Source organism: Ptychodera flava, chromosome 7, assembly GCF_041260155.1.
Source record: "Ptychodera flava strain L36383 chromosome 7, AS_Pfla_20210202, whole genome shotgun sequence".
Classification (NCBI taxonomy): domain Eukaryota; kingdom Metazoa; phylum Hemichordata; class Enteropneusta; family Ptychoderidae; genus Ptychodera; species Ptychodera flava.
Genome location: NC_091934.1, coordinates 2,600,513 through 2,661,460, shown reverse-complemented (window position 1 = coordinate 2,661,460; position 60,948 = coordinate 2,600,513). Strand labels below are relative to the sequence as shown.

The window sequence follows — 60,948 nt, the reverse complement described above, 5'->3', positions numbered from 1 at the left end:
GGTTGAGGATTCACGTGCATAGCTCGTGGAAAAGTTGAGAAAGGCCTTTTAGACGTAGTGAAGTGAATGATTTACAGGTGTTACGAATAGTTCCAATAACAATTTACTTTGTGAATAAATGTATTATTTTGGAATCCCTGGAAAAATGGTAAAATATTAATATCCATACAGTATCCATCACTGTTATTTTATTTAAGTAAGACAATGCAACTGCTGTCTCAAGGTTCCTCTGCCAGAAAAAAAACCCTGTGACAAAATGGTATGATCCGGCTCAAACCAAGCATTGCATGCATTATACTAGTGTCAATGATTCACCCAAAGGATTTGCAGCTCACACGATTAAGCACGCTGGTTTTCTTGTACATTGATCTAAGGGAGGTGTACGTGTAATACAGAGAAGACCATGACGAGATCTATAAATAACAACTTTGACCAAAAGATGAGTATGATGGAAGGCGGGGGCGAAGAGAAAAAGGTAGGAAAGTATTTATTTGGTAGTAACAAAAGGCTTCTTCATCTAGCTTTTCATAAAGGAAGAGGGTGACAACCCGTGGCTATAAGCTGCCACGCCGAGCCTATCAAAAATTGCTTAAACTTTACACTGTTTCGACCTCGCAGAAACTGTTCACACTTTTGTAGGGACGAATATGTCGACGTGCAAACACTACATTGTAGGGATTGTTCCATCAAATTATCTTATCTTTTTGATTTACAAATCAAGAACCGTAAAAAAACAGTTATGTTTATCTCTTAAAGTTAAATGGACATATAAGATTAGTTGCAGTATTGCACAGTGGCTGTATTTCGAGAATAATGAGAAATTTGGAGTCATTTCCAGAACCGCAGAATGAAATGTTTTAAAATTAAGCCACATTTTTAACGCAGGCGTATAAAATACGGGGCAGAAAATGCTTTCAACAAGGATGTGAGATAAATGTTGGATGAATAGACGTAAACTGCGGATTAAAGGAACACACTGATACTCTGTGGTATACACTATACACCAAAACTTCGAATATTGGTCAATCGATCCCGGATCATTCATTGGAATTAATAAACGCAGCAAACTGATGAGCGAAAGTCATTTTTTTCTAAGAATTCCTCGCATCGGTCTATTGCTTCAGTATTTGCTGACAGGGAAGCTTTTGATATGTTCAACTATCTATCTTACAAGTTTTTAAGGATACGACGAGTTGAGTGATGAAGCTACGTGTTCGTCAACAGGTTCAGGAAAACCATTACTGATTCAACGTGTTCAATGTTATTACTTTCTGCAACAAAAAGCGTTCCAACTCTTCTCAGAAAAATTCTGATTTTTGAAAAAAATTGGTGATGAAGTCCAACACTGATAGATTTTATAAATTAATATGAATCGCAAAATAAAGACGACAGTGCACCATTTACACACTGTCTTTGTGAATCGCAATTATATCAACAGCATTATGAGTTACATCATTTACCTTGATACCGACACGCATGCGCTCAATCTCGTGGAGATAACATTTCTTTGCAACACTTATTACGTAATTGTCAGGCGAAAAGAAGAGAAAAAAGTGAGAAATAAGGAGTTTTTCTATTATCATAACTATTACATGGCAATGTAACGCAAATAAATGCAAAATGAAGCAGTTTTTTGTCCCGATTATGATGAAATATCTGCGAAGTAATCATTCAATTAATTTGACATCTATGCAGTTATCAATCATAGAGACTATTTTCTCGCAATCTATAAAGTCATCATTGTTATGTATCAATTTTAGGGACTGGTCACTGTCATGGTTCCCATAAAGTCATCATTGTTATGTATCAATTTTAGGGACTGGTCACTGTCATGATTCGTATAAAGTCATCATTGACATGTATCAATTTTAGGGACTGGTCACTGTCATGGTTCCTATAAAGTCATCATTGTCATGTATCAATTTTAGGGACTGGTCACTGTCATGGTTCCTATAAAGTCATCATTGTCACATATCAATTTAAGGGACTGGTCACTGTCATGGTTCCTATAAAGTCATCATTGTTATGTATCAATTTTAGGGACTGGTCACTGTCATGGTTCCTATAAAGTCATCATTGTTATGTATCAATTTTAGGGACTGGTCACTGTCATGGTTCCTATAAAGTCATCATTGACATGTATCAATTTTAGGGACTGGTCACTGTCATGGTTCCTATAAAGTCATCATTGACATGTATCAATTTTAGGGACTGGTCACTGTCATGGTTCCTATAAAGTCATCATTGACATGTATCAATTTTAGGGACTGGTCACTGTCATGGTTCCTATAAAGTCATCATTGTCATGTATCAATTTTAGGGACTGGTCACTGTCATGGCTCCTATAAAGTCATCATTGTCACATATCAATTTTAGGGACTGGTCACTGTCATGGTTCCTATAAAGTCATCATTGTCATGTATCAATTTTAGGGACTGGTCACTGTCATGGCTCCTATAAAGTCATCATTGACATGTATCAATTTTAGGGACTGGTCACTGTCATGGCTCCTATAAAGTCATCATTGTCATGTATCAATTTTAGGGACTGGTCACTGTCATGGTTCCTATAAAGTCATCATTGTCACATATCAATTTTAGGGACTGGTCACTGTCAGTGTTCCTATAAAGTCATCATTGTCATGTATCAATTTTAGGGACTGGTCACTGTCATGGTTCCTATAAAGTCATCATTGACATGTATCAATTTTAGGGACTGGTCACTGTCATGGTTCGATAAAGTCATCATTGACATGTATCAATTTTAGGGACTGGTCACTGTCATGGCTCCTATAAAGTCATCATTGTCACATATCAATTTTAGGGACTGGTCACTGTCATGGTTCCTATAAAGTCATCATTGTCATGTATCAATTTTAGGGACTGGTCACTGTCATGGCTCTATAAAGTCATCATTGTCACATATCAATTTTAGGGACTGGTCACTGTCATGGTTCCTATAAAGTCATCATTGTCATGTATCAATTTTAGGGACTGGTCACTGTCATGGCTCCTATAAAGTCATCATTGACATGTATCAATTTTAGGGACTGGTCACTGTCATGGCTCCTATAAAGTCATCATTGTCACATATCAATTTTAGGGACTGGTCACTGTCATGGTTCCTATAAAGTCATCATTGTCATGTATCAATTTTAGGGACTGGTCACTGTCATGGCTCCTATAAAGTCATCATTGTCACATATCAATTTTAGGGACTGGTCACTGTCATGGTTCCTATAAAGTCATCATTGTCATGTATCAATTTTAGGGACTGGTCACTGTCATGGCTCCTATAAAGTCATCATTGTCATGTATCAATTTTAGGGACTGGTCACTGTCATGGTTCCTATAAAGTCATCATTGTCATGTATCAATTTTAGGGACTGGTCACTGTCATGGTTCCTATAAAGTCATCATTGTCATGTTTCAATTTTAGGGACTGGTCACTGTCATGGTTCCTATAAAGTCATCATTGACATGTATCAATTTTAGGGACTGGTCACTGTCATGGCTCCTATAAAGTTATCATTGTCATGTATCAATTTTAGGGACTGGTCACTGTCATGGCTCCTATAAAGTCATCATTGTCATGTATAAATTTGAGGGACTGGTCACTGTCATGGCTCCTATAAAGTCATCATTGTTATGTATCAATTTTAGGGACTGGTCACTGTCATGGTTCCTATAAAGTCATCATTGTCATGTATCAATTTTAGGGACTGGTCACTGTCATGGTTCCTATAAAGTCATCATTGTCATGTATCAATTTTAGGGACTGGTCACTGTCATGGTTCCTAATAATCCTATTTAATTCACCGGAGCAAGACAAGATACATCACCGACAAAGAACTTTATTTAGGGCCTAACTAAAGTATGCACGCAATAATGGCCATTGCCATTGAGATTATACCAATCGCAAAATTGATATCAAAATACCCACGTGTCACTCACACCAACAAACAAAAAACCTACACAAACAAAATTAAATATGTAGTCCCTACATTCCCGTGGTATAAGCCGACTGGCGTTACAGCATCATGTGAAATGTCAATGTTACAAGACCTTTCCAGTGAAGTGCAAATGTTACTCCACCCAGAAGGAGAAAAATCTTGACCGAATATTTACCAATATTTAATAATTGTGTAAACTTGATCACACCAAACAAATGTTTGAACAGTTGTAAACTGTATATGGGCGCCATTAAATAGAGTAAATATACACGTACTCTGAAATATCCTACACTGAAATTAGTGAATAACTGTTTCACATGGTGAATATTAATCGATGATTGGTTGGCAACATTTGGTTGCAGAATGGGCGTTCAGTAGATAGGACATGATGTTTGCACAGGGTAAACTAAAACCCTTTAAACTAAAGCTGAATAAACAGGACGTCCAATTTATGGTAGCTCAAAATTAAAAACCCTAATCGATACGCTACAGGTTGTTCAGATTTCTATGCAATAAAAGACAAACACATAAAATTGGAAACTTGAAATTCTAGTCTGTTCGGTTGAATCTGCTCTGTTGTTGTTAATTGTAGGCTCATTGCTTTGAGTTAAAAACCAGGGTGGAGGACAGCGTTGTGAAAAACTTTGAACAAAATGAAACTTAAAATGGTATTGGGATTTTTTTTCTAAAATAAAGGCTTCATCAAAAGCAATTTATTTACATTCCATCGATCTTTGACCTTGGTTTAAGGTAAAAGCAGTTGTGTTCAATTACTCTATCGACAGCTGAATAATTCATTATCAATCTTCCGAGGCGGATACACAGTAGCCCAATGATAGATATAACGTTATGAGCATACTACTTTAAGGTGCCTCGGGGACAGATATTCGAACTCTCAAATTTGCACAATTCCATAATCTATCACTTTGTGGGGGCTCATTGTAAAGCTCTGGGAGAAAGAAAAGTTTTCAACGAATTAATTTTTCAAAAATCTAAACTATTTTTTCCAAAAGAGTTAACACGGGTGTGGTGGTCATTTTGAATTTAAAACATCGGCAAATGTTAGGTAATTTGTTTGTAAAGTACTAAAATTTACACGGTGACTCCTGACTTTTATTTTTGATTTAGATAGAAAATGGTTTAATATTTTATTGAGGAAAGTTTGAACGAAAGATTCAGTCTTTTAATTTCGAGGCGCATATTTTCTTAAAACGTTACAGGTATTGAAAGCTCTCACTGATACCGAGAAACTAGACTTGTAAGATTGCAATGGTTAGTTAAATGGGACACAGTATGGCCATATTTTGACGTTCTTTTCTTTATAAATCTAGGGACGCCTAACCTTTATCCTTGCTCTAACAACTGGAATTGTTGCCATTGCTGGGTCTGGAAACTATGGTTACGGAACCGGTGTCGTGTCGGCGCCTTCAAAGGTAAGGAAATGTTGCCGTAGTTTTTTCAAAATAGAATTCCGATTCAGTATTCAAACTACTAAAACTGTTCAAGTCTAAATCATTGAGATGCATAAACCTTCAATTGAGGAATTACTGCAATGCCACCACAGTTTACATGTAAATTGTTAGCGTTGATTGTTTTTAATGCTTAATGAAGCCAAAGGTGATATTGCATTGCATATGTGGGGTTCCATCAAACGGAAAGTCATCAAGAGACTATGACTAGTGACGTCATTGTTTGGGCAGGTAGTCGATTCTTTGCAAAGGATCTATGGATTGTGGTGCAGGGTAGAAATCTATGGATTGTGATACAGGGCAGAAATCAAAACCATTGCGACTGTTGACAAGTTTGTCTTTCTGAGTAATGTACAGGTTGCAGGGTCTTAGCCTATTGAATCGTTCAGTGGATATTTTTCCCATATCGAAATAATCTCTGCTCATGACCTTGAACGCTACATATCTTTACATTCCGATGGCAAATATCTCATGTTAAAACTGAGTATCCAAAAAGGGGTAATTTTTGCTTATCATCACCGTCCGTAAAACAGGAAAAAGATTGAGTTGTACTTTTTTCCAAAAATCTAGCCTGTGAGGGTTAGAACACCTATCGGATACTCAACATTCACAAACAATAAATTTTGGAATTTCCTACTTTAAGAACTGCTTCAATATTTCAAATCGGGGGAGGGTGTCCGAAATGTAAATTAAAATCAGTGTCTCATCCTGGTGATAAGACCAATATCTCTGGTAAATGTGATGCTGGTTTGTTTTGTCTGTTTAATGTATATGGATTCGAAGGTTACAGCTGACAAAGACAACAATAATAGACAGCACTGTTATCTAAAACACATTTCACTAACAAATCAAATGTACATAGAAAATTGAACCAATGCCACTTGACAAATCATCGATGAAAACTGAAATTTCGATTTTTCACAAAATTGCGCCGGTGCAAAACATGTTTCATGAACTTCAAAATGAACAGCCGCAAGTAATGGACCAAAACTGTATCGTAAAAGTTCGAGAGTAATATCAGAGTATCTGTCCGCTAGGAGCATTCAACCTGAAATGAAATCAGGTCCAGCTAAGGTGCACACACGATTCATTTTGCGAATTTGTGGAGATATAAACGCCGATGTTGAAATTTAAGATTTGTTCTAGTACAATGACGTCCGATGCCGGGGAGGAAAATGATTGAAGCTACTTCTGTTGATAATGACAAAGAGAATGATAGTAATGATGATGATGACGATAATGATGATGATGACGATAATGATGATGATGATGATAATGATGATGATGACGATAATGATGATGATGATGATGATGATGGCAGTGGCAGGGGTAGAATTCACGACTGCGTTTACAACACGTCTACTACTAAATGTATTTTAAGCTTTCCCCTTTAATCATTTTATTTTTAGTATATCCAACATTTTTACAACGACACATACGTACTACGCACTGGGGATGAAATGTCAGAAAATGGAATGCTATGGCTGTGGTCGACAACTGTATCGGTATATTGTATAGGTGGTGCCTTTGGTGCACTCATAGCTGCTCCAATGGCGGACAGATTTGGCAGGTATGAACACCGTACGCCGGCTTCCTTTATTATGATATGCAGAACATAAAGTTTACGTTTAATTTGACGTCATTTGGTGAGTAGCTGGCATCATCATGTTTGTAGTCTCTGGTTTTATGTCCACAGAGAAAGAGCAAACACTTCGCATGGCATTGTACAAGATCGACCAGAGTTAAATTGCCAGTAACAATTCTCCGAGGAAAATTGTTTCCGGGGATATTATCAATGACAGGCAACAGAAAGCTAAAGAATACAATACCACAGATCTCTGTCCCAATAGAATTCAAAGCTTTCATAACTTTGAGCTCTAATGACTGCATACGACCCGTAGAAATAATATTCAGGTGCAGCCAACGAACAATGCACGTTTAAAAAGGTCCTTACTATGATAAGATATATTGTGCATGACGAATAATGTGAACTGACTAATTTTAAGTCAAGAGGGTAATTAATTAGCTGATCATAATTTGCCCACAGAAAATTTTTCGGCTTACCTTCCCACACTCAAACTTCATTTTTACCCACTCCCACTAGTTTTTGCCTGTTTCTCCTCCCACTGTGCATTTTTGAAGCTCCCTCGCCCTGTGGCGAAAAAAAACTTGCCAATTTCCCCTGCCCTGGAAACAATTCCCCTCAAAAAGTTTTTCGCCAAGCCCTGTCCCCTGGACAATCAACCGATATCCGCCCTGCCCTACAAAAAAACCCCTAAAATTTGCTCCCCTACCACCTAAAAACATGTCCCCTGCCCTAAAAAAATTAAAATTTCCTGTGCACTCAAAAATTGCTTCTGGAATAGCTTTTTCGATGAATAGCTCCGTTGGCTGCACTTGAATATCATCGACATGGTCCACGTCAATCCCCCACTACCTTAACCCATTTTTTTAAAAATTTTTTTGCCCTAGCAAAATTAAAATTTCCCGTGCCCTCAAAAATTGCTCCTGGAATAGCTTTTTCGATGAATAGCTCCGTTGGCTGCACTTGAATATCACCGACATGGTCCACGTCAATCCCCCACTACCTAAACCCAATTTTTTCACATTTTTTCGCCCTAGCAAAATTAAAATTTCCCGTGCCCTCAAAAATTGCTCCTGGAATAGCTTTTTCGATGAATAGCTCCGTTGGCTGCACTTGAATATCATCGACATGGTCCACGTCAATCCCCCACTACCTAAACCCAATTTTTTTCACATAAGTTTTGAGAGTAACAATGCAAGGAGAAATCACTTTTTTAAATTAACTTTGAGCATGGCATAGCATGGCATGGCATAGCGTGGCATGGCATAGCATGGCATAGCATGGCATAGCGTGGCATAGCATGGCATAGCATGGCATAGTGTTGCATAGCATGGCATAGCATGGCATAGCATGGCATAGCGTGGCATGGCATAGCATGGCATGGCATAGCGTGGCATGGCATAGCGTGGCATGGCATAGCATGGCATGGCATAGCGTGGCATGGCATAGCATGGCATGGCATAGCGTGGCATAGCATAGCATGGCATAGCATAGCGTGGCATGGCATAGCATGGCATGGCATAGCGTGGCATAGCATGGCATGGCATTGCGTGGCATAGCATAGCATGGCATAGCATGGCATAGCATGGCATGGCATAGCGTGGCATGGCATAGCATGGCATAGCGTGGCATAGCATGGCATAGCATGGCATAGTGTCGCATAGCATGGCATAGCATGGCATGGCATAGCGTGGCGTGGCATGGCATAGCATGGCATGGCATAGCGTGGCATGGCATAGCGTGGCATGGCATAGCATGGCATGGCATAGCGTGGCATAGCATCTAAGCATGGCATGGCATAGCATGGCATAGCATGGCATGGCATAGCGTGGCATGGCATAGCATGGCATGGCATAGCATGGCATGGCATAGCGTGGCATGGCATAGCATGGCATAGCGTGGCATAGCATGGCATGGCATAGCGTGGCATAGCATGGCATGGCATAGCGTGGCATGGCATAGCGTGGCATGGCATAGCGTGGCATAGCATAGCATGGCATAGCATAGCATGGCATAGCGTGGCATAGCATGGCATGTCATAGCGTGGCATGGCATAGCATGGCATGGCATAGCATGGCATGGCATAGCGTGGCATGGCATGGCATAGCATGGCATAGCATGGCATGGCATAGCGTGGCATGGCATAGCATGGCATGGCATAGCGTGGCATAGCATAGCATGGCATAGCATGGCATAGTGTGGCATATGGCATAGAGTGGCATGGCATAGCATGGCATAGCATGGCATAGCATGGCATAGCATGGCATAGTGTCGCATAGCATGGCATGGCATGAGTGAAAACATGTTGTATTCGATAGTTTGTTGCTCTAGAAATGAAAATGAACATGCAATAGAATACAAAACAGTTCTTAGACATACACAGAGGAAAACATGTGTTTTTTGAAAATGAATCCATTAGATTTCAGAATAACCAGATATGAACTGAACATGCTATCGTGTTACATTATATATTGCAGTTATGTGTAAATTTGAACCTTCGCCACATGTTTGCAACTTCATTGAAAGTGTTATGATCAACATAATGAATTTCACCACAGATTGATTCTAAATCCAAGTATATATCCCCAATCAGGAAAGTTCATTAAAATATGCAAATTAGGAATTGACTGAAATGTTCTCATTAAAATGCAAATAAGGAATTGGCTGAAGTAAAAATGTTAAATGACTTTCAATAATCTCGTATCATAATATCTTTAATGTACAAGCAATTCGTCAACTTTGGTCTAGTCAATACAGATAAATCTCCCTAATTAGGAAAGTTCATTAAATATGCAAATTAGGAATTGGCTGAAGTAAAGAAGTTTAATGACTTTCAGTAATGTTGTTTTATAGTATCTTCAATATATGTAGCAAGATTCATCAACCTCAGTCGAGTCAATTCAGATGTATATCCCTAATTAGTGAAGTTCATTAAATATGTAAATAGGGAATTGGCTGAAGTAAAACTGCTTAATGATTTTCAATAATATTATCTCATAGTATGCAAATGAGCAAAAGTAAGCGAGCCACACCCACCAAAAACTAATCAGCTCTTGCCATTTGCAAACTGAATCTATGTACCAGATTTGATTCTGATCTGATGAACCGTTTTTGAGATATTGAGTACACAGACAGACAGACAGACAGACACACAGACAGACAGACATCGCTGCAACATATGCTCACGTGTGCAAATGACATGTAAAATATCATATAAACATGACAAAATCATAAAAAACTGCAACATCAAACATTTTAATTTAGATCTCAAAAACTCCTTGAATGTTCTTGATTTCTAAAAGACTTTGAGTGGATGGAGCTTACTATTTATGCATGTATGCATGTTTGTCAAACTGGGAAAGTCAGCACTCCATAGCCTAGCCTGCTACTTGGTTTTACAAAAATTGTGGATCAAAGTCTTTAATATTTATAATGTCACTGCTTGCAAAATAGGCAAATCAGATCAATATTTGTAGAAATAATCAAAACTTTTGTTCCGAAACCTTCAAAAGTTCATCAAATATGCAAAATAAAGAGTTTGATGAAGTAAAAATGGTTAATGACTTTCAGTAATGTCAAATCATAGTATCTTCAATATACATACCAATTTTTGTCAATTTTGATCGAGTAAAATCAGATATATGTCCCTAATTAGTGAAGTTCATTAATATGTAAATAGGGAATTGGCTGAAGTAAAACTGCTTAATGATTTTTAATAATATTATAGCATAGTATCTTCAATGTACATAGAAAGTTTCATCAACTTTGGTCAAGTCAATTCACATATATATATCTAATTAGGAAAGTTTATTAAATATGCAAGTAAGTATTTGGCTGAAGTAAAAATGCTTCATGACTTTCAAAAATGTTTGATAATAGTATCTTTAATGTACATAGCAAGTTTCATCAATTTTGTTGAAGTCAATTCAAATAAATATCCCTAATTTCGAAAGTTCATTAAAATATTCAAATTAAGAGTTTGATGAAGTAAAAATGCTTAATGACTTTCAATAATGTTTAATCATAGTATCTTCAATATACATACCAATTTTTGTCAATTTTGATCAAGTCAAATCAGATATATATCGCTAATGAGGAAAGTTCATTACATATGCAAATGATCCATATCTTTTATGTCACTCCTTAATATCTTTCACAGCTGATATATCTTGGTGGGATCAACATTTGTAGTGAATCTCATCAAATTATGTGCAGTCGTTGTCAATATATATCCGTTTTTTCTAAAATCATTAATTATGCAAATGAGCAAAAAGTAAGCAAGCCCCATCCACCAAAAACTAATCAGTTCTTGCCATTTGCAAACTGAATCTATGTACCAGATTTGATTCTGATCTGATGAGCCGTTTTTGAGATATTGAGTACACAGACAGACAGACAGACAGACAGACAGACAGACACACAGACAGACAGACAGACCTCGCTGCGACATATGCTCACGTGTTTCAACACGTGAGCAGAAAATGGAACTGTAAAAGTGCCTTGGTAGGGTTACTTCTGACTCGTACCTTTACATAGTAATGGTGTCCCCATGTCAATAAAGCATTGCATGTACACCGACCCCCTGGTATAAAAGTGGGCGACTGTAATAATTATGAATGCCAAGTCAACAGAGTAAAATAATGTCGGCCATTTCAACATCCAGCTTGACCGATTTTCAAACAAAGATACTATGTTCCTGTTTGGTTTTTTTTTGCATCAATAATAATTTGTGCAAAATTCAAGGTTTTTAGGGATGAATCAAAGTTCACAAAATAAGATTTTTTCAAAAGAAATCTACAGTTCAAATTTTTCTCATGTAGTTAGCAAAATCGATTTGTAGTTTGTTTTGTTCTCAAAACCATACAAATAATCCCTTGTTTTGTGTTCTTGATTATTAATGATAAAAGTGCAATGTTTCCCTGTTGAAACACTTGGTTTGTGTGATATGCAGTACCTTAACTATGATACTATGTCAGATTGATTTTCTGCTCACTGAATGCATTTACTTCGTTACAGAAAAGGCTTTTTACTCATCAACAGTATCTTTTCCATTCTATCATCCTTATTGATGGGTTTTAGTGAAGTAGCCAGTAGCTATGAAATGATGATAGCTGGTCGTGTTATCCTTGGTTTCTATGCAGGTAAGTCACCTAACAACAGGAATTGAGATTTTTATGTAGTAAGTCGGAAACATTTAAGGTAGAATGCGCCTCATTGACACATATTCAGACTCTCAAACTTTCACAATTCTTTTCTGATCTAAATTCTGATCTACAATTTCTAATCTTACAATTCTTTTCTGATCTACCACTTGAGGGGGTTCATTTTAAAGTTCTTCGGGTAATAAAACTTTTCACTGTCTTAGTTTTTTCGAAAATTGAACATTTTTCTCCATAGAGTTAACAAGGGATGGCAGTCATTTTGAATTTCAAATATCGGTAAATCTTTGGTAATTTGTTTCTCTAGTACCAAAACTTGCACGGTGACCCCCAATTTTATTCATCATTTTGAAAGAGAATGGTTTGAATATTTCTTGAGGAAAATTTGAGAAAAAGTTTTACCTCTTTGACTTTTGAGGCACATACTACCTTAAAGGCCCGATAGCTGTATCTTTTTCGCATTATTTTTGTGATTTTACTTCCAAACTAAAACAAGTTCATGGGAATGTACTCACTGAGGGGTGTTTATACAGGTAGAATAAACTGTCCACTGTGACTACATGTGCAATTTTGAGCAAGATAAATAATGTTTGCCGAAACATAAAATGGCGCCCTTATGTGAATAAGCAAAAACACAGTACGCAGTGCATATATGCATTGGAATCTTCACAGAAACAACAGAATAGTCCAATATAATGCATAGTGCTGAATGTTTTCCACTGGGACATCATATGCTATGTTTTCTTTGTAATATTATCAATTTTTAAAAATGGCAGGAAATCAAAATAACAGTTAATATTTAAATTTGCTTGTCAAATTCTTCAGTGGTAAAAGACAATATCCTTTAAATCTGTAGAATTTAAAGAAAACCAGCGAAAATAGAAAACCTTTTTCAGGTCGACAAATTTTAAGAGTTACAGCTACAGGGTCTTTAAGTTGATAAATTTGAGAGTTGATCAGTTAACAATAATTAGCAGCATGTGGTTATAAAGAAGTTAAAAGTTTTCTTAGACTAAAATACTTGACAGTTGACAATTATGCTTAAATTTAACAGAAGGAATATTTTTCTGTCCATGATGCAATTGTCATTTTCTTCTATATCAGGTGCAGCAATTACTGTGGTACCTGTATTCTTGGCGGAGATTGCACCCAAAAATATGCGTGGTGCCATCGGAATTAACCACCAACTTGCCATTACTATTGGTATTCTTATTGCACAGGTAGGTGCTATTTTTCCTGTTATGGGAAATAATGTTGATAAGATAGATACAACTAGATACACAGAAACAATCACCTTTTCTGTAACATCAATATCAAATACCAAACAAAGTTGTCACTTTGATAGTGAGTTTTCTAACATTATTTCTCGTCAAGAAAGTTTTGTATCTGGGTGTACTGTGCTCTAAATAATACACAAAAACAAACTTTTCCGTAACTCTCACTATCAATTCTGTCCACCATGAACAATCTAATGTATATTCTTTGGTAGATTTTAGGAATCTTTATTTTCAACACTGAAGACACATGGCCCATACTGGTAGCCTTTGGCGGTGTGTTTGCTGTTATGCAAATTTGCATTCTACCCTTCTGTCCAGAGAGTCCAAGATGGCTTCTAATCACTAAAGGAAACCCAGATGGCGCACGTAAAGGTAACATTTATTTTTACAAACTTGAACTTGAATGTTGTCTTTTCAGTGACAACATCTCTCACTTTGCATTGTCCTTCTCTCTATGGCAACAAACACACAAACACACATGAAACAAAGTATGATGTAGGAAGAGTTTTTACAGTCTTCATCATATCAGAGCATACAATACGTCAGATATCAAAATACTGCAGACACCAACGACATTTGTTTTCGATTACTTTTATTACAAAAAAAAAATGCTGACATTACTACATCACAGAATTTAGTCGGCCATGTTGTGAAAGTCATGATGATTATTGCTGAATGACAAAAGCAAGAACAATCAGATAACATGGAATTCTCTTCCAATTATTTTATGTACAAGCTTAAGCTTTTTTAAACTGTTTGATGTAAAATGCTGTTTCTGTGAAGTCTTTTATTTATATCATCATCAGTGTTTGCAGAGATGACTGAGGGCACTATAGTAAGGCTGTACTTGGACTTAATGGAATCTGTTTACTGCATCCATGAATTGATTATTGGTCTTGGCCGGGGTTCAATCTACAACAACAAAAAAGTAACCGGATAAAAATAAATAAATAAATAATTACACTGAACTACAAGTTTTAATTCATAAACCAAGTTCCAACAATTTTTTTATCAAAACACTAAAGGGAGGGGCTTGTCTTGTCTGTGGCTGTATGATTTTATTGTTGATAAACACTACTTCTTCACAGGCATTGCCATGAATCAAGTGCTCAGCAAATGTGAAGCAAATTCAGCATTTGATACATGTTCACAGTTCACCAGAATTGTAGCTTTCCACCATTTCAAGACTTTGCCAAATAAACTTTGATTGCATCCCTTTGGTTATATGATGCTGCTTCTGTGGCGGTCACCAGTGTTGGATATATCAGGCAGCCATTTTACAATTATGAATAGGGATGTTGGCATATGTTGTGCATAACAAGAGTCCCATTGTATGGGTATCATACAAACAGCTGCAGAAGGATAAGGCCAAAGTAATTAAATTCTTTGTTTTGCATCCCTACCCGCCTAGGTTTTTAAGGTTTTCATGAAAAACACACACAGTGTATTTGAATAGGAAATTTTAGGACATAACCGCTTAGCTTTTCTGAACTAAAATTTTGTTACAATTTTTTATTTGCTGCCATCAAATAACATCGTGTTAATTTTCTTGTGTGTGTTTTTCAGCCACTTTACATTTTCCCATTTAGAGTTGACGCAAAACAAAGAATTTAATTACTTTGGCAGGCTAACACCCCAATTTAATGACAAAAACCTAAATGTACAGGTTTCTGCTGTACTGTACTTGAGCTGTTCACAAAAATTCATACTTGTAGAACAAAGAAGGGTAGATAAAAAAGAGATGAGAATATGGGCAACCCCTTGCTCTTATCTACAATGATGTGTTGACGATATGCAGTGTTTCATCTAGAGAGGGGGATGGGGGGATTCCCCCTCTGTTGACATGTTGGCACCCCCTAGTAATTTGTCAAGGGGGGACCAGCCCCCATGAAATGTTGCCAGTCACACCTTAGAGATACAAGTAGAACACATGATTGGTGAAACCCCCCCTAAATTTTCTGGTAAAGGGGGAAAATCCCCCCTGCTGATGCCATCCTGGATGAAACACTGGATATGTTAATGCAGTGTACAACAAAACATTAATACTGGAATCCTGCAATAATATCATGGCATACTTTACAGCATTAAAAACCAGAAACAGATACTTGTTCTTGTTGATCATTCTTGCTTATGAGAATTTCATTTTACAATTATATTACCATGCCCTGTCCATTTCATTTTAATTGGTCGAGCTGAACCACGTGACCGTCCACAAATACAGAGTAATGGTTTGTTTTCATATATGAATAATATCGTAAACATAGTAACTTTACTGCTAAAATGAAAATTGTGATTTGTACAAAGATCATAATCAACCACAAAATAAAATGGAGCATTTGTGGGCCAAGTTTAGACGCTTTCTTTCAAAAAAATCTCCGGATTTGCAAAATTTTTGCAGCGCGCGTACTACTCACTGACAGGTTTTGGGGCCCTGTTGTCGTTCGCACGGGAAATTTTCGTAAATTTTGACGGTTTTTGGGGGTTCGTTGATAATGTAATTGAAATAACAGACTCCGCGCTGACCATTAACGTTTATTTATGGGCGCGGGCGAGAGGAAAGCCAAATTAATGGGCTTGGCAAGCCTCGCCCGTTAATTTTTAGCTTTCCTGTCGCCCTTGCCCATAAATAAACGTTAATGGTCAGCCCATCGCCTGTTATTTCTATATTTTACGCCTAGAAATCAAAAATATGGAAGATGAATAAAAGACGTGATGTGAAATTGTCTGTTACCTGGATGACAGTCTGTTTGCAAGCTGGTACTTTGTCAGCTAGTAGTATCTGGGCTGGTACTTTTTCAGCTGGTACTTTTTCAGCTGGTACTGCGTAAGCTGGTACTGTGTCATGGTCAGTCATGAAGAGATCAGTAAAGTCAAGTCCAACTACATTGCCAGACTCAGCCCTCATCACAAAGTCATTAATATCACCATATCGGTGTGTGTCATTACCATCATCATCATCATCCAGGGCTGCAATCTGTCAACCAATCAATTCATCTTATCAATAACAAGTCATCGTTGATGACACAGCCCCACTTGTTAATGGGTGCTTTGATTACAGGTCCTCAGAGAGGATAGAGTCCTCTTCATTAGGTCTGTGATAAAAATACTTTTGAATAAATTCGCTTGATACATGTCTGAGTTGTAGTTCAGGACATGAAAAAATCGTAATAAAATGGCCACATGGTGGCCATAATGGATCGAATCACAAAACAAATCAATGTGCATATGTATGACATACGGTAGGTCAATGTCCTTGTACCAACTTTGATTAAAATTGGTTGAAATATGCCTGAGTTATGGCTTTGTACATGAAAAAATCATAACAAAATGGCCGCACAGCAGCCATATTGGATCGTATCACAAAACAAATTAATATGCATATGTATGACATTGGTCAATCTCCTTGTACCAACTTTGAATAAATTTGCTGATACATGTCTGAGTTATGGTTCTGGACATGAAAAAACGTAATAAAATGGCCACACGGCGGCCATATTGGATCGTATCACAAAACAAGTCAATGTGCATGTGTATGACATTTGTTGATGTCCTTGTACCAACTTTGAATAAAATTGGTTGAGATATGCCTGAGTTATGGCTCTGTACATGAAAAAATCGTAACAAAATGGCCGCATGGCGGCCATATTGGATCGTATCACAAAAAAATTGATGTGCATAGCTATGACATTGGTCAATGTCCTTGTACCAAGTTTGAATATAATCGGTTGAGATATGCCTGAGTTATGGCTCTGTACATGAAAAAATCGTAACAAAATGGCCGCACGATTGTATCACAAAAAGAATTGACGTGCATATCTATGACATTGGTCAATGTCCTTGTACCAACTTTGAATAAAATCAGTTGAAACATGCCTGAATTATGGCTCTGTACATGAAAAAATCGTAATAAAATGGCCGCCTGGCAGCCATATTGGATCGTATCACAAAACAAATCGACGTGCATCTGTATGACATATGAAGTAATCCTTGTACCAAGTTTGAATGAAATCGCTTTGGGCATCTCTGAGATATCTGCGTGAACGGACGGACGCACACACGGACGGACGCACGCACGCACGCACACACGCACACACGCACGGACACGACCAAACCTATAAGTCCCCCCGGACGGTGTCCGTGGGGAATAAGAATGCTGTCACACTTCATTCATAAGGCATTTTAATACTGCAACTACTGTACTACTATATACTTATCATACTAATTAAAAGAGTAGAGGATCCATGATCCAGCATTACCTGTGTTGTCTTGATATGGAATGGAAAGTTCTTGTTGGCTGCATTAGGTCTGGTCAGCAGTAGGAAAAATACATGACCACCACAGATTACAGCTCTCTCAATGCAATTTACAATTTTGGCTCTGTCAAACAATACAGTATCACATGTCTTACACTTTTGATATCAAGAAATCAAAGGTGCTTCACTCTTTAGTAACCAACGTGTGGTACAAGTTTGTTATTTCAAGCAAATATATTGAGCAGTATACCAAGGAAAAATGACAAAACTGAAATTTGAAAGATGGTTTTCTGGACAGAGTATTTATATGAGAAAAAGGAATCATTTTGACACAAGAATATATTTCACTAGCAATGATCAACAATTCTTTGCTCCCTTACTCTTTCATTTTTCATTATCAATTAATCTTACCTTTAAAAATAAAGGTGATTACCTGTAACAGATGCAAAGCAGTAAAAAAGAAAGAATGGAAACGTGTGTGTGGGTTCGTTACATTTGAGAAATGAAACTGACACTAACCTAACCCAAGTCTCAATAGCATGGTTACAGATGAAGATTGTAACAGGAGTAGCCAGCCACCACAATGCAAATATGACACCAAAAGGTACATAGAATGAAACTTTGTCAGGGTAGTCCTTGATGGATGTGAAGATGGCATAACAAGTCCAGAGAAATCCTAGGTTTGGAAAGAGAGGATGTATACATCAATACATGACAAAGGTGCAGAAAGATGAGAAACAAATGAATTAGTGTGCAACTTAACAGATTGGAGATAGAGTTGAAACTTGTGTGACAAGTAAAATGACAATAGGTTGTGTTCACTGTGGGTTAGAATGAGTTCTTTGAAATAATACATTGACACTCTTGTAAATATCAATACAAATGTGGATGCTGGCATAAAATTGTATTCTTTTCAATGGACATGACAAAGTACTCACCAATAAAGAAAGGTCCAACTAAACCATAGCCAGCAACAGATTCATATTTGTAGAGAACATCTCGGGGATCAAACATTGTTTCTTCATAGATGTAGAGAGCAAAGTAAGTGATGGAATACAGTGTCATGAAGATGGCCAATTTTATCCAACTGAGCTCACTCAGAGTACCTCTGTAAAAGGGAGATTCAAAGTACTAACAAATCAAATTTTTATTCACTATTCTTGAAAAGCATGGAAAAAATCAATGAAACTCAGCTCATTTGAAGATGCTCAAAATGATGTGCTGCAGATGATACATCCTTGAAAAATTTTCTGTGATGTCAGCTGTTGAAGATTTCACTTAACCCTTTGAGGGCCAAAGTCAATTTTTGTCACCTTTAGAAAATGTACTCCAGTCATTTTTTTTTTCAGATTTGTCAAAATTTTGATAACAAACTGTAGCCAATGAAATGTGATGTCCATTTGGTCCAAAATTATCAAAAAATTTAAGAAAAAATTAATAAAAATTCGCAAAATCTGGCAGTAAAATTTTGGTGGGAAAAATTACAGCACTCAAAGGGTTAAATACTCAAAATGATGTGTTGCAGACAATACATCATCCTGTCCAAAGTGTTTCTGTGATGTCAACAGTTGAAGCTTTCACTCAAATACTCAAAATGATGTGCTGCAGGTGACACATTGAAAGTGTTTCTGTTATATCAATTGTTGAAGATTGCACATTAAAGAAAATGTTAATCTGTTTACCTTGTAACTGTGAATCCTTTGCCAAGTAAGATAATCATCAGAATAAAGACCAGATTACCGGCTGCACCAAGTAAGTTAGCTGATGGTAAAAGTAAACGAACAATCACAAATTAGATGTGTCTCCTTGACACAGTATAGGCAACAAGAGTTTGTTTTAGAATACTCTCTGTACATGTTGCTGCTAGCTTTAAACTTCAAATCACCAGTTTTCCCTGTTCATATGAAGTTGAATTGCTAATAGTTCAGTAGTTGGGGATGAAATGTACATGCAGGGCTGTGTAATATTCTGTATTATATCATACCAGTATATATTGATTGCGCAAATACAGTGATCTGATTGGTCAAGACGTGATAAGAACCGTGGTATATTTGTGATATACCACGGCTGGTATAGCCTACATGTGAACTCTCAGCTTGAGCAAAAATCCATTTATGACGTTCCACATCAGAATTTCATTATAATGTTATGATATAATAGCAATAAAGCACACCCAGCAAGGGTATACCCCTAGATTTTGACCAGATATTCACTCGTTATCGCTCGTGCATATATGTCATAAGCTGGTCAAAATCTTGTGGTAATATCGCTGGGTGTGCTTTATTGCTTGATTATTGTCCTGAAGTGTAATATTACACTGTCAGAGGGTATTATAATGTAACATCCTTGGTTGCAGTGTTCCGTTGCTGTATAAGGAATTGTTATTCACAGACATCAATATGTTTGTGTCAAGATTTGTTCTAACAAAGTTTTCTGCATTACTCAGAATGATAAGGCAAATCAATTAAGTGGAAAAAAGAATGGAATAATCAATGATTACATGAAATGAGCTAAGGGGTGGACCATTTGATATTCTAGGTGGGTCTGGAAGATTTTCAAAAAGAAAAATTTCCCAGCGAATGCCAATAAAAAAATTCAGCCAGAGGGGGCTTACGAAAAATAAAGATGGCTCATTAAGGTGAAAGAAAAAGAAATCCATCATCCAACATTTTTCAGTGCCCCCTTCGGGCCCATTTCTTTAAAATATTGAACATATTTTTCAGCATGCCCTTCAGCCCCAAGACTTTCATATATCAGATATATATATCAGAGATATCTGGATGTTTAATATTTTTCATCATCCCTTATAGGGCGCAGTACTTAATTATATCAGAGATATATGTCAGAAATATCTTAATGTCTGTAAATTAAAAAGCATGACAAGTTCCTGATACTTTTCTGTTGCCTCTATGAGAATTCAGTATTAGTAAGCAACATGCACTAAAATTTCACAATCACATTTTTCTTATAACAGATTGGACATCTGGTTATGCATAAAAAGTGTTGAATACATTCACAGCTCATTCAAATACTATATTGAAACTTTAGAATTGACACTTTTAAGTTCCTATATTACAACTGAAATGACAACAATTGCATTAAAACACAGAATGACTGAATGTTTAAAAATATATATATATATATATATATATATATATATATATATATATATATATATATATATATATATATATATATATATATATATATATATATATATATATATATATACACACTAAATTATTGACTTTATATTCCACCTTTTGTTTTACCTTTGTCGCGCGCAGGGGGGTCACCCCGATTTCGAAAGTTGGAATGGGGGGGTCAACCCGATTTCGAAAGTTGGAACGCCTCCCTAAATATATATACAAGTATTTTGTTCCAACTGATTATCTAATGTGCAACATTTTACTGCACACATAGTAGAGGACTGTACATTTGTTGTTGTGGGAAAAAAGCATCCAAATGAGGAGTGCAAGAAAAAAAAAGTTACCAGTAGTCAGAGAGTGAAAAGTAATATTTGAACAGTGGATCAGGTACGAGACCTCTCAAATCTTCCAGACCCCCCCCCCCCTCCGAAGGATATCAAACGGTCCACCCCTAACATTGCTTACCAAACATTTGCAGTCCAGGCAATGGGACACCAGTTGATCCATAGCTTCCCAATGCAACTGTTAAGAGTAGCAAACTACTCAACTCTGCCAGTATGGACCAGACAAACAACTTGTAAGTGCAATGCAGTAGTTTCCTTTCCTTGAGAACCTCTGTAAAAAAAAATGACAATATTGTATTCTCAGTAATCATGCTTTGAAAGTCCATATCAGTGATAAAAGTGGGCATTCTTCAATATTACGGATAAAATCCATGTTTTATCACTCAGTAACAAAGGGCAAGAGCAATAACATTATCTGCCATTCCAGAAGGTCTCCAGAATTAATCAGATCGCAGTACTGACATATTGATTTTTCAATGAAAAGGGAAGTGTATGTGTGTATTGAATGGTAAGAATCAGTCTTTGTGCCTTGTTTGTTGATGGCGACTGTTTTTGTATGGAGAAAACTTCGAAAGCGTTTGTTCGTTGCAATTGTGGCTACAGAAAGACACCTTCAATTGTGAAAAATGTCTACATGAAATTTTTGCATAATGACAAAATCCTAAAATTGATTTTGAATTCGCACTCACTGAGATTTCAAGCAATATCTGTCGTTACAGGAAGTGGATCGAAACACTCTAACTGGCTATTATCATCTGTACTTTATGCAAGAACCTTTTTTTACACTTATTATTGTATGGAACATCATTCAACATGACAAATGGCTGACATTGCCAATGGAACATTTGGGCTGGTATCATTATTTCACAGAAACACTCCTAACATTACAAGTTTATAATATTAACCAGTAATTCATGTTAATCCTCCATTATATGAGGCTTTGTTTGATGTACATATCTAATATCTAAAACAGCAAAACCATTCAAAATGTGATCACAAATGCCATCTATTTACAAATACTTACTAGTGAAGTGCATGGTGACCCCAAACATTGCAAAATATACGAAGAAAAATATCATGTTGGTTTCCAGAATATCTAAAGAGAATAATAAAATACATATTTTAGAAATATGGCAAAAACATTTGGCAAATTGTGTGTATATGTCAATGATATCACTCTTATCATCTAAGTCATCACATACTAATCACATTTAGTAGAAAATGACAGTTCATGTTTGTAGCTGAGTTGTAGTGATTGTACTTTGTAATGAATAGAAAGCTTTACATAGCTTTGGCAATGATTATCCATCAATGGAATAAAATGGGAATCGTTAGCACTCATACTAAGACTGTACATATGTTACAACAAACATTCACTGACCACAATGACTTCAAAAATTCTGGAATTTAAAACATTACAGTACATGCACTTTGTTCCATGAATATGAATCTCCTTGGTATATACAGCTGAAACTTCTAAGATCTCATGTCTGTGGATATAACATCACAATCAATATGAGACCATATGCAGCAACCATTCTCATACAGCTACTTCCATATTATTTTATAAAAGTTTATACACTTACATCTTTCATCAGCAGAGAAATGTTTATCCCACAGCTTAACACCATTGGTCATCGTAATGTTGTATTCAAATTCAATTCCATTATCAGAGTAACAGTTACTTATGACTAAGTACCACCATCGAGTACGATCTGTCTGGAAGGACCGACCTCCAACACAGCGTATCCACTGCAAGTATTAATAAAAATGACATATAATGATTTTTAATAGTATCTGTGATGATCAATAACTGATTGTTGTGAAATGAAACATTTCAGAAAAAGATCGCAGAAGACACTGACAATAAACTTCCACAAAGTGGACATATCGCCAGAATTCCACGTAATTCTAAATGCTTCCAATACACAAGCATAAAGTGTTGACATGTATATTCAATTGGGAGATGAGTAAATTTTGTAGTGGTGTGTCAGCATTACAAACAAAGGCAAACACAGGGGAGACAAAATAATGTGGGTTTTCCATTGAACAATGCCATGAAATAAACATTCCCTGATGTTTTTCATCATTCCAACACGCAAAATAAATGCCATCAAAGGTGTAGCTTTGTAATGTTCTCAACAGAATCAATAGCTGTGAAAACAAATCTAATGACATAGTCTTGCCAGCGAGGACAATTACATGTCCAAATATCCAACTTTGTGAAAAAACCATGACAATCATATGAGGTGATTTCCATCACTGCTTGAATATTCTTATATGCAGGTCAATTATCGTAATCTTTCAAAAGTCCAAAAATGTAATCGGGATAAGCAACATTGAAATCGTGCAAGTAGGAAGGTGTGAAAACATATATACTAGATTGTCATATGATCCATGAATTGTGCCAACAGTGCACTTTCTCAATTATGGTGGGTTTGGCAATTGTCAACAATAATATCTCAAGCCTAAGGTGACAGTGTACAGAGTTTGATGCCTCATGGAAAATGTTAAAAAAGAATCACTTTTGGAAGCTCAATGTCTACAGTTGCATGACAATAATTTCATATGCACTGACTTGCAGATTGAGTGTCTAACTTTAATTGTTTTTTAGTGTATATAACCACTGCATTTCAACACCGTAACACATTATGTTGTCCACACAGCCTTGTTAGGTCATGCTAGTGTTTTGAGGGAGGGTCCAAATAGACACCCGTGGCTACCAATGTTGTTTGACATATTCAATTCTGATAGGCCAACGTCCATACACCTATTACAGAATTTGCAAAACAATTTTTGTGTCAGTTAGCTTTGTTACACAAAGGTACAAACTACAAAAGTTGTTTACTTAATGTGATGTGATTGTGTTGGTGGCATTGTTCTGGTGATGTGTATTTTGTGTATTTGACTGATAACAAAATGCCAATGGTTGCATTTATTTTTATTGTGTCAGACTTGATAGAGTTCATGCGTTATCCATCTCCTCATTAGTACTAACAAGGAAATGTTAACAACAAGTAATTAAACAATAGACAAGGAAACTATGTCACATAAGATAATTATGAAACCTGATTCTCTTTTGAATATCTACTTACAAACTGTATCAAAATACAAATCAGTTTGTAGTCATACTTAGGTAACAGAAAGATTGACAGCAATTTTGAAAATTGAATATCTATGTGTACCTCAATGCTGTCTGCATCAGTGGACTTTTCACATCCATTGAAGCCATCTTCTAAAGTCAATTTGTTGTTGTAACTTCCAGGAATCACTTCCTTTTTCTCACCACACGTCTGAAAATTACAGTTTCAAATATTATGTCTGGATTAGTACTCTGTCAATCTAAATCAAATTGAAAGGTTTAATGTCAATGTAGCTATAGTTGTAACAATAGGTGATATAGTACATTTGGCAAGATTAAAAATTTTGTATGAAAGACAATCATTGCCTTTTGCAGGCATTGACTTGCCGCAAACAGAGAGTAACATGGACAGAGTGGCAACGCTTGCATGCCTTTTGTTCCATGGTCGTCTCGGTAGACTATTGGCTTTTCATATTAAAATGAGCTTCAAAGGTGTTAAACTTTTTGGAGGCTTTGTTTGTGGTTGATAATTACACGAGATTATGCGAAAAATACAACGAGATGGCATCGTACTGCCATATATTATAGCAACCATAGTTACTTTGTGAGCTCTCAGGCCAGAAACACTGCTTCACGCCAATCAAAACATAACACGCCAGCAGTTTCATAAACATGTCCTTCCTTGACGCACGTGTAAAAGACGGTATAACTGACCGTAAACCATTGAGTAAAACCAGACAGTATCGATAAAAGACTTTCAAATTTGGTTCAAACACACTCATTATATATTCATAAAAATATGAGAGGAATTTTTAAAGCGGTAAAACTCACTTTCCTGAAGCTCAAAACACTCCCGTTTTCGCCAGCACGTCAATTCCGCTCAGCACCACACGACAACAACAACACAAACTTTGCCGAACATACTTTCGCTTAACAATTGGCGAAAGTCCGAAAATTACCGAAGGATGCATGGTCGGCACTCTTCGGAAAAGAGAGGCGAGAGCAACCTGAGGTGAGGCGAACATGGATGGGTTACGTAACCGCTTCACGCCTTAAACAATACCCGTTGCCACTCTGTCTATGTTCCTCTGTGCCGCAAATGACCGAGCCATGAGCAGTAACTTTTAACTTTCTTTCACGTGTTATAAAGTGTTATTGTTCTATTTGTAAAATACAGTTGTTTGTTCCTGAAATCATGCAGATGCACTGTTAAATTTTTAACACAGCCTATAAGTCTTCAATGGTTAATGGTATTTTTGACAAGTTTTAGCCTAGAATTCAATGTTTCAACAATAAAGTTGCTTATTTTGGTTCTACATCTTACAAAATCTATCTCTTGTACATAGTGTCATAGTACTTTTTATATTTGAACAAATCCATCAAAACATCAGATAACAGCAGGTATTGAGCAATGATTAGGACAGAAATACAATCTGTGAAAGGTTAGCTACAGAGAAGTTTTATCCACCTACCATTGTATCTTCATGCTTTCTGATGTACTGCCACTGTCCTGGCTCATCATTAAACATTAGTAGCTTATAGCAGCATTGGTCCTTGTGACGAGAAATATACAATGAGATGAATAGAGTTTTTATTACATTGACATGACATACACTGTAAGTTGCTTAGTTGTATTTTAAGCCATTCAACTTGCCTTGTTTAATTACTGTAAAGACTTTGAGTCACCTAATCACGGTGAAAAATGCACTGCCTTGGAAATATTTCATCTGAAAGATTTTCTGATTTCAAATATACCTTAGTTGAAGTTGCGGAGTCAAATTAAGCTCATAATATATCTGAGCCTGCATTGTCTCTTTGTAGATACAGGTACATCATTCTGTTTTATTGCATAGCAATATCATATCATTCTAATTCTACAAAATTATCATCATACTTACTGCCTTGTACTTGATTTCGTAATGCAATGTTCCTTTCTCATTTGGTTGAAAACAAAACCGATCAAGAAATTGGAAATTCTGAAAGCAAGACATTGACAGCTTGATCAACGGTTTTACAATTACACATCATCATGTCACGTATGTGAACAGGCACACAATTCAGAAACCTGTCGTACGATTTGCCTACTCCCATTTTAAATGAAGTGTACCTTTCTCTTTTCATATTCAATATTGTAGTACATATTTTCACTTTGGGTCATTTATAAATGAATGTGCTCGGAAATTTTGAGGTGTTCAACTCTATATTGGATGGAATGAAAATTGAAATCACACGAGAATTTTTAAGAAAGACCGGAAATTAATTCAAACGTCATAATGAAAGAAATAAATTGCAAAACTTACGGATGCTGTGGTCAAATGACCGTGGATGAATTTCGCCTCTACGGCACTCATCATCAAAAGTTGGACAAGGATTAATCCCAGGAAACCAACTGACGTAAACTGCGTCGATTTCATTTCTGAAATCGACTCAGCGATACAGAAAAACCGAATAAATTTTCCAGAGAAGAATTCACGAATATTTGACTTGTTGCCAAGAACAAAATGAAAAGTATTCAAGCAGTCGATACAGCAAGCTGTTTACCGCTCTGCAAGAGAACACAGATTGTTTACATTCTGTTTCCGACAGCAACCTTGTAGTACTGCTGCGCTCTGCGTCTTCCATGGTTGTCAACGAAACTTCTAAAGTTCTAAGTATCCGGGCATGCTGGTCATAAATTGTCGTCCAGGCTTGCCGAACGCGTTGAAATCCCCGTGAAATCAAATAATTTTCCGACTGCGTTACTTAACAGATTTAAAGGGGGCACAATATTGCCGTCGTTGTACATCGAAAGGTAAATCCAATGGCTGAGTGACTGCTAGCTGCTTGCATGCAGCAGCCGACAAGTTTTCACATCGCATCGCCAAGGTCACCAATCGTGATCTCAGGTCATGTAGGTGCATTATGGGTAAAATCCTCTGGCGTTCCGGGCAGGCTCAAAACCAGGTCGATAAGCTTATAGGTTCGCTTTTATTAAACAGTTATAGTAACAGTTGACAGTTGATCACATATTTGCAGAAGACCCTATTTTGTATTTAAAGATCCGGATGCTGTTAAGTGTAATGACATCCACGACAAATATGTTGTCGTCCCTACTGATAAAGCTGCCAAGAACATTCTGGCTATACACCCTATGTCTGTCAGAAGTATTATTTTGAATGTCTTATGGTCGAACTTGGTGTAACTAAGACCTCCACCAACTCCACTTACAGACAGTCAATGTTCAACAAAACTGAAATTTTGGCAAACCAAAAGTCTTTCATGGATGCTTTTAAAATAACAACGAAGGATGACCACAAAGTTGCCAAGTTTATACTGGTTACCAAAACTCCATAAAACACCATACAAAGCTAGGTTTATCGCAGGATCTTCAAAATGTTGAACAACAGAGTTATCAAAGATACTGACTTCTGTTCTTTGTACCGTAAAACGGGGACTTTAGGCACACTGTGATGTTGTCTTTTCTGGTATAAATCAAATGTGGATACTAAAAAATTCAAGGAACTCTTGGGTAATTTGAAATCAAGAGCTATCTCAAAAAAAATCTTTCGATTTTTCTACATTGTATACCACAATACCACATGATGAATTGAAAGAACGCTTGAAAAACATCATCAACCAAGCATTTTTCTACAAAAACGGTTCATGTCGTAACAAATATGTTGTATTAGGGTATAATTCTACACATTTTGTCAAAAATTTTGTTACGTGAAGGAAACGAACAAAAGGTGAACTCAGTAGTTTCCGTATAAAACTAAATTTATAACGAAAAATAAAACTAATCGCTAAGTCAAGGGATAGAATACAAACTGTAAAAGTGTGCAGGCTACTTATCTCAGCTGGGACGGCAAAGCTCCAGTCTCAGAGTTGTATCAGTCAGTCGGATAAATGAACAGTCTTTGGCTTGCAGGCTTAAAGTTGCACAAAGTCCACAGTATAAATCCAGCGTGGCAGTGAAGGTCTTGAAAAGTCTTGAAATTAATACTGCTGGAGTTTCCAAAGTCTTGAAGTAACACGCAAGAATACTACTAATGCTAAGGTGCTTTATACCGAGAGAGACATTATCAATATGCTTGATTTCCTCATCGACATATTTGTTGAATTTGAAGGACACGTTTTTCAACAGTGTATAGGAATTCCTACTGGTACTATAAATTATGCTTGCTGACTTATTTCTGTACTAATACGAGGCGGAATTTATCCAGAACTTAATCAAACAGAAAAAGGTCTCTGTAGCTAGAACTTTCAACCTTACATTTAGATACATAGACGATGTTATTTCATTGCACGACTCCAAAGTCAGTGACTATCTCGTTATGATCGATTTATCCTCCAGAATTTGAGATTAAAGAAACTACAGAAACTGCCTCTTCTCCTTCATATCTGGATATTTTCCTTGACTTTGACTCTAATGGTCACCTTTGTACTAGGCTGGATGATTTCAACTTTAGTATCATCAATTTCCCACACCTCATCAGTAATATTCCACTCTCACCAGCTTATGGGGTATACATTCCTCAGCTTATTTGATATGCAAGAGCATGCAGTTCATATGGTGATTTTGTAGAGAGACATAGCCATCTCTCTTACAAACTGTTAAATCAAGGTTAAACCAGAGCAAGACTTGTCTCTACATTAAACGCTTTTTTGGCAGGTATCGCAAAGTGGTAGATAAATACGACATCTCTCTACGACGAATGATCACTGATGGCATTAGCGACATTGGACCTTAGTTGGTGTCCACTACCTATTTGATTTACAGATTAATGGCGGGTGCAACATGTTGGGCAGGATGCGCTTACTATTTTCGAAACACGTGACACCACTTCTTGGTCTTTTGGCCAGAGGTCCATATATCTTTCTTTCATGATTTTGACTTTGTTGTGTGTACCAGTGCGTTACTGTCTGTTCTGTGCTGTTGTGTGTCTATGTTTATAGCTTTTGTATTATGAAATTTGACCTAGGGTTTTAGGATTATGGATTGGTGTGATTGTGATTATTTATAGTGTAAAATATGTAGTCCCTTAGGGAGAAACATGTATTCCTGTAGCTTTTCATGCTTACAGATTTGGACACTACCTGAAACAGCTCTTAAGCTTGAGCTTATATGTTTAGAAAGATGACTTCGATAAGCTGCAAAAATAATTCAAGCTATCGACAACCACGGCATTAGTTATTGCTTTGAGTACGCTTGGTTTGCGCTCAAAGGAGACTTGCATAGGTCTATATCCTATGATAAATCGAGATTTTTGGTATTCTGTTGCTTTTCATAGCAATTCTTCGCCAGATAAAAATACTTCTCTTAATCGGTGTCTTGAATTCAAAATATCTGAAGCTGAAAATCAAAGAAGCGTGATACTGACGTGATAATTTTCCCCAAATATATGAGATTATTTTTGGCCAGACTAGAATAAAACGTAAAAATCGCCACGTCTGTGTTTTTAAACAATTACCTGACTTTCCCGTTCATCAATTTAAGATGCCTTTTTAAATCCTATGAAATGAAAAGAAGTTGGCCGTCTTTTTCTTCACTCAGGGAGATCAGAATAGAGCACCACTGTCACCACACAACCACCAATGCCTCCATCACAAATACCACAAACTACCACCACCAATACTATCACCATTAATACCATCACTAATACAACCAATCATTACCACTCCACCATCACACAACCATCATACTTTGACCAATTTGACTCAAATTACGAAAAAATGCAATAAATTATAAGTCCATGTGTGTGTGCAGATCCGTTTGTTCTTGTATGTTTAGGGACCGCGCGATAAGTTCATTCAGACGTCTATGGAAGCATTCAACCGCCGGAGCGTGTCCAGATTCGAAGTAGATTAAAATGTTCTGATAAGACTTGTAAATATCTGCCTGGTGCTTACACTAATCGATGTGTTCCGCTGTATTTGCAGCGATATCAATATGATAATATTGAACAACAACAACAACAGTAATGATTTAGTGCTCTTCAATTTTACGAACAAACAACAATAACAACAACAACCATATTACTTGCTAAGCTTCCCTATGCCAACATATCAATAAATAACTGTAATCGCGTCATCACCACAAAGATCAATAGTTTATCCAGGCGGAGGTACCTTATCGACGATGATATTTTATTATCATTATCTTTATTAATCCTCGTTGGGAAATTGTGGATTGCTCGCCACATAAATAAAACAGAAGCAAGTCACTACAAATGAAAACCACATAGAAACATAGCACAAAAAATACAGACAGAAAGAAAGACAGACAAGTAGACATAAAAGCATGCACATATTTACATTTATGCATGTTGAAAAGATGTGCGTACCGCGTATGGTCATGTGCATGAACCTTAGTTTTTATGAAAAAATTCTGAATTATCTAACAAACAGGTTACACACAGGTGCACCCCAAGGTACTGTTCCAGCCCCATTTCTTTTTACTTTATACACGGCAGACTGACGTAGTTGCACTGAGACCTGTCCGCTTGTCAAGTTTGCAGATGACACAAGTTTGGTAGGCAAAATTAACCAGGACAATCATTCTCAGTATATTGATGAAATTGGTCGCTTTGTACAGTATGTAAAGAAAATTACCCGCATCTTAATGTAAAGAAGACCAAGGAAATGCACATTGCGTTTAGAAGAAATGCGAAAAAACCTGACCCCATTTTAATAGACGGGGCCAAGGTTGAGAGAAAAAGTACATATACATATCTTGGTACAAGATTAGATGACAAACTGAAGTTTTGTGATAACATGGATTTTGTCATAAAGAAAGCTAATAGTCGCACTTACTATCTTTGTTTGATGTTAATCGAAAACTCCTTTCCATGTTTTACAATGCTTCAGTTTTGAGTATTCTGTCTTTTAGTATCGTCTGTTGGGGTGATGTGATTTCTCAGGCTGGCCATGACAAGAGCAGTTAAGAAGGCCAGTATAGGGGAAAACCAGGCACCCATTCAAGATCTGTATAACAGACGCCTTACTGATAAAGTGAAACAGATATTATCTGACACGACTCATCCTTTGTACAGTGACTTTGACAATGAACGTATCGACAGGAGTAGACGACTGAGAATACCACGAACAAATACAAAGCGTTACAAAATGTCTTTTGTACCGAGAGCAATTTCTGTCTATAATTAAAGATTTAGGCGATCATGTTTATGGGGGACCTTCATTCTCAGTAATTTCTGAACTAAAAGATGTGGCTGAATGGTATTGATTGCACTTGAGAAACCAAAGAATAGATATTGTGAAGAACCAATAAAATTGCATCATTAGCACTCCTGTTCTGTTCTGTTCTGTTCCTGTACGCAAATTGATATAGATCAATAAAATATTTAACAAAAGTATTAAGCTGGGTAAGAACAATGCGCTCGCAATCTTTCATCAAGTGCTGACGTCAAAGCAACAGGACGAAGGTCATTCATAGTTGAAACAACCGATTTTTAGGCACTGGAATTATACATGACCGTTTCCATATTTCAGGAAGAGAATTACTTTTAAACACATATTGAAAACGGTGGAAAATATGTTGGCAAGTTGATTTACACAGATTGTAATTACGCGTGGAGATATTCTATGCTTTTGTGGGGTTCACATTATTGAATAGTTTGTTAACCTCCTCCTCATTTGTCAAGAAGAACCGATCATCATCATTGCGTCAAAGATAGCAGGAAATCATAGTTTTATTCAAGTCTGTTCATATCTAAAAAAGGAAATAGTGACAGCGTTTCTAAACATACAGTGAGGCTGGTGTTAAAAACATGATGATTTTGGAAAGGATTCATCATTTGAAAATTCACTAAGAGCTTTTATTTACTCTCATCGCCCAGCTTTAAGAAGATACAGAGGCGATGATGACGTGTCTTGGGAGATGCACGAAATGCAAATAGAATACCAGGAAGAAAGCAAAGAACCAAAAGTTGGAATTCGTGGACTTTTCACAAATAAAAATTACAGAAAACCTATTCTGATAAGTGTTTTCGCCCATGCAGGACAGCAATTCTCTGGAATCAATGCGGTAATGTAACTATTTCAAACTGCTTGTATGCAAATTACATAATCCATGTGACTTCTCTACCTCGTAAACTACATTTCGCATGGTATTGTGACAACAGATCACTTGCATTGTCACTGACGGCCTTATCACTGACTTGGCAAAGAGAAAGAAAATATTGCTTTAGAGGATTTTTTCGTCTAATTTGATTCAATTGGCGTAACTTTAAAATGAAATCATAAAAATTGCAAGAATCACTGGACCTTTAATACATTTGTATGTGTTTTCTCCTTCAGATATTCTTCTATGCTACGGAAATTTATTTCATGATATGGCCAAACAACGTGTCTGCTGTCCTATATGCTACCATTGGTAGTGGAGTAGTCAACGTCATTGTAACTATAATATCTGTGAGTAAAATGGCCACTCTTTACTTCCAGTCATTGTAAACTCAGTTTTCTCCTTACTCCGATTATTTTTGCCTTGATCATCAACAGCGCAAATGTTCCGTTCAAATTCCGTTCACTTCGATCGGGCCATACGACTACTACGAAATTCTAATCGTGCACAGTTCTACACAACTGTTGATTGGACTGAAACACTGCAAAGTTTGACAGTTTAAAATCTTGTATATCGTGATGGAGAACAGACTTAAGGCGCCTCCGTTTTCCCTATAAAATTGCGACGAACTTTTTCACAATGGATTTTCATTGCGAAACTACCAGATTCCATGTTTTGGTTTCACACGGTTTGTAAGTTTGTTCGGCGACACTTAAATATTTCTCGTCACGCTTGATCAAAACAAGAAGTACGTAAAACAAACATTCGTACATATCTTCAGAACTATCTTTAAGAAAAAGTTCAAAACAAATTAAACAAAATGTTGTGAACAAACATTGTTATGTAGGTCATTTCCCCCACACTCATCATGACCTGAGTTCAATTAGTCTAGAACATTCCCAAGGTCACTGCCCTTGATGACCTCACAACCTTGAATTCAATTAGTCATGTTTGGAATGTTCTGGAAAGTTGATTAGTTGTGTAAGGGAGATAATTTTAGAACAGTAATTAGCATGTCAATAAAAGTTCTAGATTGTTCTTATATGCCTTTATAAAAGGGACGCGCTCAGCTTCCAGTCAGACTTTTGGGATCGTGTCTCTTGTGTGTTACTATAAACTCCAGCAGTAGTCATTCTCAAGACTTTTCAAGACCTTCATTGTCAACGCTGGATTTATACTGTGGACTTTGTGCAGCTGCAAGCCTGCAAGGACTGTTCATTCATTCAACTGACTGTTACAACTCTGAGACTGGAGCTTTGCCGTCCCAGCTGAGATAAGTAGTCTGTACACTTTTAAAGCTTGTACTCTATCCCTGACTTAGCAATTAGTTTTATTTTCGTAATAAATTTTGTTTAAACGTTAACTGCTGAGTTCACCCTTTTGTTCGTTTTCTCTGCACGTAACAAATTGGGGGCTTGTCCGGGATACGAATATTTTGAGCCGTTTGACAACATTTTGACAGCCTTTTCAAAACTACTGTATACTGTGAACTCAGCGAAATTCAATCATGGCGGAATTCAAGCCAGACGAATTTATGGATGACCTTGATCAGGACACATTTAATTCCCTCAGAAAAGACAACCTCATAGCACTGGCAAATTTCCTTAAAGTAGATGTCAAAAGATCTATGCGCAAGCGAGAAATTCAGTTCAAGATTGCAAAACATTTAGTTAATTCTGGCCATTTTGAGGAGTCTGCCTTAAAAGATTATGAGCCTGAGTCTTCCTTCGAACTCAAAAAATTAGAATTAGAAATACAGGCAGATTTGGAGCTTAAGAAATTGGAATTAGAAAAGGAAAAATTGCAAATGGAAGAAAGGGAAAGGCAGGAAAAATTACAAATGAAAGACAAAGAATTACAAATGAAAGACAAAGAATTACAAATGGAAGAAAGACAGAGAGAAAGGAGAGAGAATTGGAAGAACATCGACTACAGTTAGAAATGAGACGTTTAGAGCTTGGACAATCAGGAAAATTCTTCCCTTCAGACAAGTTTGACATCACTAAGCATTTCAGGTTAGTTCCCCCTTTCCAAGAAAAGGATGTTGATAAATATTTCCTTCATTTTGAGAAAATTGCTCAGAGTCTGAATTGGCCTAAGGAGTCCTGGTCTATGCTTTTGCAGAGTGCTTTGGTGGGTAAAGCCAGAGAAAATTTACATTCAGTTGTCAGTAGAGCAGGCTTCAGATTATGATTCTGTGAAGGAATTAATTCTCAAGGGCTATGAGTTGGTGCCTGAAGCTTACCGTCAGAAATTTAGGGATTGTGAGAAGGTGAAGGATCAAACTTATGTTGAATTTGCTCGAACAAAAGAACAACTGTTTGACCGTTGGTGCTCTTCGGAAAAGGTCAGTCAGAATTATGACAAATTACGACAGCTTGTTTTGATTGAAGAATTTAAGAGGTGCATTCGGAGTGACATCAAGACGTTTATCAATGAACAAAAGGCAGATACATTGGAGGTTGCTGCACGTTTGGCCGATGATTATTCATTGACCCACAAATCTTCATTTCTCAGCAAACCATCCCAGTCCTTTTCATACAGAAACAATGCAGGTAAATTTAACTCCTCCTTTTCATCCAAGAATTTTCAAAGGAGAGTAGAAAATCAAATGACAACAGTTTACAGAGTTCAAGTAACACTCCCACATCATCAGATCCCAAGTCTCAATCTCCTTCTGACAAACAGTTTGGTACACTTTCTTGTAATTATTGTAAGAAAGACGGCCATTTAATGTCAGAGTGTTTCAAATTGAAAAGAAAACGTGAAGGTCAAAGTGGTCAAAGTGGATCTAAGCCAACCGGTTTATTTCTTCATCAACTCAATTAGAGTCTAATAATGTGTGCAACACATTTTCTGAGGTTAAACCCCTCTCATCCCCAATTAATGAGGTCAAGGTCAATTCTTCTCAAGATAGCATTATGGGTATTTTCGAGCCATTTATTCATAATGGTTTTATATCACTTTCTAGTGATTTCTCTTCCGCTACCCCTGTCAAATTTTAAGAGATACCGGGGCTTCCCAGTCTCTTTTGTTGGCAGATACCCTGCCGTTTTCTGAAAGTCATTTTCAGGTTCTAAAGTTCTTATTAAGGGGGTAGATTGTAATGACTACATTCCTGTTCCTCTCCATAATGTCTATTTGTCTTCGGACTTTGTTTCTGGACCTGTGGCTTTAGGTATTAGGCCTTTTTTGCCTTTTGAAGGGATTCACCTTCTTCTTGGAAACGACCTTGCTGGGGACAAGGTCATTACTAATCCACTTGTGACTGATAATCCTACTTTAGATCAGGATCCAGAGCCAATTGAACAAGAGATACCCGATTTATTTCCTTCATGTGCTATTACTCGAGCCATGTCAAAGAAAACTTCCGAGAATCAAAATACTCTCAAAAATAATGTCACAGATGTTGACTTAAATGACACCTTTCTCAGTCAGGTGTTTGACACGGATCATTCCGTTATCCCTCGTGGATTTGAAACTTCCAGTAAAACTTCTGCTGACCAAAGTCAGACATTTTCTAGATCAAATCTCATTGCAGAACAACACAAAGACCCAGATATTTTGTCTTTGTTTGACAGGGTAGATGATGAAGGTAAAACTTCAGATACCTCTGTTTCCTATTATACAAAGTCTGGTATTCTCATGCGTAAATGGAGACCTCCAGACGTTTTGGTTGATGACGATTGGGCTATAAAACATCAAATTGTGGTTCCAAAGCCCTACCATGCTGAAATATTGCGCCTGGCCCATGAAACCCCTGGGCTGGTCATAGGAGTCAGGAAAACTTATCATAAAATTCTCAGTCACTTTTATTGCCTAATGTCAGGCAGGATGTAGCACATTTCTGTAAAACTTGTCACACATGTCAAATGGTAGGAAAGCCAAATCAGACCATTCCAAAGGCCCCTTTACAGCCAATTCCTGCATTTCAAGAACCATTTAGTAGGATACTAATAGACTGTGTTGGGCCCCTACCAAAAACAAGATCAGGAAATGAGTACATGTTGACAATTATGTGTACATCAACTCGGTTCCCAGAAGCCATACCACTGAGAAATATAAAGACAAAGACTATAGTGAAAGCTTTAGTCAAATTTTTCACTTTATTTGGCCTCCCTAAATGTGTCCAATCCGATCAAGGCTCCAACTTTATGTCTGGTATTTTTCAACAAGTAATGGATCAGCTAGGCATTAAACAGTATAGGTCATCCGCCTACCATCCAGAAAGTCAGGGTGCTCTTGAGCGATTTCATCAAACTTTGAAAAACATGATTAGGACCTACTGTTTTGACACAGAGAAGCAGTGGGATGAAGGAATTCATTTTTTGCTCTTTGCTGTTAGAGAGTCAATTCAGAGTCTCTTGGTTTTAGCCCATTTGAGCTTGTATTTGGACATACAGTCCGTGGCCCACTTAAGCTCATTAAAGAGAAATTCCTATCAGACGATGATGATTGTCTGAATATTTTGCAATATGTGTCAGATTTTCGTACAAAACTCTCTAAAGCATGTGAATTAGCCAGAGAAAATCTTGAGTCATCTCAGCAGTCAATGAAAACCAAATACGATAAAAACACCTCAAAACGGAAGTTTGAACCAGGTCAAGAAGTTCTTGTTCTACTTCCAATTCCTGGCAAACCACTCCATGCTCGTTACTTTGGGCCATATCTAATCGATAAGAAATTGAGTGATTTAAATTACATCATAATAACACCTGACAGGCGAAAACAAAAACAGCTATGTCACATAAATATGCTTAAGCCATATTTGGATAGGGATAATCCTACTATAACTCAGCCTGTCAGTGCAGTCAGTTCAAACCATTATGAAGATAGTGGTACTGAAACTGACTTGAGTGAAAATACTCTAAACTCAAAGCTGGGCTCGGTCAAGCTTCAGAACTCAGAAATCCTGGAGAAGCTGGAGTCTACAAAGTTGGCACACCTCCAGCCAGAACAACAACAACAGGTGAAAGAACTGCTCCATGAATATAAACACCTGTTTAAAGATGTTCCAACGAGGACGAACGTCATCTATCACGACGTTGATGTTGGGGACAGTAAGCCTGTAAAACAACATCCATACAGACTGAATCCAACAAAAGCGAAATATCTCCAGGAAGAAGTCAAATACCTGCTGGACAATGACTTTATTGAACCCAGTAAAAGTAACTGGAGTTCGCCGTGCATACTTGTTCCCAAATCAGATCACAGTTATCGTATGTGCACGGACTTTAGGAAGGTCAACGCTTTAACAAAGACAGACACTTTCCCAATCCCGAGGATTGATGACTGCATCGACCGAGTGGGAAAAGCCAAGTATGTGACAAAATTTGACCTACTGAAGGGATTTTGGCAAGTCCCTCTGACGGATCGTGCTCGTGAAATATCCGCCTTTGTTACACCAGACGGATTGTTCCAGTACAAGGTGATGCCATTCGGAATGAAGAACTCTCCGGCAACGTTCCAACGGATGATCAACGACGTCATATCCGGGCTAGACGGATGTGCAGCTTACGTTGACGACGTCGTCCTGTATAGTGACACCTGGGAGGAACACATTAAGCTCATGCGGAAGTTCTTCGAGAGACTGAGTAAAGCAATGTTGACTGTCAACCTTGCCAAATCTGAGTTTGGTTGGGCGAGGGTAACTTACCTCGGACATACTGTAGGACAGGGTGAGGTAAAAACTGTTGATGCCAAAATCAGTGCCATTTCAAGTTTTCCCATACCAAACTGCAAACGACAACTGATGCGCTTTCTCGGTATGGCTGGTTACTACAGAAAATTCTGTCCAAATTTCTCCGCAATTACTGAGCCTTTGACTAACTTACTTAAAAAGAAAGTAAAGTTTGTTTGGTCAGAGCAATGCCAACAGGCATTTGATACACTTAAAGCCATACTGCAAAGTGCTCCAGTGTTGTCTGCACCAGATTTCACTTTGCCATTCAAATTAGCTGTGGATGCTAGTGATACGGCTGCTGGTGCTGTTTATTGCAAGAGGATAGTCATGGTGTAGATCATCCTGTTTGCTATTTTTCACGCAAATTTAACAAATCCCAGAGAAACTACTCTACAATTGAAAAAGAGTGTTTATCTTTGATATTAGCTTTACAGCATTTTGAAGTTTATGTTACTTCTTCAAATCAGCCAATAGTGGTTTATATTGATCACAACCCTCTTGTTTTTCTGCAGAAATTTAAAGGCAAAAATCAGAGATTGCTAAGATGGAGTTTAATGTTACAGGAGTTTAATCTTGACATTAGACATATCAAAGGCAGAGACAATTTAATTGCAGACTGTCTCTCTCGTATTTAGAGTTTATTGTTGTTCACTTTCAAGAAATTTTCTTTAGAGTAAAACAAAATTTGAGTACTTAAATCCTTTTCAAGATTACATTTGTAAAAGAAAGATTTTTCTTTGAAAAATTTTCTTTTTTTGAAGAGGGGGTGTGTTATGTAGGTCATTTCCCCCACACTCATCATGACCTGAGTTCAATTAGTCTAGAACATTCCCAAGGTCACTGCCCTTGATGACCTCACAACCTTGAATTCAATTAGTCATGTTTGAATGTTCTGGAAAGTTGATTAGTTGTGTAAGGGAGATAATTTTAGAACAGTAATTAGCATGTCAATAAAAGTTCTAGATTGTTCTTATATGCCTTTATAAAAGGGACGCGCTCAGCTTCCAGTCAGACTTTGGGATCGTGTCTCTTGTGTGTTACTATAAACTCCAGCAGTAGTCATTCTCAAGACTTTTCAAGACCTTCATTGTCAACGCTGGATTTATACTGTGGACTTTGTGCAGCTGCAAGCCTGCAAGGACTGTTCATTCATTCAACTGACTGTTACAACTCTGAGACTGGAGCTTTGCCGTCCCAGCTGAGATAAGTAGTCTGTACACTTTTAAAGCTTGTACTCTATCCCTGACTTAGCAATTAGTTTTATTTTCGTAATAAATTTTGTTTAAACGTTAACTGCTGAGTTCACCCTTTTGTTCGTTTTCTCTGCACGTAACAACATATTTTTGAAATATGAGAGATCATGATAAAATAAATTAATGATGTATACACAGTTACCAAACTAAGACATAAGAATGTACAGTGATAAACGTTCTGTATCTTCCATTTTATTTCAGATCTTTGTTGTGGAGAGGACTGGACGACGTCCCCTGTTGCTCTATCCACTTATTCTCATGGCTGCATCAACAGCGTTCATAACCTTGTCCTTAAACCTAGCGGTAAGTGACCGGGGTATAAAAATGTACATGCAATACAAGAACCCTTAACTTAAAAGCGTACAATATTTTGCCTAGTCCAAACATGTACATAATACCTGAATAGTAGAAATGAAAATATGCATAGCATAATTTATAGCGGAGAAGAATTTCTAATATCACCAGCAAAATTGTTATTTATTTCCCAGTGCCATGCTTTTCTACCAGTTTATCACACCAACAATGTTTCACTGTTTTTAGTCAACAACAACCCCCATGCATGAACTTTAATCTAGCGACAGTCCAAAAGTCCAATTATATAGGTCTTGAAGTAAACATACACAATCCGACGTATAGGTTACGCTTTCATGGTCTGTTTTGCCATAGCTGTTTACACGTTCACATTTGTTGTTCGTCTTTTTAGGATCCAACGACACAAGATGCTTGGGATTACATCAGTTTGATATGTGTGTACCTGTACATTGTATGCTTCGCCATCGGACCAGGTAAGATATCAGCACAACATTTAGTGTGTGTTTGCATATCAAAAAGAAAATTGTCTGTGATAAATCATTATGATTAATTACACCATAAGGACAGTTTACCCGTAATTGTCATTGTTAGGACAACGAAAGTTTAGGATACTTAATTCAATGTGTCCTTTGCTTCATCGCCACTCTTTCGTAAAAAGACCATAGCGGTAACTTTGACAAGATTTTCGTTACTCTTCTATGAATTAATGATTACAAATGCTTTCCGGTGTGGATTAGAAATTCAGTTGTCAATAACAACATTAGGGCATTACACACACAAGAATTGTAAGTTCGCCTGTTGAACATGCAGACAGCATGTCGTCATTATTTCAGAGTAAATCAAATCATTTGTACATAAGAGAAAGAAAATACATAAAAAATACTGTTAATGGAACTTCAATTTGTTATTATTTATTTGTTTATCTATTTTTTATTTATTTTAAACAGGACCAATACCAAATGTTTTGATTCCGGAAATCTGGTCCCAAGGACCACGCCCTTCTGCTATGAGTGTCTCAGTTCAAGTAAATTGGTGGTGTAACTTTGTTGTGGGAATTACTTTTCCCTATATACAGGTAAACACAGAAATCTAATATGTTGGTTGTCAACCAACCAACCAATTAACCAAATCAAACAACCAACCAATCGACCAATCAGTTAGTTGATTTCAGCGTGTAACTTTGTACATATTTCACTTAAGTCGTGGCTAGCAAAACGAAGTTACAGACACGGCCAGTAAATACAGATGACAAGTTTGCTCCTCGTTACGAACCATGGCAATTCATTGTAGAACAGGACGGACAGACTAAGAATTCGCTTTGTCTCCCCTAACAATTTGTAAAACGATATATGCCGAATGGTGAATTGACGCCAACCGAAATACAGTAATATTTGTACTGGATATTGAACTATGAATATTCGTTAACAATAAACTAGACAGTCGATCAATATAAAACCACAGTGACGGGCGGGGATGGGGGCATTGTGACAAAACGTAATCTATAATCAAGTGGTACTGTCGGTCACCAACCTGTACAACTATCCAATTCAGAATTATTTAGTTATGGTTACGGCTATTCATGCCAGGGTCGATTAATCTTTTCTTTTTTTCTCTTCAAGGCAAGTATCGGTGCATACACTTTCCTGGTTTTTACAGTGTTCCTGGCTTGTAATTGCGTCTTCTCATTCTTCATGATTCCTGAAACCAAGAACAAGACATTTGAAGAGATAGTCTCATCATTCCGAGTCGACAATCATCATAGACGTTTAGGCAGAAGATAATAATATCAGTACACTCGTCGTGCTGAAAAATCACAGCGGAAATCATAAATCGACAACGATGTTGAAGGAGGTTGTTCATCGTCATAGCATATGCTTCATGCAAACAACGTTACTCAAATCAGAGTCATAAGCGGAGGAATCTAAACCTTCAAAGTTTATGTAGGCGTATAGAGTAGATTTCAGGGATTAAAGATTCCGCTGTCGATCCCATGGAAAACAACCCCTGAAGAAAACACGAGTACAAATTTTGGCACAACTTATTTTAATTTGGAAAGTCGAAAAGTCAGTTAGCAGAATTACCGTCTATTGTCACCTTGGTATATATTCAGTCCAAATCGAATCGTGCTGTTCTTTTATTGTACAGGACCAGTCTCTTTTGTACAACTCTCTATTAGTCAACATTTTTAACATTTGGTCTTATTGCTAACAAACTATTTTTTGTCAACTTAGACTATGGACGTACCAAAAATACGTCCATACTTAGATTGAGACTCATGTGTTGATTCCAAATCTTTGCTACCCATTAGTCACGTGGTATTTTATTTTCATTCGTATAATCTGACAAATTAACACGTAAATTCAACTAACTACCCGGAGAGTAACAACCATGAAACCTGCGATACATAAGACAAACGCAACGCACCTAGGTATTCTGTAACTTTAGAGTCCTAGTCTTTCAAATAGTGTTATGAATTAGTCGGTGCAAAGAAGGTTCTTTTCTTTCTAGTAATATAGTCGTGCATTAATTTTTATGGCCAAGTTCCTGCAATGATTAAATAGTTAAATGAATGTTCAAAGTGAAGCCTGAAAGTATGTAGTGTGACTCGCCTTAAATCTTGCTACGGAGAATATACATTCATGAAGGCTATTCGTTGACTGTCAATCTGATTCAAATCATATGTAGAGATGGCGGCGTTTCCACCTTTGCTGACATTTTATCCGCCGTTCGAGAACATCAAAGAACAAACAAAGGTTGGAAAACGTGTACATGTTTACATCTGATTTCAATCAGATTGGTTAACTGCAGGGCCGGCCTCCTGGTCTTTGTTTGGAACCGCTAAAACTTCACTTTTACAACAGTGAAGATTTCTTACAGTTATCTTCAGTCTCATGTTCAGCAATATTATCGATGATTTTTTCCAGAAAGAATAAAAATTCCCCGTTTTATTAAATTATGTTCTCAATATGTTAATCAATTGAAGGTATGCAAATGTTTAATAGATGTTATTCAATACATAATTTTAGATATTCAGCAAATGGAGAGAGAGAGAGAGAGAGAGAGAGAGAGAGAGAATATTCTCTACGTACCAAGTGGGGACACAACATTGAGCATGCGGAAGAATCACTCTTTACTAGGATGCATACTAGACAAAATCTTTCATCAGGCGTAGCTAACTGGTAAATGTAGTCAATTTTACAAATTCATCACAAAACATGTTTCTTAAGCTGATACACTGATGTTACATATTTTTAAACTTGACCTTACAATCTGGAGGGGAAAGTGACGCTTGTTCGTAACTGCCACCCCACAGGCCTGCAGCATATGCGAAAACATGCCCTACCACTAAATTATAATGCCTACTGTCCTTCTGTATCTATACAACAGTTCAAGATCCCCATTGCTCCCCTACAGTCAGTCCCCTAGGGTAGGGGAGGGGTGAGGTTCTTTGCGCAATGGTTTATTTTATTTATAAGCTTATTGTCTATGATATTTCAAATACAGATTTCCGTATGACTGCTTTCTTATTCTACTCCCTGCAACATGTTGAACTGTCCAGTATTTGCTGTGCCAACACAGCCTGTATCATTGACAAATAACTTTCAGTCTGGACACGACATCAATTAATACCAATTTTTCTATATACAGGTGTTGTCTAAAAACTGAACATTCCGTGTTTCAGTATGAAAATTATCAACAGTTGCAGCTTCTGCTTTTTTTGTTTTCTAAGAAATTCAATGGCAATCATGTATTTTTTATATTTTTTGAGGTAAAGTCATGAAATGCGACAAAATGGTTCTAGATTTTGTTTATTATCATAAACATTAGAACCATTGGATGACATTAAAATTTTGGGAACCAATATATTTTCAGGTCCCCCCTTATAGGCAGAGCAAAACTTTCAAGTCCCCCTCTATAATCCCAGAATTTTCGAATCCCCCCGGCCCTGCCTGACCATTTTTTGTGAACGCAGCCTTAGTCACGGTTCGGTCATTTTTACGATCATTTTGGGCCAATTGTTGTTGAGTAATCATAATATATCAATGTCAGGGCAGACCACAGATGCTCAGAACGTTGCTTGGAAAAGCAGTACAGTTGGGACAGAAATCTGCTAGCTGAAGGCCAAGCTCTTTTTTATAGGTTCGACGTGCGGTCTTACCCAGCGGGTTTCAGCTCCCAACTTCAGCACCAACTTGTAGGCTAAACCAAGACGCCTTAAAAAGTTAATTGGGTGAAAATTATGGCCATCTTAACAAATTTAGGTCAAATGTTATGGCACATCATGCATTTATGGATGACATTGTCAGGCTTTAAGGTGATTTTTTTATGAATAATTAGGATGAACCTTGAAAGGATGAGTAGCGCTATCCCGGACTCGAGCCCCCTTCATAAACACGTACACATGTAGATTCACACCTACGAGCATCACATCAGGCATAGTTGTATCCATGTGTCGCTCTGCTAAAGTTTTTAGGCTTTTGGCAGAAAAATTTCAAGTCATCCATAACATTCATTATTCCTAGTTGTAGCACCATCTTGGGAACAAGGGTGAATGATGGAAAAATATTTTTGACTATAAATAAAGAAGGGCCAGAAGAATTTGAATAAACATTGCTTCCTAAAATAGGGCTTAAAGAAACTGAAAAAAAGGCATGTCTGAAACCATCATTTTTTTTATTCTAGATCTAGCCTTCTTCCGAAAGAACAAAGCAAACTTCACAGAACTAACGCATTTTCACTGAATTTTACCTGTGTACCTAAAATGTGTCGACGGGGCAAGATAAGGAAAGATCCAATCAGTTTTTTTTAGGAGTGGTCATAGTAGTAAAATGCAATATTTTATCAGCCCTTCAAAATTTTGCATTTTCTGTAATATGTGTGGCATACATTCTCCCCGATAATCATGATATGACATCAAATTGGGAATAATAGTCAGTAGGATTCAAAGTTAGTCAATTATCAGGTCAAAGAAACAAACAGAAAATGACAATAACAATATATTCATCTCGAACCGTTGCTTAGTATTTGTTACCTGATGATGGGAATGGTTGGGCCAGTGTGCCATACCAGTTACGATCAGATTTGGCCCTGAGTGACATATTTGTATTCTGGGAGTTACCCGTCTCACCAGTGTTTGTGCTAATAAAGTTGTCTTTCACTCCAAACTAATAATAGACCAGTATGTTACAAGGTCTGTTGTTTCTCAGTTGTGAATACATCACACATGTATGCTATAACCCGAAGCTGCTGTTATAGTCTTGGACAACGAGGGAAAGTTTATCATTCAATATGGAAATCGTCCCTCTTATCACACAGCTCAAGTATCATATGCACTGGATTTTGTTTATATTTATAATCTTTATAAACTTTCTTTTTCTAACTTATACGGACAGATATTGTTGAGACACTATGCTGTACTTGGAAAGTTCAAACTTCTGAAATCATCTCTATACGTTCAGATTTGCTAAGATACTACATGAACTCAGCTTCATACGAATACAAAAATAAGTCTGTAAGAAGTGATGCATAGTTTAGCCGATATGAATTTCATTCAAGCAATTTTGACAAATCAGTTGCCAATTAAAGAATTCAGCGTCTTAATGACTGTCACGGACACCCTTACAACTAAGAATGGTCTAGCCCTATCAGTTTGCTCCTACCAACCGAACACCCCTTTCACCTAAGAATGGTCTAACCCTATCTGTCTACTTCTGCCAACTGGACACCCCTTTCATATAAGAGTGGTTTAGCCCTATCAGTCTACACCTGCCAATTCAAGTGATTTAGCCAAATTTAGTTTACACAATATATTTAGTATATACACTGGACACCCCTTACTTCTAAGAATGGTCTAGCTATGTTTACATCTGCCAACTCGACATCCCTTACATCTAAAAATGGTCTAGCCCTATCTGTTTATATCTGCCAACTGAACACACCTTATATCTAAGAATGGTGTAGCCCTATCTGTTCACACCTGCCAACTGGACACCCCTAACATTTAAGAATGGTCTAGCCCTATCTATTTTCAATTGCCAACTGTAAATTCCTTAATCTAGTTCTATGTTTACACCTGCCAACTGAACACCCCTTACATTTAAGAATGGTCTAGCCGTACCTGTTTACATCTGCCAAATGGACACTCCTTATATCTAAGAATGGTAGAGTCCCATCAGTCTACACCTTCCAATTTAAGTTGTTTACTCAAATTTAGCCCTATGTTTACACCTGCAATCTGGACACCCCTTACATCTATAGCCCTATCAGTTTACACATGCCAACCAAACACCCGTTTCACCTAAGAATGGTAGAGCCCTATCAGTCTACACCTTCCAATTTAAGTGGTTCACTCAAACTTAGCCCTATGTTTACACTTGCCATCTGGACACCCTTTACATCTACGAATGGTCTAGCCCTTTCTGTGTACACCTCCCAATTGAACACCCCTTTCATCTACGAATTGTCTCACCCTATCTGTTCACACTTGCCAAATGAACAATCCTTACATGAAGAATGGTCTAGCCCTATCTGTTTACCCTTCCCAACTGGACACCCCTTATATCAAACATCTAGCCCTGTTTACAATTGCTAACTGAACACCCCTTTTATCTGAGAATGGTCTAGCCCTATCTGTTTACACCTGCCAACTGGAGATCCCTTATATCAAATGGTCTTAAATGGTCTAGCCTTATCTGTTTACACTTGCCAACTTGACATCCCTTACATCTAAGAATGGTCTTGCCCTATCTGTTCACACTTGCCAACTGGACACTCCTTACATTTAAGAATGGTATAGGCCTGTCTGTTGACACCTGCTAACTGGACACCTCTTATATAAAATGGTGTAGCCCTATATGTTAATACTTCCCAACTGGATACCCCTTACATTTAAGAATGGTCTAGCCCTATCTGTTAACACTTGCCAACTGGACACCCCTTATATCAAATGGTACAGCCCTTTCCGTTTACAATTGCTAACACCCCTTACATGTAACCCTGGTCTAGCCCTATCTGTTAAACAGCTGCTAACTGGACATCCCTCATATCAATTGATACACTCCTATCCATTTACAATGGCTAACACCCCTTTTATCTGAGAATGGTCTAGCCCTATCTGTTTACACCTGCTAACTGGACATCCCTCACATCAAATGGTACAGCCCTATCCGTTTACAATTGCTAACATCCAGGGCTTGAACTTAACTTTTTTACCTACTTGCCCTGCGGGCAAGTTTCCAGAAATTTTACTTGCCCGATGAACAAACTTACTTGCCCGATTTTTTTTGTCTGTTTGGGCAGAGATCACGAAGACCAAGCAATCTCAAAATGTAGCCGACAGCATCATATCAATGCAAGTTCTGTTTTATCTGTATTGATAATCGTGTTAATTTTTACGATCCATTAGTGTTGGTCTTCGTGATCTCTGCCCACTCGTCCACCAATATTCTAGTGCAGGATTGGGGTCATATAGCTGAAGGGGTGGCCCATCAATTGATATTCGCATAAGCAAATCTCTTTTCCTGAAGTTTTGAAACTTCCGTTGTCGTTTCCTTTCATATACATATCGCACTTCTGCTTCTTCACAATAACTTTCAACTGAACTCGATGCTGCGATCGCGCCATTAGCTTTATCACCGTCGATTTCTGAGTGGCCAGCCGGTTGAACCTGTACTGTATCCACTGACACAGATCCTGTTCCGGAATCTGTGACTTTATCTGGCGTAGATTTCAAAAATATACATGAAAACAGGGTGTTTTGCTTCGCTATGACTTACAGTCTGCGTTGTCTCAGTCAGGTCACCACGTGCAAAGTGGCTGTTGATATTACTGACCAACACCCCCTGGGAGTCACTAGCGACAAACAAGTGCAAGTAATACGTTAATGAATTAGACTTCCTGAGGGAGGAAAGACAACAACTGGATATCACTTGCTGAATGTTGACGTCCGGCTTGTCGGTTGTGATACCCGTTTCAGTTACTTGAAACTCGATAATAGCGAACATTGTTCCACAAAGTTTCTTGAGTTTTTTATTCCCAGAACATGTAAATTTGATCAAAGTCTATCACTTGCCCGACCGGGCAAGTGTAATTATTTTTACCAGCCCGATGTCAGGTTTTAGTTGCCCCGGGCAAGCGGGCAACCGTTAAGTTCGAGCCTGTAACACCCCTTACATGTGAGAATGGTCTAGCCCTATCTGTTAACACCTGCTAACTGGACACCCCTTATGTCAAATGGTACACCCCTATCTGTTAACATCTGCTACCTGGACACCCCTTATATCACATGGTACAGCCCTATCCGTTTACACCTGCTAACTGGACACCCCTTATATCAAATGGTACAGCCCTTTCCGTTTACAATTGCTAACACCCCTTACATGTAAGAATGGTCTAGCCCTATCTGTTAAACAGCTGCTAACTGGACATCCCTCATATCAAATGATACACTCCTATCCGTTTACAATGGCTAACACCCCTTACACGTAAGAATGGTCTAGCCCTATCTGTTAACACCTGCTAACTGGACACCCCTTATGTCAAATGGTACACCCCTATCTGTTAACACCTGCTACCTGGACACCCCTTATATCACATGGTACAGCCCTTTCCGTTTAAAATTCCTAAAACCCCTTACATGTAAGAATGGTCTAGCCCTATCAGTTTACACCTGCTAACTGGACAACCCTCACATTAAATGGTACAGCCCTATCCGTTTACAATATCTAACACCCCTTTTATCTGAGAATGGTCTAGCCCTATCAGTTAACACCTGCTAACTGGACACCCCTTATATCAAATGGTACAGCCCTTTCCGTTTACAATTGCTAACACCCCTTACATGTAAGAATGGTCAAGCCCTATCCGTTTACACCTGCTAACGGGACATCCCTTATGTCAAATGGTACACCCCTATCTGTTAACATCTGCTACCTGGACACCCCTTATATCACATGGTACAGCCCTATCCGTTTACACCTGCTAACTGGACACCCCTTATATCAAATGGTACAGCCCTATCCGTTTACAATATCTAACACCCCTTACATGTGAGAATTGTCTAGCCCTATCTTTTAACACCTGCTAACTGGACACCCGTTATGTCAAATGGTACAGCCCTATCTGTTCACACCTGCTAAATGGACACCCCTTATATCAAATGGTACAGCCCTATAAGTTTACAATACCTAACACCCCTTACATGTAACAATGGTCTAGCCCTATCTGTTAACACCTGCTAACTGGACACCCCTTATGTCAAATGGTACAGCCCTTTCCGTTTACAATTGCTAACACCCCTTACATGTAAGAATGGTCTAGCCCTATCTGTTAAAACTGCTAACTGGACAACCCTCACATTAAATGGTACAGCCCTATCCGTTTACAATAGCTAACACCCCTTTTATCTGAGAATTGTCTAGCCCTATCTGTTAACAGCTGCTAACTGGACACCCCTTATATCAAATGGTACAGCCCTATCTGTTAACACCTGCTAACTGGACACCCCTTATATCAAATGGTACAGCCCTATCTGTTAACACCTGCTAACTGGACACCCCTTATATCAAATGGTACAGCCCTTTCCGTTTACAATTGCTAACACCCCTTACATGTAAGAATTGTCTAGCCCTATCCGTTTACACCTGCTAACTGGACATCCCTCACATCAAATGGTACAACCCTATCCGTTTACAATAGCTAACACCCCTTTTATCTGAGAATTGTCTAGCCCTATCTGTTAAACAGCTGCTAACTGGACATCCCTCATATCAAATGGTACAGCCCTATCCGTTTACAATTGTTGACACCTCTTACATGTCACAATGGTCTAGCCCTATCTGTTTACAGCTGCTAACTGGACACCCCTTATATCACATGGTACAGCCCTATCCGTTTACAATTGCTAACACCCCTTACATGTAAGAATGGTCTAGCCATATCCGTTTACACCTGCTAACTGGACATCCCTCACATAAAATGGTACAGCCCTATCCGTTTACAATAGCTAACACCCCTTTTATCTGAGAATTGTCTAGCCCTATCTGTTAAACAGCTGCTAACTGGACATCCCTCATATCAAATGGTACAGTCCTATCCGTTTACAATTGTTGACACCTCTTACATGTCACAATGGTCTAGCCCTATCTGTTTGCAGCTGCTAGCTGGACACCCCTTATATCACATGGTACAGCCCCATCCGTTTACAATGGCTAACACCCCTTACATGTAAGAATGGTCTAGCCCTATCTGTTAAACAGCTGCCTAATGGACATCCCTCATATCAAATGGTACAGTCCTATCCGTTTACAATTGTTGACACCTCTTACATGTCACAATGGTCTAGCCCTATCTGTTTACACCTGCTAACTGAACACCCCTTATATCACATGGTACAGCCCCATCCATTTACAATGGCTAACACCCCTTACATGTAAGAATGGTCTAGCCCTATCTGTTAAACAGCTGCTAACTGGACATCCCTCATATCAAATGATACACTCCTATCCGTTTACAATGGCTGACATCCCTTTTATCTGAGAATGGTCTAGTCCTATCCATTAACACCTGCTAACTGGACACCCCTAACATTCAAGAATGGTTAATCCCTATCTGTTTACAATTGCTAACTGGACACCCCTTATACAGATGGTATAGTCCTGTTTACAATGGCTAACACTGCTTTTATCTGAGAATGGTCTAGCCCAATTTGTTTACACCTGCTTACACCCCTAACATTCAAGAATGGTTTAGCCCTGTAACCCTGTTTTCAATTGCTAACACCCCTTACATTTAAGAATTGTCTGGCCCGGTCTGTTAGAGTGGAACATCCCTTTTATCTGAGAATGGTCTAACCCCATCTGCTAACTCGACATTCCTTAAATCAAATGGTACAGCCCTATCTGTTTACACTTGCCAACTGGTCACCCCTAACATTTAAGAATGGTCTAGCCCCCATCTGTTTACACCTGCTTACACCCTAACATCCAAGAATGGTCTAGCCCTGTTTACAATTGCATACGCCCCTGAAATTTAAGAATGGTCTAGTCCTATGTTTACAACTGCTAACGCCACTAACATTTAAGAATGGTCTAGCCCTATCTGTTTGTACAAGAAACTCACACAGTCACAGTTCTGACTATGGTTTCCCTTTAACCACTGCCCGATGGTGCCTCCATATTTTTTAAAGCAATTAATTACAAGGAGCAGAATCTTCAGATATTCTGAAAAGCTACACAGCAAATCATATTGCAGATATATTGCATTGGACTGAGCTACCAATGGACGTGCATATTCATCACATAGGTCAATGTCCTTGTACCAACTTTGAATAAAATAGGTTGATACATGTCCATTAGTTATGGCTCCGGACATGAAAAAATCATGACAAAATGGCCACAAGGCAGCCATATTTCATCAGATTGTGAAACCAATTGACATGCATATTCATGACATACCGTAGGTCAATGTCCTTGTACCAACTTTGCATAAAAATAGCGTCAATGACGCTGTACCTTCTCTAATGTGTGGCCAGGCAGGTAATTGGTTGTTGGCATGGAGTTGTTGGTAAATAGTTGATGATGTAGGGGCATGAGGTGGGATATGGACCCAAAGAACCCAAAAGATGATTAAATACATCAATCAAAAAAATTCTAAGCTACAGTATAAACTGCCTAAAGATAGTTCAATGTGGGAAAAGTTAAATAATTCAGAAATAAGAATTCACAGTCCAAAATAGTAATGACGCACTTCCCTACTGACCTGAGTGCATGTGAAATACACAACCTGGCATCTGTAAATTAAATGTATACCAAGTGATCATTTTAAGTCACTTTTAACTGTTTTTAATGGATTTTCCAAAGAGTCCTGTGGAAATGATGAATAACGCTTATCTGGTCTTGTGTTTGTATAACCTCATGGCTGATAATTGTCATGGTATTGAAAATAATTGAAAGTGAAGAAATTGCTGTTTTTAATAGGCATATTTTCCTTGAAATACATGACCGTGTAAAGAATATATGCTTAAAGTGTTTAAGAGTAAATTTCTTTTCAAAAAATAATTTAATCTGTGACCAAAGGATTTTTATTCTTTGAGTTTACAAATTCAAACATTGCAATTTGTACAATCATCTTGTGCAGTGCAAAATTTATAAAATGACTGAAAAACAAAAACAATTGGCAGAATTACAGTCTTTGTGATGTAAAATTATGGGTTGACATCACGATAACTGTTGATCTGTTTGAAGTACTAATATACTATAATTTAAAAAAGAAAAGTTCATGCAGAAACGGTAAAATATATGTCAGCATGTAGTGTAATTTTGACTTTACATCAAAATATGCCTTTGCTGGATACCAAATATATAGGGCGAAATATTAAAATCAGCCATGTTCAGCAAAATCCACACAACAGCATTGATCCTTTTCTAATTTGATTTGATTTGCTCATGTTATCCTTGTATGACAGTCAGTACAATATGGAACTTGAACACAACACAGTGAATAAGTATGCTGTAAATGAAATGGTGTGGCTGCATCCACATGCAGCAATAGGAGTGCCTTTGTCTCTCAACCCTCATTTCCAACCTGTCCAATCCCTGAAAAAATAGTTTGGTCTTATATTTATAATGTTAATAATTTCTGTATTTGTTAAATGTGCGCATCTCAAAAACTTTTGATCATAAACATTTTCATTGTTTTTTATATCTGACCAGTCAGTTAACCTGTTTATATTGAATATTTGCGCATTTTTCCGCAGTATTTGACATTTTCTGAATACCTTCTTATTCAGTTTGTCATTTTCTAAAAGTTTAAATGCTCCATTGTGTGGTCAAGCTTTCCACAAGCATCAAATGTGGTACTTCATATAGGAGGGTCTGCCTCTAGAGGGCGGGCATCATGAATAGTGTTTGTTGGTTAATTCCTCCACGTAAACTTCTGATTGTACTGTAAACATTGAACATGGCCAACGTCCGATTTTCCTGTCTAAAACTTTCACTCATTTTCGTTCATATGACTCTGAAACTCCAGGAAACGATTGGGAAGAAAGGGTTATCTTGAAATATTGAGGTACTCGCCGATATTTTGCAAAATTAAATGAGAAAAAATGCAAGGAAAATGCCGACAGGCTTACACAATGACAGTTTTCAGACTCGGAGGCATATGATCATCTCTGCAGATTATGCAACAGGCCCAGATCACGTGAGGCCATGATATCCACGCAACTCAGTACCAAACACTAGCGCTCACAGAGTGAGCAAACACAAAGTGAGTACCCCTAACGTCAGCTCAGTAGTCTGTAATAGATTGTAGTCAACTAAGAAACCTTGGAGAAAGGCTTAACACTGTGGCTATGCCGCTAAGTCCCTTTTGATTTTTGTCATAGCTCAAAATCGTTCTCCAACACCTCAACCTGAGCCATGAACACCCCCACCAGTTTATGATATGACCCATCACAATGGCATGACGTCAACGGATCTTGACAGACTGAAGTCTTGACAGACGGAAGTACTTGACAGCAGCATACTGGTTTTCAACTCTAATACCTTCTCTGTTTATAAATAGACACGAGAAGGTAATAAAAATCAGTTGAGACTTGCCTGAGTTATGGCTCTCGACATGAAAAAAACCATAACAAAATGGCCGCCATGTGGCCATATTGGATCATATCATGAAATAAATCGATGTAGATATGTATAACATCAGTGAATGTCCTTATACCAACTTTGAATAAAATCAGTTGGTACATGTCTAAGTTATGGTTCCAGACATGAAAAATCGTAACAAAATGGCTGCCACGCAGCCATATTCAATCTTATCACAAAACAAATCAATGCGCATATGCATGACATAGGTCAATGTTCTTGTGCCAACTTTGAATAAAATCGGTTAAGAAGTAACTGAGTTATGGCAGCGGACATGAAAAAAACTGTAACAAAATGGCCGCCATGAGGCTATATTGGATCATACTGTGAAACAAATTGACGTGCATATGTATGTATGGTGTCCAATCCATGCCAAAATTACTACTTTGATTTTACAACACAACATGCCATTCCGAATTCTATTTTACAATTCAACATGCTATTTCACAACACAACATGCCATTCCAAATCCTATTTTACAACTCAACATGCTCTTCCCAATTTCATTTGACAACACATCATGCACTTCCAAATCCTATTTTACAACTCAACATGCTCTTCCCAATTTCATTTGACAACACATCATGCATTTCCAAATCCTATTTTACAACTCAACATGCTCTTCCCAATTTCATTTGACAACACATCATGCACTTCCAAATCCTATTTTACAACTCAACATGCTCTTCCCAATTTCATTTGACAACACATCATGCACTTCCAAATCCTATTTTACAACTCAACATGCTCTTCCCAATTTCATTTGACAACACATCATGCACTTCCAAATCCTATTTCACAATTCAACATCCCATTCAAAAGCTAGCTCTGCGGAGCAGGGCAGTGTTACTGGCTATCGAACAAGATTCAAAATGGCGGACGCGAAATGGTCCCCCTCGCACAGAGAGAGAAATGAGAACTTTGCACAAGTCTAAAAACGCAGCTTAGCACATTGTGTATCTAAACAAGATGAGCGTGCTCGAAAACTAGGATCGATCACGATTTTAAATTAAAATTGGCTGTTTTTGGAAAAGAAACTGCGCGTTAAAATCAGCAGTTTTGTCTATTGTGCACCGTGCGTTGAAGGCTTAGGGAGCGTTCAGTTTTTAACGGCCTGGGGGGGCCGGCAAAATCTTGTCGCCGGTGTTCAAAAAATATAGACCCCCCTGCATTTTTTGTGAAAAAAAGATGACCCCCCCCCTTTGTCAGACGAAAAAAATTGATGACCCCCCCCCCTGAAAAATAACCAAAGCCCATATGTCAAATTTACCCGCATGGTTTGGATTTGAACTCCGGTACGCGGCGCACTTTATTCGTGTAGCAGAGATGCCAGTGCACAAACTTCTCAGCCACATCCATTGAAAAGTCTGTTAATTGGACGACTGTAAGGCAATTTTTAACTTCATTTCCATAGACAACTCATGTCCATGGACATTGTATAAAGTAAACTTTATTGGAGTGGTTCGCCAAAGGCAGCCCTCTGGTTAAGAGGGTCATGGGCCATTACGTAAAGTCAACTTTGTTCTAGTGGGCCTCCAAAGGTGGCCCGCTGGTAAAGAGGGTCGATCATGGCTATTGCATAAAGTAGACTTTACTGGACAGGGCCGCTGAAGGCGCGCGGCCATTACCATTATTCAGTGCGTGATCCCAGGGGTCCCTAAAAAATGTTTCTAATACAAGCCGCGGCTTCAATTGGGAATTTTACAGTAAGATTGCCGTGGGGTATTACATAAAGTCAATTTATTGTAGTGGGCCGCCGCAGGGGCCCGCCGGTAAAGAGGGTCGGATCATGGCCATTGCATGAAGTAAACCTAATTGGAGTGGGCCGCCAAAGGCGTCTGCCCGTTAAGAGGGTCATGGGTAATACATAATGTATATTTATTGTAGTGGGCCGCCGAAGGCGGCCCGCCCGTAAAGAGGGTCGATCATGGCCATGGCATAAAGTGAACTTTATTGTTGGTATTATGTTTTTGAAAATGTGGTGACCCCCCCCTTTCCTACCAGTGAAAAAGCGATGACCCCCCTTTGCGGATTCCAAAATTACAATGACCCCCCCCCCCCCTGGTTTTTGCCCCCCCCCCCCCCCCCCCCCCCCGGCCGTAAAAACTGAATGGTCCCTTATCGTGAAGACCGAGATTTACTATATGGCGCATCTGATACGGATATGGTCCCATCGCATAGAGAGATGAAAGTGGGCTTTGTGTAAGTTCAAAAGCACAGCTTAGCTCATCGTGCATGTAGACAAGTTGAGCGTGCTCAAAATAGGAGATCGATCACAATTTTGGGTGAAAAAAACGATTGTTTTCGGTGGAGTAACCGCGTTGCAACCAGTGGTTTTGCCCACAGGCTCTCGACTAATTGCAGGCGAACCGCCAGACGTCACTGATAGAGTTCTGAGTTTATTGTGGATGCAACGGACTGACATAGATTTGAAATTTCTTTACATGGTCGGGATTGTTACCTTGGTGCGGTTTGCTCCGAGCTGAGACATTTTATAATTTCTGTACTATACATAGCGTGTCAGATATTGCAGATGGCTTCAAACTATTGACTTTTCGTATGTATGGACTGCAGATACAGTTTTGAGTTTATTGTAGATGCAACAGACTGCGATTTGAAATTTGTTTTCATTGTCAGAGTTTTAACCTTGGTGCAGTTTGCTCTGAGCTGAGACATTATTTTATTTTGTACTATACAAAGCTTGTCAGATATTGCAGATGGCTGCAAAGTGATTGACTTTTCATATCTGTGGACTTTGATCCCAGAGTCCTAAGTGTATTGGAGAATGCTACGGCCTGAAATAGATCAGTGATTTCTCATCCTTGACGGAGTTTAACGTCAGTGCAGTTTGCTCCGAGCTGAGACTAATAATTTTTGTACCTTTGCAGATAGCTGCAAAGTGATTGACTTTTCTTATGTGTGGACTTTCATAGAGTCCTGAGTGTATAGGAGGATGCTGCAGACTGAGACGGATGGTTAATTTTTTTAGCCTAGACGGAGTTTTAACGTTAGTGAAGGTTACTCGGAGCCGAGTCATAGATTGTCGGATATTGCAGATTGTATAGCTGTGATATCGCAGCGGTATGGCGTGTATCGAACGCGCTCGGGTCATTGAGGTCATCGCCACAGTGGCGATGACCTCAATGACCCGAGCGCGTTCGATACACGCCACATGTACCGCTGCGATATCACAGCTATGCAGATTGCAGCAAAGTGAAACTGAAGACAATAGATAGCCGTGAGCATATTGAAGAATGCTTGGAATTGAGATGATTTCGTCGTTTCTTAACAAAATAGGAGTTTAACGCTATAGTGCAGGTTACTCAGTTCTGAGATAATTAAATAATTTTGTTACACGCATAGCTGGTGCGGTCAGATAGTACAGATTGCTGCAAACTATTTTCGTGTCACAACTACACGCTACTGTAATCTTTTCAAGGTATTCTTGTGTCAACTTTTATATCTCATAATTCGACGAGCAGCATCGAAAAGTTGGTATCTATTTGCGTCACAATGTATGTTGTACAATGGAGAGAATGAAATGAAAGCCGTGGAGGAGTTTTCTTTAATCTTCGAACACTTCCTTGACAGTGTTCACAAATAACTTTGGAAATTGCGAAAGTGACCTCTATTCGCAAATACTGTTAACTTTTAGAAATTTCGTGATGTTTTCGTTGTAAATATTTGCTTAATTGCCATTGAGATAATTTTGACCCCCTTATCAAAATTGAAAATTAAGCTTGTGAACTTCATAAAGTGTCTGTCTGCCGAGCTTTAATAAAAATATTAAAACTTTTTGCAGCGGAAAATATGTGTTTAGCAACACCTTTTATATGGCTTTCAGCTGGCGTTTCCTGTCCTGTCAAAATGTTAGTCTTTTTCGTTTTATGTAAGCTTTGGAAACCACAAAATAATAATAATAATAATAATAATAATAATGCAGGAAATCAGTACGGAAGAATTTCCTCTCTGCTTTTTGACCGTAACGTACAACTTTTAAAATATCACTGATTAGGTATTTGGTTGTAGGAAAATAAATAAATTCGTTTCAGGGGAAAGTTTTCCATTTGGCGACAGGGTTTTTCCTCAGCTTCCAAGGGTTGGTAAGTAAAACAGAATTACAGTCAACTCGCACTTTTTCCAACCCGCCCAGAACCAACTCGCCCGATTCAAACTCGCCCGATACCAACTCGCCCGTTGTTTTGAGATAGGGTGTTGTAGATTCCATGTACGCTAACCCGATGGCCCGAGGCCAGCTATTTTCATGTCATGCCAGGCCAGTAACTCGTGAAAGACGGTCCTGCTGTTCCTAAGAAGTGAGCCAGTATGCAGTAACTATCCCTATACGTAAAGAAGCCGAACGAAATTATTCTTTCGAGAGATTTGCAAAACATGAAATTCGCAAATAAAAAGTTTTCCGTGTTGGCACATATTTCAAGCCGCACCTGTGGTTCTCTATGTTAGAAATATTTGTTGTTAGAAATAAAACATTTTATGCGTACTGTTACGTGCAGAGGAAACGAACAAAAGGGTGAACTCAGCAGTTAACGTTTAAACAAAATTTATTACGAAAATAAAACTAATTGCTAAGTCAGGGATAGAGTACAAGCTTTAAAAGTGTACAGACTACTTATCTCAGCTGGACGGCAAAGCTCCAGTCTCAGAGTTGTAACAGTCAGTTGGATGAATGAACAGTCCTTGCAGGCTTGAAGCTGCACAAAGTCCACAGTATAAATCCAGCGTTGGCAGTGAAGGTCTTGAAAAGTCTTGAGAATGACTACTGCTGGAGTTTAGTAACACACAAGAGACACGATCCCAAAAGTCTGACTGGAAGCTGTGCACGTCCCTTTTATAAAGGCATATAAGAACAATCTAGAACTTTTATTGACATGCTAATTACTGTTCTAAAATTATCTCTCTTACACAACTAATCAACTTTCCAGAACATTCCAACATGACTAATTGAATTCAAGGTTGTGAGGTCATTAAGGGCAGTGACCTTGAGAATGTTCTGGACTAATAGAACTCAGGTCATGATGAGTGTGGGGTAAATGACCTACATAACACACCCCCTCTTCAAAAAAGAAAATTTTTCAAAGAAAAAATTTTCTTTTACAAAAGTAATCTTGAAAAGGATTTAAGTACTCAAATTTTTTTTTTTTACTCTAAAGTAAAATTTCTTGAAAGTGAACAACAATAAACTCTAAATACGAGAGAGACAGTCTGCAATTAAATTGTCTCTGCCTTTGATATGTCTAATGTCAAGATTAAACTCCTGTAACATTAAACTCCATCTTAGCAATCTCTGTTTTTGCCTTTAAATTTCTGCAGAAAAACAAGAGGGTTGCGATCAATATAAACCACTATTGGCTGATTTGAAGAAGTAACATAAACTTCAAAATGCTGTAAAGCTAATATCAAAGATAAACACTCTTTTTCAATTGTAGAGTAGTTTCTCTGGGATTTGTTAAATTTGCGTGAAAAATAGCAAACAGGATGTCTATACCATGACTATCCTCTTGCAATAAAACAGCACCAGCAGCCGTATCACTAGCATCTACAGCTAATTTGAATTGCAAAGTGAAATCTGGTGCAGACAACACTGGGGCACTTTGCAGTATGGCTTTAAGTGTATCAAATGCCTGTTGGCATTGCTCTGACCAAACAAACTTTACTTTCTCTTTAAGTAAGTTAGTCAAAGGCTCAGTAATTGTGGAGTAATTTGGACAGAATTTTCTGTAGTAGCCAGCCATACCGAGAAAGCGCATCAGTTGTCGTTTGCAGTTTGGTATAGGAAAACTTGAAATGGCACTCATTTTGGCATCAACAGGTTTTACTTCACCCTGTCCTACAGTATGTCCGAGGTAAGTCACCCTCGCCCAACCAAACTCAGATTTGGCAAGGTTGACAGTCAACATTGCTTTGCTCAGTCTCTCAAAGAACTTCCGCATGAGCTTGATGTGTTCCTCCCAGGTGTCACTATACAGGACGACGTCGTCAACGTAAGCTGCACATCTGTCTAGCCCGGATATGACGTCGTTGATCATCCGTTGGAACGTTGCCGGAGAGTTCTTCATTCCGAATGGCATCACCTTGTACTGGAACAATCCGTCTGGTGTAACAAAGGCGGATATTTCACGAGCACGATCCGTCAGAGGGACTTGCCAAAATCCCTTCAGTAGGTCAAACTTCGTCACATACTTGGCTTTTCCCACTCGGTCGATGCAGTCATCAATCCTCGGGATTGGGAAAGTGTCTGTCTTTGTTAAAGTGTTGACCTTCCTAAAGTCCGTGCACATACGATAACTGTGATCTGATTTGGGAACAAGTATGCACGGCGAACTCCAGTTACTTTTACTGGGTTCAATAAAGTCATTGTCCAGCAGGTATTTGACTTCTTCCTGGAGATATTTCGCTTTTGTTGGATTTAGTCTGTATGGATGTTGTTTTACAGGCGTACTGTCCCCAACATCAACGTCGTGATAGATGACGTTTGTCCTTGTTGGAACATCTTGAAACAGGTGTTTATATTCGTGGAGCAGTTCTTTCACCTGTTGTTGTTGTTCTGGCTGGAGGGTGCCAACTTTGTAGACTCCAGCTTCTCCAGGATTTCTGAGTTCTGAAGCTTGACCGAGCCCAGCTTTGAGTTTAGAGTATTTTCACTCAAGTCAGTTTCAGTATCACTATCTTCATAATGGCCAGAACTGACGGTACTGACAGGCTTTGTTTTAGTAGGATTATCCCTATCCAAATATGGCTTTAGCATATTATGTGACATAGCTGTTTTTGTTTTCGCCTGTCAGGTGTTATTATGATGTAATTTAAATCACTTAATTTCTTATCAATTAGGTATGGCCCAAAGTAACGAGCATGGAGTGGTTGCCAGGAATTGGAAGTAGAACAAGAACCTTTTGACCTGGTTCAAACTTCCGTTTTGAGGTGCTTTTATCATATTTGGTTTTCATTGACTGCTGAGATGACTCAAGATTTTCTCTGGCTAATTTACATACTTTAGAGAGTTTCGTACGAAAATCTGACACATATTGCAAAATATTCAGACAATCATCATCGTCTGATAGGAATTTCTCTTTAACGAGCTTAGTGGGCCACGGACTGTATGTCCAAATACAAGCTCAAATGGGCTAAAACCAAGAGACTCTTGAATTGACTCTCTACCAGCAAAGAGCAGAAAATGAATTCCTTCATCCCACTGCTTCTCTGTGTCAAAACAGTAGGTCCTAATCATGTTTTTCAAAGTTTGATGAAATCGCTCAAGAGCACCCTGACTTTCTGGATGATAGGCGGATGACCTATACTGTTTAATGCCTAGCTGATCCATTACTTGTTGAAAAATACCAGACATAAAGTTGGAGCCTTGATCGGACTGGACACATTTAGGGAGGCCAATAAAGTGAAAAATTTGACTAAAGCTTTCACTATAGTCTTTGTCTTTATATTTCTCAGTGGTATGGCTTCTGGGAACCGAGTTGATGTACACATAATTGTCAACATGTACTCATTTCCTGATCTTGTTTTTGGTAGGGGCCCAACACAGTCTATTAGAATCCTACTAAATGGTTCTTGAAATGCAGGAATTGGCTGTAAAGGGGCCTTTGGAATAGTCTGATTTGGCTTTCCTACCATTTGACATGTGTGACAAGTTTTACAGAAATGTGCTACATCCTGCCTGAGATTAGGCCAATAAAAGTGACTGAGAATTTTATAATAAGT

At 38.0% G+C, this 60,948-nt stretch overlaps 2 protein-coding genes across 2 annotated transcripts; one reads left to right on the top strand and one right to left on the bottom strand.

Annotated features, from left to right (window-relative positions):
• Window positions 1-311: 311 nt before the first annotated feature.
• LOC139136565 (solute carrier family 2, facilitated glucose transporter member 1-like) lies at window positions 312-42,530 on the top strand. The gene is made up of 12 exons (XM_070704304.1): window positions 312-475; window positions 5,284-5,385; window positions 6,831-6,991; window positions 12,023-12,147; window positions 13,270-13,385; window positions 13,655-13,814; window positions 32,106-32,293; window positions 32,566-32,679; window positions 39,467-39,568; window positions 39,969-40,050; window positions 40,525-40,652; window positions 41,197-42,530. Exons 1-12 carry the CDS (start codon window positions 404-406, stop codon window positions 41,356-41,358), a joined length of 1,512 nt encoding a protein of 503 aa, XP_070560405.1. The 5' UTR covers window positions 312-403; the 3' UTR covers window positions 41,359-42,530.
• On the bottom strand, window positions 14,031-27,254 carry LOC139136564 (transmembrane protein 145-like). The gene is made up of 13 exons (XM_070704302.1): window positions 26,571-27,254; window positions 26,169-26,246; window positions 25,743-25,823; window positions 24,374-24,481; window positions 22,775-22,940; window positions 22,213-22,284; window positions 21,310-21,459; window positions 19,378-19,456; window positions 18,634-18,803; window positions 18,215-18,371; window positions 17,699-17,819; window positions 16,174-16,416; window positions 14,031-14,354 (listed from the first exon to the last, which is right to left on the bottom strand). The coding sequence occupies exons 1-13, from the start codon at window positions 26,682-26,684 to the stop codon at window positions 14,310-14,312; spliced, it is 1,584 nt and encodes a 527-aa protein (XP_070560403.1). The 5' UTR covers window positions 26,685-27,254; the 3' UTR covers window positions 14,031-14,309.
• Window positions 42,531-60,948: the final 18,418 nt, after the last annotated feature.

What these genes read in the sequence shown, in the direction of transcription:
- LOC139136565 (XM_070704304.1), top strand. Translation starts at nt 404, where the DNA reads ATGACGAGATCTATAAATAACAACTTTGACCAAAAGATGAGTATGATG. An exon ending in GCGGGGGCGAAGAGAAAAAG is followed by an intron (nt 476 to 5,283) that starts GTAGGAAAGTAT and finishes TTATAAATCTAG; the next exon opens with GGACGCCTAACCTTTATCCT. An exon ending in TCATTGTAACTATAATATCT is followed by an intron (nt 32,680 to 39,466) that starts GTGAGTAAAATG and finishes ATTTTATTTCAG; the next exon opens with ATCTTTGTTGTGGAGAGGAC.
- LOC139136564 (XM_070704302.1), bottom strand. Translation starts at nt 26,684, where the DNA reads ATGAAATCGACGCAGTTTACGTCAGTTGGTTTCCTGGGATTAATCCTT. An exon ending in GTCATTTGACCACAGCATCC is followed by an intron (nt 26,247 to 26,570) that starts GTAAGTTTTGCA and finishes TCTTGCTTTCAG; the next exon opens with AATTTCCAATTTCTTGATCG. An exon ending in GGTCACCATGCACTTCACTA is followed by an intron (nt 21,460 to 22,212) that starts GTAAGTATTTGT and finishes TTTTTTTTACAG; the next exon opens with AGGTTCTCAAGGAAAGGAAA.